The sequence below is a fragment of the Taudactylus pleione genome, unplaced genomic scaffold, assembly GCF_031769625.1.
Source record: "Taudactylus pleione unplaced genomic scaffold, aTauple2 ptg000013l, whole genome shotgun sequence".
Classification (NCBI taxonomy): Eukaryota; Metazoa; Chordata; class Amphibia; order Anura; family Myobatrachidae; genus Taudactylus; species Taudactylus pleione.
Genome location: NW_028284416.1, coordinates 1,165,019 through 1,225,966, shown reverse-complemented (window position 1 = coordinate 1,225,966; position 60,948 = coordinate 1,165,019). Strand labels below are relative to the sequence as shown.

The 60,948-nt window shown below is 48.6% G+C and overlaps 2 protein-coding genes across 2 annotated transcripts; both read right to left on the bottom strand.

Annotated features, from left to right (window-relative positions):
- Nucleotides 1-856: 856 nt before the first annotated feature.
- Nucleotides 857-31,433, bottom strand: LOC148542267 (protein kinase C delta type-like). Its single transcript, XM_088469379.1, has 10 exons — nucleotides 30,977-31,433; nucleotides 30,680-30,732; nucleotides 28,204-28,287; nucleotides 11,548-11,718; nucleotides 10,562-10,653; nucleotides 9,063-9,125; nucleotides 8,194-8,332; nucleotides 5,777-5,968; nucleotides 4,210-4,338; nucleotides 857-1,006 (listed from the first exon to the last, which is right to left on the bottom strand). The coding sequence occupies exons 1-10, from the start codon at nucleotides 31,431-31,433 to the stop codon at nucleotides 857-859; spliced, it is 1,530 nt and encodes a 509-aa protein (XP_088325505.1).
- Nucleotides 31,434-49,351: 17,918 nt separating this feature from the next.
- LOC148542266 (P2Y purinoceptor 4-like) lies at nucleotides 49,352-50,410 on the bottom strand. Its single transcript, XM_088469045.1, has one exon. It carries the CDS (start codon nucleotides 50,408-50,410, stop codon nucleotides 49,352-49,354), a length of 1,059 nt encoding a protein of 352 aa, XP_088325171.1.
- Nucleotides 50,411-60,948: the final 10,538 nt, after the last annotated feature.

The following is a 60,948-nucleotide window of genomic DNA, read 5'->3' as shown; positions in this document are numbered from 1 at the left end:
ACGGTGATGTTGGTGAGATGAGGAGGACCCAGCAGATGTTGTAGCTGGGATGAGGAGGACCCAGCAGATGTTGATGCTGATGAGGAGGACCCAGCAGGTTATGTTGCTGAGATGAGGAGGACCCTGCAGGTTATGTTGCTGAGATGAGGAGGACCCTGCAGGTTATGTTGCTGAGATGAGGAGGACCCTGCAGGTTATGTTGCTGAGATGAGGAGGACCCTGCAGGTTATGTTGCTGAGATGAGGAGGACCCAGCAGGTGATGTTGCTGAGATGAGGAGGACCCAGCAGGTGATGTTGCTGAGATGAGGAGGACCCAGCAGATGTTGTAGCTGGGATGAGGAGGACCCAGCAGATGTTGATGCTGGGATGAGAAGGACCCAGCAGATGTTGATGCTGGGATGAGAAGGACCCAGCAGATGTTGTAGCTGGGATGAGGAGGACCCAACAGATGTTGTAGCTGAGATGAGGAGGACCCAGTAGGTGATGTTGCTGAGATGAGGGGGACACAGCAGACGGTGATGTTGGTGAGATGAGGAGGACTCAGCAGATGTTGTAGCTGGGATGAGGAGGACCCAGCAGATGTTGATGCTGATGAGGAGCACCCAAGAGATGTTGTAGCTGGGATGAGGAAGACCCAGCAGATGTTGTAGCTGGGATGAGGAGGACCCAGCAGATGTTGTAGCTGAGATGAGGAGGACCCAGCAGATGTTGTAGCTGGGATGATGAGGATGGACAGATGACACACTGATGTGGAGTACACAGCAGATCTTAAAGCTGAGATGGTTGGTAGCAGAATGAGGATGGAACCGGTGTCCTGTGATGTAATGTACTGGATGAGATGTTACCTGCAGTGCATTATGGCGCCTGCATTTTCTTCCACCTGTCACTTGTAAAAGAGAACCCATGGAATAGGCGGTTCTCCTGTACAGACATCGGCGGCTCCTGTGCTTCTGGTGATGACAGCAGCTCATCCAGGGGTACATTTTCCCTGATTGTAACTGGGGTCTACGAAGAGAAGATGAATCAGATTAATCACATAATAGACAAGTAAATGCTGAGCTAATTGGCAATTTGTCACTGTATGTGCCATAAGGGAGAATAATAAGTAGATAGTGTGCAAGCTCTCCCGTTATTCTATGTTATGCTATCCTGTAAGCTGCATGATAACATAATACACCAATATATTAATACAGAGCTCCTACTAGAAATGACAAAATGACGTTACAGAGATATGTAACCGAAGTGACGAGATGCGTGGCTGATTTTTGGGTTATTATTACATTATAGGGCTGGTTTTCCTTTGTACATTATAAATGCATTTGACAAGGAAAACATAACAGTAAATTTGTAGAAAGTAACATAAATAAAGTAAACATTTATTTGTATTTGCAATTGAATTACTAGCTATGAGAGGTCCTCTAAGAATCATTAATGCTCCCGTATGGCCTAAAGGAAAGTGCGCTGGTAGCCTGTAACAGCACTGTAATTCCTCATATTGGCCAGCAGGGGCCGAGAGGAAGCGATGAATGGAATTTTCAAAAACATTCCACAAAATATTCTCCTCAGTCTACATTTGGCCACAAAAGGGGCCTATTTAACATTCAATCATATGATATTTGCGGCATATCTCCCAAAAACACCCATTTTTGGGGGGTTGGGTATGAGATCCCGGTGGTCGGATGTCGCTGGTCATAATACCGACAGCGGCATCCCAACGGTCAGAATTCCGACACCCATAAGGAAATAAGGTAAGACTAATTCTTACCCCCTAACCCTCTCTCTCCGGTGCCTAAACCTAAGTTCCCCCTCCCCGCACCCTAAACCTAACCACCCCCTCCCTGAACCCTAAACCTAACCCTCCCCCCTAGTGCCTAACCATCCCCCTAACCTCCCCCTTATGCCTCATACTTTCCTTCTGGATGCCGCCGGTCGGGATTCTGGTGTCGGCATTCCGATTTCGGTGACGGTATTTCGCCCGTGGGGATGCTGACTACATCTCTCTTCGAGGAATGCTCTCAAATATTAAGTATCACCCTAATGTATGATTGAGGGGCCGCAGCAGATATCTCCATATCTGTCGCGGTTCCTCCATTTCCGACAGCAGCCGCAGCCCTCATAGGTTTCTATGGAGACTGCGTAGCTCTCAGATTTACCGAGCTGATAATGGCATTAGCCTCTGTAGCTTATGGGCTACATTTGCCGAAACATTATTACCAGTTAATTATACAGCGCACACATATTCCGCAGCGCTTTACAGGGAATATTTGGCCATTCACATCCGTCCCTGCCCCAGCAGAGCTTACACTCTATATTCTCTATCCCAAGCACACACACTAGGGTTAATTTTGTTGGGAGCCAATTAACCTACCGGTATATTTTTGGAGTGTGGGAGGAAACCCACGCAGGCACAGGGAGAATATACAAACTCCACACAGTTAGGGCTGTAATGGGAAACGAACCCACCACCTCCGTGCTGTGAGGCAGTAATGCTAACCATTACACCGTCTGTGCTGCCCTAATCAGCAGGACTTCAAAAATCTGTGACACAGAATATTCTGCCACAAGATTCGCTTTTGTGTGACAAGTTCCTACAAAGGGCTCTATTTATTAACATTATTTATACTAAAATAAAGTGAAAAAGGCTGTTTTGTGTTGTCACACCCTTTTCACATTATTGTAGTTTCACCTAAAGTTACTAAAGGGCAATTGGAGTAGAATTCATAAAATTCTACTCCAACCCCTAAGTATCACTTATTTTTAGTAAAGCAGATCGCATTTCCTATAATTGTAATGGAAAATTTTATCTGACCAAAGTTACTAAAAATAAATTTTAAAAAAATACCGGGGAAAGCCCATGATTACTGGACTCCTGCTCCACTCTGACGTGGAGAGCAGAGCCGGGAGCCGGCCCCAGTGATCAGCTGTGTGGTCTAAACAGACCGCAAGCTGATCACTGCAATAAAAAGTAAAAAATAAAAAAAAAATTAACTTACCCGAGTCCAGGGACCGATGGTCGGGGCTCCGGTGATGTCTCCCCTCTGGTCAGCTGGTCTCCCATGCTGCACTGCGGCCCGGTCATCAGGTGATCGGGTCCCAGTGCAGTATGGGATATCACCTGACCGGAGGACATGGAAGACATCACCGGAGCCCGGATCATGCAGGGAAATTGTGTAAGTAGAGGGTGGGTTGCGGGAGGGGGGGTCACGGGGGGTTTGCGATTGCGGGGGCAGGGCTTAACAATGGGGGTGGGGCTTAGCGCCAGGGGGGGGTACCAGCGGCGGACGGTCGGCGCTTGCGCGGGGCACTAGTCGCAATATTTTTTTGCGAAAATACAGTGACTAGTGTGCGGAGGGGATTCGCAGGGACAGAGCTTTCTCACAAGGTCTGTCCCTGCAAGGGATTTGTAGTAAATCCCTGTGATATTGAGAATTCAGGGCCTGATTCAGAGCCGCTCGTAAGCGGGCGCTCGTTCGCTCCGAGTGATGTTCGCACATCTGCGCATGCATATAGGTCGTAATGCACATGCGCCAACCAGTCATTGCGGTCGGAAATCGAGTGCTCGCAAAATAGCGAGTGCCTGCTAATTTGAGTGACAGGATGAGGCGTTTGTGGGTGGTAACAGGGGAAGGTGCTTGAAAATGGGGAGTGGTGATCCGAACGCAGGCGTGCCAAAAGGTCAAAAACGGGCGTTTTAAAGGTTTGGAAAATAAACAAAGCAGCGTCAATGACCACGTCACTTGGTTGTCTCTTAGCCTGAACTGCTTGCATGATTGCGGTTGGTAAATCCTACCACAAGCACTACGAGCAGTTCAGACGCCTTTAGATGTACTCGATTAATCAAATAAATAGCGGAGATGACGTAGGATGCGAGCGGCCAGGGGGCGTCTTTACAAAATAGCGAGCGCATGTTTCGTTCGCTCGCTCAGACATAGAGGCGTCAACAGACCGCAAAGAACGAGCGCTCAATTTAAATGGCCGGCCCCTTTTTCTGAACGAGCGAGCGCAAATAGTGTCCGGCTCTGAATCAGGCCCTCAGTCAGTAATATCACACTACAATCTGCATTACAAATGTGGATTGTAGTAAATAGAGCCCAAAGTCACTTATCTCTCCTCATCATCATCATCACTGCACCCAGCAGTCTATGGGATAATGTGGCTGCATGATAGGGCACACACAGCATAACTTCCGATCTTACATATATACTTACAGGCTGCAGTGTGAATGGAGGAGTCGTTCTTCCAGCCTCCAATTCCTCCCAGTTGATTGGGCAGAAAAATGGATGACCTGTCAGATTGGTGCACATCTCCTGCCTCTTCCTTGGGGACTTGCTTAGGAGCTTCCGTAGAGATAAACAGAAACATATAGGCTGTTATTGGCAGACAGGCACCATTAGACCAATTTCATCCTTTTCGTTATGTCATTTTATTCTCAGGACGACAGGTATAAAATCCTTTACCTCCTTTACCTTTGTTATTCAACTACATCTGCTGGAGGCCAATTCAACGTAACCTATTCTTCTGGCAAAATAACATTTGTGATATTAATTGCCTGTGGAACAGCACTCGGCAGCCGTAAAGCCACTGCAGAGCTGCCTGGATCTTCCTTAGAACATTGCGGGCATTCAGCTTTATTCAGCTGCCCTGCCCCCTCACCATGATGTCATGACAGCACATGTTTGGGGGTCAGGGCTGGCAAAGGGCAAATTCTTGCCCTGTTATTGCCCTGACTGTATCATTATTCTATATTGTATTTTATTTGTATCATGTATTTTACTAGTATTCATTATTCTATATTGTATTGTGACAGCACATGTTTGGGGGTCAGGGCTGGCAAAGTATGAATTCTTGCCCTGTTATGGCCCTGACTGTATCATTATTCTATATTGTATTTTATTTGAATCATTATTCTATATTGTATTGTGACAGCACATGTTTGGGGGTCAGGGCTGGCAAAGGGCAAATTCTTGCCCTGTTATGGCCCTGACTGTATCATTATTCTATATTGTATTTTACTAGTATTTGTCTGAAAGTGAGTCCTCCAGGAGAGGACACAATATGGCAAGTAATATTATAACTAAAGATCTGATCTGCCACTGCTAATCCAACGCCAATGCTACCAGGTCTTCTGCGTGCCTCACTTTATGCCTAGCTAATAATGGCAGCAGCGGCGTCCCTCCCCGCGGTGTCACCTGGTGCGGGAAGCGATGCTCCTGCCGCCGAAAAGGGGGTGTGGTAGCACAGGAAGGAGCGTGGTCATGTGGGAAGGGGCGGGGCCTCACATCCCGAACCCTGTAGTCCTGATTGCTGTGCTTTTTACTGGGGGGGGGGGGTGCAGGAGGTGCAGACTGCCCTGTGTACAGTGCTGGCTCCCTCACAATGTCAGGAGCCGAGTGCTGCACTTAGTACTACAGTGCAGCACCCGGATTCTGTCACTGAGGGGGAGTATGCACCTTGGTATCATCCCTTGGCGCGTGACACCCAGGTGCAGCCCGTTCATCCCTTGTGACGCCACTGAATGACAAATAGAAGCCATGTCATAATATCCAAAGCCTATTCCAACTGCAGCTTCATGATAGCTGCCCTGTAAATGGGGCAGTCTTCTCATAGCAATCTTCTCACCCGGCCGTCACCAATGAGGGCTATGGCTGTAACTAGGTGGGAATCCTATGACTGCAGACACTTATAGCCTATGCCTTTAGTGTGCGCTTAGTTATAATCTAGGTCTTAGTTCCTCTGTGACTCCATGTTCTTCTCTATACCCGTGTATATACTCACTCTATGAAGGATGTTCCGGATCTCTGGATGGAGGTTCTTTGGATACGTCGGGGCATCATAGATGACAGAATACCCAATCTTGGAGGACTCCTCACCGGCATAAAATGGGTAGGACCCAGTGGCCATCTGATAGAAAATGACCCCAAATGAGAAGATGTCTACCATAGAGTCATAGGGGGCACCACACATTATCTGTGACAACACAGAGAAACAAACGGTTAGTACATTGTCCATCCTGGCAGGAGGCACCGAGTTAGGCTGTTATTTGTACATACTGGTCCTGACGCACACGCTGCTGCGAAAGCTTTAGCGTCATGTGTCCAAGGCCCGGCTCAAGGGGCTTTCGATCCGTGCGGATGAGTATGGGCGCCACCCCATAAAGGACAAAATTCTCCCAACCATCCCCAATTTCAGCGGGACAGTCCCGTTTTTCAGGCACTGTCCCACTGATCCACCTGCTGGCCTAAGTGTCCCACGGCATAAAAGTTTATGATGGTTTGCGCTACTAGAGTGTATGTATTGCCTTTAGCTGCTAAGTGTCTCTCAGGAGGTTGGGGACCCCCACGGCCGCAGCTCTTCTTTGCTAAGCATGTGCGCGGCGTCCTTTCAGAGCAGGAAGCACAGCCACTGACCTGAAACGGGAGGCTTGGCATATACGGGCACGCCCCCAAGTAACCTAATCTAGGAGAGTGGCCTATGTAAATCAGGGCACACCCCTTTTCAGACACAAACGGCGTTGCTATGTGCAGGGAAGTTACGGGCGCCGTCCCGTTCTGGCACAGGGCGCTGCACCTCCTGGAGCTGGCCCTGCATGTGTCGTCCTTTCCCTCTCCAACTAACTAACCATTTCTACACAGATACACTATGCTAGTCATGAGCCACATGTTATAACCCAGTTAGAAGAACCAGCAATGTATTGGTCAAATAGTTGAGGCACAAGGTTTTTGGAGGGGGCAGTAAAATGTAGGAAATGTATTAAGCAATGCAATTATTTTTTTTAGCTTTATTCATCTAAATTAGTATTTTTTTTCCTACTGATAGTGACAATAAAGGTGAAAATGTCAATATATGTGTTTTGTATTCAGAATGTCTAGAGCAGTGGTGTCAAACTCGGGCCCTCCGGCTGCAGTGGAACTACACATCCCAGCATGCTCTGCCACAGTTTTGCTAGTAGGGCATGCTAAAACTGTAGCAGGCCATGCTGGGATATGTAGTCCCACAGCAGCTGGAGGGCCCGAGTTTGACACCACTGGTCTAGAGCAGGCCTGGCCAACCTGTGGCTCTCCAGATGTTGTGAAACTACACATCCCAGCATGCCCTGACACAGTTTTAGCATGCCCTAATAGCAAAATTGAGGCAGGGCATGCTGGGACTTGTAGTTTCACAACAGCTGGAGAGCCAAATGTTGGCCAGGCCTGGTCTAGAGCATGAGTTACTGTAGTTATCCGCCTCAGTAAGCAGATGCCCAGTACTGCAAATATCCTTCTTTATATACTAACTCTCAGTCCACAAATAATACAATAGTCAAAGTAACTCTGGAAACTGTCTCCAATGTATTATCCTGGGACAGCACAGGTGGCGTAGTGGTCAGCATTACTGCATCACTGCGCTGAGGTCATAAGTTTCATTCACAGTCAAGACCCATTTTTGTGGAGTTTGCATGTTCTCCCTGTGTTTGCATGGATTTCCTCTCACACTACAAAAACATACTGGTAGGTTACTGGGTTCCTGATAAAAGAAAAAAAAAAAAAAACCCTAGTGTTTGTTATTCAGTTCCACGCAGGGGCGTCTTTAGAGAGGAGGAGGCCCATGTGCATCCCCTGACACGGGCCCCCTCCTCTCACTCCGGTGGCTGGCAGCCGACTGACGTGGCTGGCCGGCCACCACAAAATCAATAGACTCTGGGCACTAGAGTGTGGCATGCGCAGATCGCCGGGGAAATGGCGTGGCCGCCATTTTCCTGGCGATCTCTTCACATGCGCAAAACGCCGGAAAAATGGCCGTGGCGGGCATTTTCTGGCGTTTGAACAGCGCTGAGAGACCCGACGCAGGACTTCGGAGAGGTAAGTAATACAAAGTATGGGTGCAGGGTGTGTGGTGTGGGCCCCCCTGGACCCAGGGGCCCGTGCGCACTGCACACCCTGCACCCATTATAGATATGCCCCTGGTTCCACGGTGATCTCACATTAATTACTGGAGTCATTTTGTGCTCGTCAGTATAATTAGATGCAGCCAGCCCTGTCCATGTAATAAGGGACAGCATAGGAGGTGAGTCTGGGCCCAATCATGCTCTGGACAACAACATTAAAGTGTGTGTGGGGGGGAATTATCTACAGACATACGGCACAACAATAAATGAGAGATAAATATGGATATGGCGATATGAGGAGCCTGCAGAGGATGAATGTGTTACTCACCTCTGGGGCCATGTAACCTACGGTCCCGGCACACTCCCTGATTTTCTTATGGCCATGGATATTCTTCACAGCCAGGCCGAAATCGGCAATCTTCACATGGCCGTCTGCGTCCAGGAGAACGTTTTCCGGTTTCATGTCCCTGTGAGGAGAATGAGTGTAAGTTCTGTCGGTCAGAGAACTACCAGCTGTAGAACTTGGATTGTTGTGGAGAAAGGTCCCCAGAGTCACATAATAAAAACCATTAGAGTGTCACCGTGCGGGATGCAGCTTTGCAGATTCTGCGGTCAAACCTCCCAAAATGACTTTTTCGGAGGTTTGACCTCTCGCCGCATATGCACCAAACTCCGGAATTTGATACATTCTGGGGTTTGGATGTGCAGTAGTAGGCTCTTGGGGTGTACGACCAGTGTGGTCAAAGAGGGGCGCCACCCCCATAGAGGGCACACCCCAACATCCCGAGTCTGAATGGATGCTGTGCACATACACGCGACATCCATTCAGTGACGAGAGAGGGCTGGGAGTAGCCCAGCTAGTGACGGAGTGCCGGGCTCAACCCAGCCTGACGTTACACTTGAGGCGTGCCATGCGGGCACGCCCCCAAACAATGTAATTTAAGAGGTGTGGCCTATGGTAATTAGGTCACGCCCCCATTTTCATTCTAAAGGGGGTGACCATCACCCGGGCGGCACAGGGCACGGCTACCCCTGGAGCCGCCCTGGGATGAAAGATAAGATGGTGCGTGGAGCTGTCAGAAGAATCTTACCCCAAATATCACGTTGATCCCCAGAAATGAATGGCAAGGACATAACAGCTACACTGTAACTCTCTGAGGGGGTTACTATATGTGATCATTAGAATTAATATGTTACCTGTGAATGATCCCCCTCGTGTGCAGGAAGCGCAGACCACATACAAGTTCTGCTGCTATAAATCTGATGAGGAAGAAAGAAAATAATTATCAATAGCAAATATTGTGAAAGTGAGATAACTGATAATAATGAGATGGTCCATTCCCCCTGATACCGTCACCGGGCAGAAGAATGAGACACATTGTCACCAAGGCTTCCTGTACGGCTGAGTAACACAATGGAGCCCTAAGTCCAGGAGACTCTTTATTATACGCAGACCTGTCGCCATGGAAACCTATAATGGCCTGGCCTGGATTTGTTAAGCTGGGTACACACTCTGCAATCCATTGAACGCTTTATTGTTCCGACGCGGATCGGAACAACGGTTAGCGTGGATCGCATAGTGTGTAGGGCCAATCTGCGCGCTCCCGCGGTTACATGAGATATCGTCTGGTCGGCCGACATATCGGCAAGTGTGTACCCAGCTTTAGGCTGTATAGGCCGAGCCCTACTCCATTAGAGGTGCTTTTACTATCTGCTACTATAATATCATACCTCCCAACTTTTGGAGATGGGAAGGAGGGACAGGGCGTGCGCCGAAGGCGCGTGCGTCCAAAAAGGGGTGGGGCTTCCGGGAAGGGGGCGGGGCCAAATGAAAACGGGGCGGAGCCTCGCGGCTTCCCCCCGTTTTCGTCACTATAGGGGGCGTGCCCAGCACTCTCCGAGATGCTGGGCAGCCCCCCAGGCTCTCCCTACGCTAGTGAACAGATGCCGTGCAATGCGCACGGCATTTGTTCACCTTCTGCACACCTGCTGCTCTGCTAGGCAGAGCAGTGGGTGTGCTCTCCCCAACTTCCCCCCCACCGCAGGACACTGCGGCCCGCGGGCGGGACAGTCCCAGAAAAACGGGACTGTCCCGCTGAAAGCGGGACAGTTGGGAGGTATGTAATATGTACATATTATAAATGTTGGGCCCAGAGAAGCTGAATTATTACCATGTACTAATGTTATACAGATAGGATGCTATGGGGGATGGGCACCAGCATAGGCATCTTTAAAATGGGTGCAAGATGTGCGCTGCACACGGGGTCAAGGGGGGCCCACACTGCACACCCTGCACCCATAGGTAATTATACTTACCTCTCCGCCGATCCCGATGAGCTGCTACGCAGCGCCGGATCGCCGCTACAGAGCAGCAAACACCCACTGGGAAAATGGCAGCGGCCATTTTCCCAGTGATCTACATATGCGCAGAAATGATGTCCCTGGGAAAGTAGGCGCGGGTGCCATTTTCCCGGAGACCTGCGCATACGCAGTAGATTGAATCTAGAGCGCTCAGTGCCGCTGAGCTGCTGCTAGAGAGGAGGGGCCCAAACAGAGGATGCACACGGGCCCCCTCCTCTCTTAAAATGCCCCTGGGCACCAGGTTGTGGAGATGCTATGAGGCAACAATGAAAACGAATCCTTCACCACAGCCAGACACCGGCCTCAGCACCGAATGTACCCATTGTCACTATTACCTTGTAGTACTGATGTCACATGGGGCTCTGCGCTGTATGAATTGGTCCAGGTCTCCCCCACTCAGGTACTCCATGATGAAAAGGACATGGTCCTGTGTAAGAGACAGAGAACATGGCATCAGTTACATGTATGCACATTACTCTCGCACACAGCAGACAATACTCACCATACTTGCCTACTCTCCCGAAATGGCCGGGAAGGTCCCAAAAATTGGGTGGCATTCCCAGCCACCTGGAACAGTGGGCGAGTCTCCCAGATGGCTGCAACTCCCACCCCCACCGCACTGTTTCCGCAGCCGTCAACTTGAGGGTGGTCCGGGAGAGGGCTGATTCGCGTAATCTCTGCATTGTGTAGCAGGGGGCGGGGCCACAATGACGAGGTCACGTTCCCGCTCCGCCCCCTATGCTGCATCATCTCTTATGTCGTGCCACACCCCCTGCTATGCTGGCCATGGCCACGCCTCCTTACAAGAGAAGTAAATAAATAAAAAATAGTATTGGCGGCGCAAGGGGAAGGGGTGTACCCCTCAGCCAATCCAGGGGGTGGCATGTGATCACTGCGATCACTCCCCTTCCCTCCGCTCATGCAGACGAGACTTGTGCTGCTGTCTGGAGAGTGGGGGGGGCACAGGCTGCTGCCACTGACAGGTAAGGGAGGGGGGGGAGGCGTGCTCTGATGGAACGGTAACCTGACAGGAAAAGTGTTACCGCTACCACAGCAAGACCGGTTGTATTATTACCTTAGTCCTCATACACCTTGCTCAACTCATTTACATAATCTATATATTTGCAATAAAATAGCCAGCAAGCTGTGGCATTGGATAGCCTGGCTGTGACCTGTAGGAGGGAGGTGATACATACAAGTGTCTGAAAACAAGAACTGTTATAAGGAACCGATGAGACACAATCAATATTTTATTTTTGTAAAGCGAAGCTGTTACTTGGTGTAATAAGACGTTAGTCATCATTGTGACAGAGACTCTTACCGGTGTCTGGAGCGTGGCATATCCGTGCGTGAAGAACGCGCTCTCCCCAGTGATTGCCAGGATGTCTCGCTCTATGAACAAGGAGTCCCTAAAGTCGGTCACTAATGTCCTCTTTTGTACTATTTTCACAGCCAGCTGCTGTCTGGTGATGGAATGGGAAGCCAGCAACACCTGGATGAGACAGAGAGTGAGGACTAGGACCCCAGGCAGCGGAGCAGTATGTAATGCAGGGTGGGCGATGCTACATCACAGGTACTAAGGGACAGAAGCACTGCACAGAGGGCCTCAGCTGCTGTCTGGTGATGGAATGGGAGGCCAGCAACACCTGGATGAGACAGAGAGTGAGGAGTGGGACCCCAGAGATCGGTGCAGTATGTAATGCAGGGTGGGCGATGCTACATCACTGGTACTAAGGGACAGAAGCACTGCGCAGAGGGCCTCAGCCGCTGTCTGGTGATGGAATGGGAAGCCAGCAACACCTGGATGAGACAGAGAGTGAGGACTGGGACCCCAGGGAGCGGTGCAGTATGTAATGCAGGGCGGGCAATGCTACATAACTGGTACTAAGGGACAGAAGCACTGTGCAGAAGGCCTCAGCTGCTGTCTGGTGATGGAATGAGAAGCCAGCAACACCTGGATGAGACAGAGAGTGAGGACTGGGACCCCAGGGAGCGGTGCAGTATGTAATGCAGGGCGGGCAATGCTACATCACAGGTACTAAGGGACAGAAGCACTGCGCAGAAGGCCTCAGCTGCTGTCTGGTGATGGAATGGGAAGCCAGCAACACCTGGATGAGACAGAGAGTGAGGACTGGGGACCCCAGGGATCGGTGCAGTATGTAATGCAGGGCGGGCAATGCTACATCACAGGTACTAAGGGACAGAAGCACTGCGCAGAGGGCCTCAGCTGCTGTCTGGTGATGGAATGGGAAGCCAGCAACACCTGGATGAGACAGAGAGTGAGGACTGGGACCCCAGGGAGCGGTGCAGTATGTAATGCAGGGTGGGCAATGCTACATCACAGGTACTAAGGGACAGAAGCACTGCGCAGGGGGCCTCAGCTGCTGTCTGGTGATGGAATGGGAAGCCAGCAACACCTGGATGAGACAGAGAGTGAGGACTGGGACCCCAGGGAGCGGTGCAGTATGTAATGCAGGGTGGGCAATGCTACATCACTGGTACTAAGGGACAGAAGCACTGCGCAGAGGGCCTCAGCTGCTGTCTGGTGATGGAATGGGAAGCCAGCAACACCTGGATGAGACAGAGAGTGAGGACTGGGACCCCAGGGAGCGGTGCAGTATGTAATGCAGGGTGGGCAATGCTACATCACAGGTACTAAGGGACAGAAGCACTGCGTAGAGGGCCTCAGCTGCTGTCTGGTGATGGAATGGGAAGCCAGCAACACCTGGATGAGACAGAGAGTGAGGACTGGGACCCCAGGGAGCGGAGCAGTATGTAATGCAGGGTGGGCAACGCTACATCACAGGTACTAAGGGACAGAAGCACTGCGCAGAGGGCCTCAGCTGCTGTCTGGTGATGGAATGGGAAGCCAGCAACACCTGGATGAGACAGAGAGTGAGAACTGGGACCCCAGGGAGCGGAGCAGTATGTAATGCAGGGTGGGCAATGCTACATCACAGGTACTAAGGGACAGAAGCACTGCGCAGAGGGCCTCAGCCGCTGTCTGGTGATGGAATGGGAAGCCAGCAACACCTGGATGAGACAGAGAGTGAGGACTGGGACCCCAGGGAGCGGTGCAGTATGTAATGCAGGGTGGGCAATGCTACATCACTGGTACTAAGGGACAGAAGCACTGCGCAGAGAGCCTCAGCTGCTGTCTGGTGATGGAATGGGAAGCCAGCAACACCTGGATGAGACAGAGAGTGAGGACTGGGACCCCAGGGAGCGGAGCAGTATGTAATGCAGGGTGGGCAATGCTACATCACAGGTACTAAGGGACAGAAGCACTGTGCAGAGGGCCTCAGCTGCTGTCTGGTGATGGAATGGGAAGCCAGCAACACCTGGATGAGACAAAGAGTGAGGACTGGGACCCCAGGGAGCGGTGGTACAGTATGTAATGCAGGGTGGGCAATGCTACATCACAGGTACTAAGGGACAGAAGCACTGTGCAGAGGGCCTCAGCTGCTGTCTGGTGATGGAATGGGAAGCCAGCAACACCTGGATGAGACAGAGAGTGAGGACTGGGACCCCAGGGATCGGTGCACTATGTAATGCAGGGTGGGCGATGCTACATCACTGGTACTAAGGGACAGAAGCACTGCACAGAGGGCCTCAGCCGCTGTCTGGTGATGGAATGGGAAGCCAGCAACACCTGGATGAGACAGAGAGTGAGGACTGGGACCCCAGGGAGCGGTGCAGTATGTAATGCAGGGCGGGCAATGCTACATAACTGGTACTAAGGGACAGAAGCACTGCGCAGAAGGCCTCAGCTGCTGTCTGGTGATGGAATGAGAAGCCAGCAACACCTGGATGACACAGAGAGTGAGGACTGGGACCCCAGGGAGCGGTGCAGTATGTAATGCAGGGCGGGCAATGCTACATCACAGGTACTAAGGGACAGAAGCACTGCGCAGAAGGCCTCAGCTGCTGTCTGGTGATGGAATGGGAAGCCAGCAACACCTGGATGAGACAGAGAGTGAGGACTGGGGACCCCAGGGATCGGTGCAGTATGTAATGCAGGGCGGGCAATGCTACATCACAGGTACTAAGGGACAGAAGCACTGCGCAGAGGGCCTCAGCTGCTGTCTGGTGATGGAATGGGAAGCCAGCAACACCTGGATGAGACAGAGAGTGAGGACTGGGACCCCAGGGAGCGGTGCAGTATGTAATGCAGGGTGGGCAATGCTACATCACAGGTACTAAGGGACAGAAGCACTGCGCAGAGGGCCTCAGCTGCTGTCTGGTGATGGAATGGGAAGCCAGCAACACCTGGATGAGACAGAGAGAGAGGACTGGGACCCCAGGGATCGGTGCAGTATGTAATGCAGGGTGGGTGATGCTACATCACTGGTACTAAGGGACAGAAGCACTGCACAGAGGGCCTCAGCCGCTGTCTGGTGATGGAATGGGAAGCCAGCAACACCTGGATGAGACAGAGAGTGAGGACTGGAACCCCAGGGAGCGGAGCAGTATGTAATGCAGGGTGGACAATGCTACATCACAGGTACTAAGGGACAGAAGCACTGCGCAGAGGGCCTCAGCTGCTGTCTGGTGATGGAATGGGAAGCCAGCAACACCTGGATGAGACAGAGAGTGAGAACTGGGACCCCAGGGAGCGGAGCAGTATGTAATGCAGGGTGGGCAATGCTACATCACAGGTACTAAGGGACAGAAGCACTGCGCAGAGGGCCTCAGCCGCTGTCTGGTGATGGAATGGGAAGCCAGCAACACCTGGATGAGACAGAGAGTGAGGACTGGGACCCCAGGGAGCGGTGCAGTATGTAATGCAGGGTGGGCAATGCTACATCACTGGTACTAAGGGACAGAAGCACTGCGCAGAGAGCCTCAGCTGCTGTCTGGTGATGGAATGGGAAGCCAGCAACACCTGGTTGAGACAGAGAGTGAGGACTGGGACCCCAGGGAGCGGAGCAGTATGTAATGCAGGGTGGGCAATGCTACATCACAGGTACTAAGGGACAGAAGCACTGTGCAGAGGGCCTCAGCTGCTGTCTGGTGATGGAATGGGAAGCCAGCAACACCTGGATGAGACAAAGAGTGAGGACTGGGACCCCAGGGAGCGGTGGTACAGTATGTAATGCAGGGTGGGCAATGCTACATCACAGGTACTAAGGGACAGAAGCACTGCGCAGAAGGCCTCAGCTGCTGTCTGGTGATGGAATGGGAAGCCAGCAACACCTGGATGAGACAGAGAGTGAGGACTGGGGGACCCCAGGGATTGGTGCAGTATGTAATGCAGGGCGGGCAATGCTACATCACAGGTACTAAGGGACAGAAGCACTGCGCAGAGGGCCTCAGCTGCTGTCTGGTGATGGAATGGGAAGCCAGCAACACCTGGATGAGACAGAGAGTGAGGACTGGGACCCCAGGGAGCGGTGCAGTATGTAATGCAGGGTGGGCAATGCTACATCACAGGTACTAAGGGACAGAAGCACTGCGCAGGGGGCCTCAGCTGCTGTCTGGTGATGGAATGGGAAGCCAGCAACACCTGGATGAGACAGAGAGTGAGGACTGGGACCCCAGGGAGCGGTGCAGTATGTAATGCAGGGTGGGCAATGCTACATCACAGGTACTAAGGGACAGAAGCACTGCGCAGAGGGCCTCAGCTGCTGTCTGGTGATGGAATGGGAAGCCAGCAACACCTGGATGAGACAGAGAGAGAGGACTGGGACCCCAGGGATCGGTGCAGTATGTAATGCAGGGTGGGCGATGCTACATCACTGGTACTAAGGGACAGAAGCACTGCACAGAGGGCCTCAGCCGCTGTCTGGTGATGGAATGGGAAGCCAGCAACACCTGGATGAGACAGAGAGTGAGGACTGGGACCACAGGGAGCGGTGCAGTATGTAATGCAGGGCGGGCAATGCTACATAACTGGTACTAAGGGACAGAAGCACTGCGCAGAAGGCCTCAGCTGCTGTCTGGTGATGGAATGAGAAGCCAGCAACACCTGGATGAGACAGAGAGTGAGGACTGGGACCCCAGGGAGCGGTGCAGTATGTAATGCAGGGCGGGCAATGCTACATCACAGGTACTAAGGGACAGAAGCACTGCGCAGAAGGCCTCAGCTGCTGTCTGGTGATGGAATGGGAAGCCAGCAACACCTGGATGAGACAGAGAGTGAGGACTGGGGACCCCAGGGATCGGTGCAGTATGTAATGCAGGGCGGGCAATGCTACATCACAGGTACTAAGGGACAGAAGCACTGCACAGAGGGCCTCAGCTGCTGTCTGGTGATGGAATGGGAAGCCAGCAACACCTGGATGAGACAGAGAGTGAGGACTGGGACCCCAGGGAGCGGTGCAGTATGTAATGCAGGGTGGGCAATGCTACATCACAGGTACTAAGGGACAGAAGCACTGCGCAGAGGGCCTCAGCTGCTGTCTGGTGATGGAATGGGAAGCCAGCAACACCTGGATGAGACAAAGAGTGAGGACTGGGACCCCAGGGAGCGGTGGTACAGTATGTAATGCAGGGTGGGCAATGCTACATCACAGGTACTAAGGGACAGAAGCACTGCGCAGAAGGCCTCAGCTGCTGTCTGGTGATGGAATGGGAAGCCAGCAACACCTGGATGAGACAGAGAGTGAGGACTGGGGGACCCCAGGGATTGGTGCAGTATGTAATGCAGGGCGGGCAATGCTACATCACAGGTACTAAGGGACAGAAGCACTGCGCAGAGGGCCTCAGCTGCTGTCTGGTGATGGAATGGGAAGCCAGCAACACCTGGATGAGACAGAGAGTGAGGACTGGGACCCCAGGGAGCGGTGCAGTATGTAATGCAGGGTGGGCAATGCTACATCACAGGTACTAAGGGACAGAAGCACTGCGCAGGGGGCCTCAGCTGCTGTCTGGTGATGGAATGGGAAGCCAGCAACACCTGGATGAGACAGAGAGTGAGGACTGGGACCCCAGGGAGCGGTGCAGTATGTAATGCAGGGTGGGCAATGCTACATCACAGGTACTAAGGGACAGAAGCACTGCGCAGAGGGCCTCAGCTGCTGTCTGGTGATGGAATGGGAAGCCAGCAACACCTGGATGAGACAGAGAGAGAGGACTGGGACCCCAGGGATCGGTGCAGTATGTAATGCAGGGTGGGCGATGCTACATCACTGGTACTAAGGGACAGAAGCACTGCACAGAGGGCCTCAGCCGCTGTCTGGTGATGGAATGGGAAGCCAGCAACACCTGGATGAGACAGAGAGTGAGGACTGGGACCCCAGGGAGCGGTGCAGTATGTAATGCAGGGCGGGCAATGCTACATAACTGGTACTAAGGGACAGAAGCACTGCGCAGAAGGCCTCAGCTGCTGTCTGGTGATGGAATGAGAAGCCAGCAACACCTGGATGAGACAGAGAGTGAGGACTGGGACCCCAGGGAGCGGTGCAGTATGTAATGCAGGGCGGGCAATGCTACATCACAGGTACTAAGGGACAGAAGCACTGCGCAGAAGGCCTCAGCTGCTGTCTGGTGATGGAATGGGAAGCCAGCAACACCTGGATGAGACAGAGAGTGAGGACTGGGGACCCCAGGGATCGGTGCAGTATGTAATGCAGGGCGGGCAATGCTACATCACAGGTACTAAGGGACAGAAGCACTGCGCAGAGGGCCTCAGCTGCTGTCTGGTGATGGAATGGGAAGCCAGCAACACCTGGATGAGACAGAGAGTGAGGACTGGGACCCCAGGGAGCGGTGCAGTATGTAATGCAGGGTGGGCAATGCTACATCACAGGTACTAAGGGACAGAAGCACTGCGCAGAGGGCCTCAGCTGCTGTCTGGTGATGGAATGGGAAGCCAGCAACACCTGGATGAGACAGAGAGTGGGGACTGGGACCCCAGGGAGCGGTGCAGTATGTAATGCAGGGTGGGCAATGCTACATCACTGGTACTAAGGGACAGAAGCACTGCGCAGAGGGCCTCAGCTGCTGTCTGGTGATGGAATGGGAAGCCAGCAACACCTGGATGAGACAGAGAGTGAGGACTGGGACCCCAGGGAGCGGTGCAGTATGTAATGCAGGGTGGGCAATGCTACATCACAGGTACTAAGGGACAGAAGCACTGCGTAGAGGGCCTCAGCTGCTGTCTGGTGATGGAATGGGAAGCCAGCAACACCTGGATGAGACAGAGAGTGAGGACTGGGACCCCAGGGAGCGGAGCAGTATGTAATGCAGGGTGGGCAATGCTACATCACAGGTACTAAGGGACAGAAGCACTGCGCAGAGGGCCTCAGCTGCTGTCTGGTGATGGAATGGGAAGCCAGCAACACCTGGATGAGACAGAGAGTGAGAACTGGGACCCCAGGGAGCGGAGCAGTATGTAATGCAGGGTGGGCAATGCTACATCACAGGTACTAAGGGACAGAAGCACTGCGCAGAGGGCCTCAGCCGCTGTCTGGTGATGGAATGGGAAGCCAGCAACACCTGGATGAGACAGAGAGTGAGGACTGGGACCCCAGGGAGCGGTGCAGTATGTAATGCAGGGTGGGCAATGCTACATCACTGGTACTAAGGGACAGAAGCACTGCGCAGAGAGCCTCAGCTGCTGTCTGGTGATGGAATGGGAAGCCAGCAACACCTGGTTGAGACAGAGAGTGAGGACTGGGACCCCAGGGAGCGGAGCAGTATGTAATGCAGGGTGGGCAATGCTACATCACAGGTACTAAGGGACAGAAGCACTGGGCAGAGGGCCTCAGCTGCTGTCTGGTGATGGAATGGGAAGCCAGCAACACCTGGATGAGACAAAGAGTGAGGACTGGGACCCCAGGGAGCGGTGGTACAGTATGTAATGCAGGGTGGGCAATGCTACATCACAGGTACTAAGGGACAGAAGCACTGCGCAGAAGGCCTCAGCTGCTGTCTGGTGATGGAATGGGAAGCCAGCAACACCTGGATGAGACAGAGAGTGAGGACTGGGGACCCCAGGGATCGGTGCAGTATGTAATGCAGGGCGGGCAATGCTACATCACAGGTACTAAGGGACAGAAGCACTGCGCAGAGGGCCTCAGCTGCTGTCTGGTGATGGAATGGGAAGCCAGCAACACCTGGATGAGACAGAGAGTGATGACTGGGACCCCAGGGAGCGGTGCAGTATGTAATGCAGGGTGGGCAATGCTACATCACAGGTACTAAGGGACAGAAGCACTGCGCAGGGGGCCTCAGCTGCTGTCTGGTGATGGAATGGGAAGCCAGCAACACCTGGATGAGACAGAGAGTGAGGACTGGGACCCCAGGGAGCGGTGCAGTATGTAATGCAGGGTGGGCAATGCTACATCACTGGTACTAAGGGACAGAAGCACTGCGCAGAGGGCCTCAGCTGCTGTCTGGTGATGGAATGGGAAGCCAGCAACACCTGGATGAGACAGAGAGTGAGGACTGGGACCCCAGGGAGCGGTGCAGTATGTAATGCAGGGTGGGCAATGCTACATCACAGGTACTAAGGGACAGAAGCACTGCGTAGAGGGCCTCAGCTGCTGTCTGGTGATGGAATGGGAAGCCAGCAACACCTGGATGAGACAGAGAGTGAGGACTGGAACCCCAGGGAGCGGAGCAGTATGTAATGCAGGGTGGACAATGCTACATCACAGGTACTAAGGGACAGAAGCACTGCGCAGAGGGCCTCAGCTGCTGTCTGGTGATGGAATGGGAAGCCAGCAACACCTGGATGAGACAGAGAGTGAGAACTGGGACCCCAGGGAGCGGAGCAGTATGTAATGCAGGGTGGGCAATGCTACATCACAGGTACTAAGGGACAGAAGCACTGCGCAGAGGGCCTCAGCCGCTGTCTGGTGATGGAATGGGAAGCCAGCAACACCTGGATGAGACAGAGAGTGAGGACTGGGACCCCAGGGAGCGGTGCAGTATGTAATGCAGGGTGGGCAATGCTACATCACTGGTACTAAGGGACAGAAGCACTGCGCAGAGAGCCTCAGCTGCTGTCTGGTGATGGAATGGGAAGCCAGCAACACCTGGTTGAGACAGAGAGTGAGGACTGGGACCCCAGGGAGCGGAGCAGTATGTAATGCAGGGTGGGCAATGCTACATCACAGGTACTAAAGGACAGAAGCACTGTGCAGAGGGCCTCAGCTGCTGTCTGGTGATGGAATGGGAAGCCAGCAACACCTGGATGAGACAAAGAGTGAGGACTGGGACCCCAGGGAGCGGTGGTACAGTATGTAATGCAGGGTGGGCAATGCTACATCACAGGTACTAAGGGACAGAAGCACTGCGCAGAAGGCCTCAGCTGCTGTCTGGTGATGGAATGGGAAGCCAGCAACACCTGGATGAGACAGAGAGTGAGGACTGGGGGACCCCAGGGATTGGTGCAGTATGTACTGCAGGGCGGGCAATGCTACATCACAGGTACTAAGGGACAGAAGCACTGCGCAGAGGGCCTCAGCTGCTGTCTGGTGATGGAATGGGAAGCCAGCAACACCTGGATGAGACAGAGAGTGAGGACTGGGACCCCAGGGAGCGGTGCAGTATGTAATGCAGGGTGGGCAATGCTACATCACAGGTACTAAGGGACAGAAGCACTGCGCAGGGGGCCTCAGCTGCTGTCTGGTGATGGAATGGGAAGCCAGCAACACCTGGATGAGACAGAGAGTGAGGACTGGGACCCCAGGGAGCGGTGCAGTATGTAATGCAGGGTGGGCAATGCTACATCACAGGTACTAAGGGACAGAAGCACTGCGCAGAGGGCCTCAGCTGCTGTCTGGTGATGGAATGGGAAGCCAGCAACACCTGGATGAGACAGAGAGAGAGGACTGGGACCCCAGGGATCGGTGCAGTATGTAATGCAGGGTGGGCGATGCTACATCACTGGTACTAAGGGACAGAAGCACTGCACAGAGGGCCTCAGCCGCTGTCTGGTGATGGAATGGGAAGCCAGCAACACCTGGATGAGACAGAGAGTGAGGACTGGGACCCCAGGGAGCGGTGCAGTATGTAATGCAGGGCGGGCAATGCTACATAACTGGTACTAAGGGACAGAAGCACTGCGCAGAAGGCCTCAGCTGCTGTCTGGTGATGGAATGAGAAGCCAGCAACACCTGGATGAGACAGAGAGTGAGGACTGGGACCCCAGGGAGCGGTGCAGTATGTAATGCAGGGCGGGCAATGCTACATCACAGGTACTAAGGGACAGAAGCACTGCGCAGAAGGCCTCAGCTGCTGTCTGGTGATGGAATGGGAAGCCAGCAACACCTGGATGAGACAGAGAGTGAGGACTGGGGACCCCAGGGATCGGTGCAGTATGTAATGCAGGGCGGGCAATGCTACATCACAGGTACTAAGGGACAGAAGCACTGCGCAGAGGGCCTCAGCTGCTGTCTGGTGATGGAATGGGAAGCCAGCAACACCTGGATGAGACAGAGAGTGAGGACTGGGACCCCAGGGAGCGGTGCAGTATGTAATGCAGGGTGGGCAATGCTACATCACAGGTACTAAGGGACAGAAGCACTGCGCAGAGGGCCTCAGCTGCTGTCTGGTGATGGAATGGGAAGCCAGCAACACCTGGATGAGACAGAGAGTGAGGACTGGGACCCCAGGGAGCGGTGCAGTATGTAATGCAGGGTGGGCAATGCTACATCACTGGTACTAAGGGACAGAAGCACTGCGCAGAGGGCCTCAGCTGCTGTCTGGTGATGGAATGGGAAGCCAGCAACACCTGGATGAGACAGAGAGTGAGGACTGGGACCCCAGGGAGCGGTGCAGTATGTAATGCAGGGTGGGCAATGCTACATCACAGGTACTAAGGGACAGAAGCACTGCGTAGAGGGCCTCAGCTGCTGTCTGGTGATGGAATGGGAAGCCAGCAACACCTGGATGAGACAGAGAGTGAGGACTGGGACCCCAGGGAGCGGAGCAGTATGTAATGCAGGGTGGGCAATGCTACATCACAGGTACTAAGGGACAGAAGCACTGCGCAGAGGGCCTCAGCTGCTGTCTGGTGATGGAATGGGAAGCCAGCAACACCTGGATGAGACAGAGAGTGAGAACTGGGACCCCAGGGAGCGGAGCAGTATGTAATGCAGGGTGGGCAATGCTACATCACAGGTACTAAGGGACAGAAGCACTGCGCAGAGGGCCTCAGCCGCTGTCTGGTGATGGAATGGGAAGCCAGCAACACCTGGATGAGACAGAGAGTGAGGACTGGGACCCCAGGGAGCGGTGCAGTATGTAATGCAGGGTGGGCAATGCTACATCACTGGTACTAAGGGACAGAAGCACTGCGCAGAGAGCCTCAGCTGCTGTCTGGTGATGGAATGGGAAGCCAGCAACACCTGGTTGAGACAGAGAGTGAGGACTGGGACCCCAGGGAGCGGAGCAGTATGTAATGCAGGGTGGGCAATGCTACATCACAGGTACTAAGGGACAGAAGCACTGGGCAGAGGGCCTCAGCTGCTGTCTGGTGATGGAATGGGAAGCCAGCAACACCTGGATGAGACAAAGAGTGAGGACTGGGACCCCAGGGAGCGGTGGTACAGTATGTAATGCAGGGTGGGCAATGCTACATCACAGGTACTAAGGGACAGAAGCACTGCGCAGAAGGCCTCAGCTGCTGTCTGGTGATGGAATGGGAAGCCAGCAACACCTGGATGAGACAGAGAGTGAGGACTGGGGACCCCAGGGATCGGTGCAGTATGTAATGCAGGGCGGGCAATGCTACATCACAGGTACTAAGGGACAGAAGCACTGCGCAGAGGGCCTCAGCTGCTGTCTGGTGATGGAATGGGAAGCCAGCAACACCTGGATGAGACAGAGAGTGATGACTGGGACCCCAGGGAGCGGTGCAGTATGTAATGCAGGGTGGGCAATGCTACATCACAGGTACTAAGGGACAGAAGCACTGCGCAGGGGGCCTCAGCTGCTGTCTGGTGATGGAATGGGAAGCCAGCAACACCTGGATGAGACAGAGAGTGAGGACTGGGACCCCAGGGAGCGGTGCAGTATGTAATGCAGGGTGGGCAATGCTACATCACTGGTACTAAGGGACAGAAGCACTGCGCAGAGGGCCTCAGCTGCTGTATGGTGATGGAATGGGAAGCCAGCAACACCTGGATGAGACAGAGAGTGAGGACTGGGACCCCAGGGAGCGGTGCAGTATGTAATGCAGGATGGGCAATGCTACATCACAGGTACTAAGGGACAGAAGCACTGCGTAGAGGGCCTCAGCTGCTGTCTGGTGATGGAATGGGAAGCCAGCAACACCTGGATGAGACAGAGAGTGAGGACTGGGACCCCAGGGAGCGGAGCAGTATGTAATGCAGGGTGGGCAACGCTACATCACAGGTACTAAGGGACAGAAGCACTGCGCAGAGGGCCTCAGCTGCTGTCTGGTGATGGAATGGGAAGCCAGCAACACCTGGATGAGACAGAGAGTGTGAACTGGGACCCCAGGGAGCGGAGCAGTATGTAATGCAGGGTGGGCAATGCTACATCACAGGTACTAAGGGACAGAAGCACTGCGCAGAGGGCCTCAGCCGCTGTCTGGTGATGGAATGGGAAGCCAGCAACACCTGGATGAGACAGAGAGTGAGGACTGGGACCCCAGGGAGCGGTGCAGTATGTAATGCAGGGTGGGCAATGCTACATCACTGGTACTAAGGGACAGAAGCACTGCGCAGAGAGCCTCAGCTGCTGTCTGGTGATGGAATGGGAAGCCAGCAACACCTGGATGAGACAGAGAGTGAGGACTGGGACCCCAGGGAGCGGAGCAGTATGTAATGCAGGGTGGGCAATGCTACATCACAGGTACTAAGGGACAGAAGCACTGTGCAGAGGGCCTCAGCTGCTGTCTGGTGATGGAATGGGAAGCCAGCAACACCTGGATGAGACAAAGAGTGAGGACTGGGACCCCAGGGAGCGGTGGTACAGTATGTAATGCAGGGTGGGCAATGCTACATCACAGGTACTAAGGGACAGAAGCACTGTGCAGAGGGCCTCAGCTGCTGTCTGGTGATGGAATGGGAAGCCAGCAACACCTGGATGAGACAGAGAGTGAGGACTGGGACCCCAGGGATCGGTGCAGTATGTAATGCAGGGTGGGCGATGCTACATCACTGGTACTAAGGGACAGAAGCACTGCACAGAGGGCCTCAGCCGCTGTCTGGTGATGGAATGGGAAGCCAGCAACACCTGGATGAGACAGAGAGTGAGGACTGGGACCCCAGGGAGCGGTGCAGTATGTAATGCAGGGCGGGCAATGCTACATAACTGGTACTAAGGGACAGAAGCACTGCGCAGAAGGCCTCAGCTGCTGTCTGGTGATGGAATGAGAAGCCAGCAACACCTGGATGAGACAGAGAGTGAGGACTGGGACCCCAGGGAGCGGTGCAGTATGTAATGCAGGGCGGGCAATGCTACATCACAGGTACTAAGGGACAGAAGCACTGCGCAGAAGGCCTCAGCTGCTGTCTGGTGATGGAATGGGAAGCCAGCAACACCTGGATGAGACAGAGAGTGAGGACTGGGGACCCCAGGGATCGGTGCAGTATGTAATGCAGGGCGGGCAATGCTACATCACAGGTACTAAGGGACAGAAGCACTGCGCAGAGGGCCTCAGCTGCTGTCTGGTGATGGAATGGGAAGCCAGCAACACCTGGATGAGACAGAGAGTGAGGACTGGGACCCCAGGGAGCGGTGCAGTATGTAATGCAGGGTGGGCAATGCTACATCACAGGTACTAAGGGACAGAAGCACTGCGCAGAGGGCCTCAGCTGCTGTCTGGTGATGGAATGGGAAGCCAGCAACACCTGGATGAGACAGAGAGTGAGGACTGGGACCCCAGGGAGCGGAGCAGTATGTAATGCAGGGTGGGCAATGCTACATCACTGGTACTAAGGGACAGAAGCACTGCGCAGAGGGCCTCAGCTGCTGTCTGGTGATGGAATGGGAAGCCAGCAACACCTGGATGAGACAGAGAGTGAGGACTGGGACCCCAGGGAGCGGTGCAGTATGTAATGCAGGGTGGGCAATGCTACATCACTGGTACTAAGGGACAGAAGCACTGCGCAGAGGGCCTCAGCTGCTGTCTGGTGATGGAATGGGAAGCCAGCAACACCTGGATGAGACAGAGAGTGAGGACTGGGACCCCAGGGAGCGGTGCAGTATGTAATGCAGGGTGGGCAATGCTACATCACAGGTACTAAGGGACAGAAGCACTGCGTAGAGGGCCTCAGCTGCTGTCTGGTGATGGAATGGGAAGCCAGCAACACCTGGATGAGACAGAGAGTGAGGACTGGGACCCCAGGGAGCGGAGCAGTATGTAATGCAGGGTGGGCAATGCTACATCACAGGTACTAAGGGACAGAAGCACTGCGCAGAGGGCCTCAGCTGCTGTCTGGTGATGGAATGGGAAGCCAGCAACACCTGGATGAGACAGAGAGTGAGAACTGGGACCCCAGGGAGCGGAGCAGTATGTAATGCAGGGTGGGCAATGCTACATCACAGGTACTAAGGGACAGAAGCACTGCGCAGAGGGCCTCAGCCGCTGTCTGGTGATGGAATGGGAAGCCAGCAACACCTGGATGAGACAGAGAGTGAGGACTGGGACCCCAGGGAGCGGTGCAGTATGTAATGCAGGGTGGGCAATGCTACATCACTGGTACTAAGGGACAGAAGCACTGCGCAGAGAGCCTCAGCTGCTGTCTGGTGATGGAATGGGAAGCCAGCAACACCTGGATGAGACAGAGAGTGAGGACTGGGACCCCAGGGAGCGGAGCAGTATGTAATGCAGGGTGGGCAATGCTACATCACAGGTACTAAGGGACAGAAGCACTGTGCAGAGGGCCTCAGCTGCTGTCTGGTGATGGAATGGGAAGCCAGCAACACCTGGATGAGACAAAGAGTGAGGACTGGGACCCCAGGGAGCGGTGGTACAGTATGTAATGCAGGGTGGGCAATGCTACATCACAGGTACTAAGGGACAGAAGCACTGTGCAGAGGGCCTCAGCTGCTGTCTGGTGATGGAATGGGAAGCCAGCAACACCTGGATGAGACAGAGAGTGAGGACTGGGACCCCAGGGAGCGGTGCAGTATGTAATGCAGGGTGGGCAATGCTACATCACAGGTACTAAGGGACAGAAGCACTGCGCAGAGGGCCTCAGCTGCTGTCTGGTGATGGAATGGGAAGCCAGCAACACCTGGATGAGACAGAGAGTGAGGACTGGGACCCCAGGGAGCGGTGCAGTATGTAATGCATGGTGGGCAATGCTACATCACTGGTACTAAGGGACAGAAGCACTGCGCAGAGGGCCTCAGCTGCTGTCTGGTGATGGAATGGGAAGCCAGCAACACCTGGATGAGACAGAGAGTGAGGACTGGGACCCCAGGGAGCGGTGCAGTATGTAATGCAGGGTGGGCAATGCTACATCACAGGTACTAAGGGACAGAAGCACTGCGTAGAGGGCCTCAGCTGCTGTCTGGTGATGGAATGGGAAGCCAGCAACACCTGGATGAGACAGAGAGTGAGGACTGGGACCCCAGGGAGCGGAGCAGTATGTAATGCAGGGTGGGCAATGCTACATCACAGGTACTAAGGGACAGAAGCACTGCGCAGAGGGCCTCAGCTGCTGTCTGGTGATGGAATGGGAAGCCAGCAACACCTGGATGAGACAGAGAGTGAGAACTGGGACCCCAGGGAGCGGAGCAGTATGTAATGCAGGGTGGGCAATGCTACATCACAGGTACTAAGGGACAGAAGCACTGCGCAGAGGGCCTCAGCCGCTGTCTGGTGATGGAATGGGAAGCCAGCAACACCTGGATGAGACAGAGAGTGAGGACTGGGACCCCAGGGAGCGGTGCAGTATGTAATGCAGGGTGGGCAATGCTACATCACTGGTACTAAGGGACAGAAGCACTGCGCAGAGAGCCTCAGCTGCTGTCTGGTGATGGAATGGGAAGCCAGCAACACCTGGATGAGACAGAGAGTGAGGACTGGGACCCCAGGGAGCGGAGCAGTATGTAATGCAGGGTGGGCAATGCTACATCACAGGTACTAAGGGACAGAAGCACTGTGCAGAGGGCCTCAGCTGCTGTCTGGTGATGGAATGGGAAGCCAGCAACACCTGGATGAGACAAAGAGTGAGGACTGGGACCCCAGGGAGCGGTGGTACAGTATGTAATGCAGGGTGGGCAATGCTACATCACAGGTACTAAGGGACAGAAGCACTGTGCAGAGGGCCTCAGCTGCTGTCTGGTGATGGAATGGGAAGCCAGCAACACCTGGATGAGACAGAGAGTGAGGACTGGGACCCCAGGGAGCGGTGCAGTACGTAATGCAGGGTAGGCGATGCTACATCACAGGTACTAAGGGACAGAAGCACTGCGCATAGGGACTCAGCTGCGGAGCTGCAGAGCCTGCGGAGCTGACACTCCCAGAGATCATTGTACAAACAGAAGGTGACAATAAAACTGACCACAGCGTGAGAATGTGCCCCCACTGTGCCATCTGTAACGTTATGGTCAGTCACCGCACCCCACATACACTAACATCAGGAAGTGCTTCCTGTCGCTGCAAGAGACCACTCCCCCACCCTGGGGACCCCCTACACATAGCTACATCATCAGCGTGGGGGGGGAGAGTGCTATAACATTTCTTACTGGGGTTTCTGTGTGGCATAATGAGTACTGGGGGCACTACAGTGGGCGTGTCACATTTGTGTATACTTTTTAATAACATCGCCAGCATATATTGATTATATTATTGGGGCCCGCACAAGTTAGCTGTCCTGGGGCCCCCACAAACCTTAATCCAGCCATGCAGGAACAGTCCAAAACAGATATGGGGGCAGAACAAGGAATATGCTGCTGTTTCCAGATTTGCCTTTTCATATGGACCCCACCGTATTTATAATGGCGAGCGCCCATTGTGTATATAATGACTGATAAATATATGACATAGCAAGTAACGTTCTTATGTCATCAGACTGTCTGTTCTGTCTGCCTACTGATCACTTACCTTCCCGAAACTGCCCTCGCCGATCTTTCCATGGAAGGTTAAACTTCCCAAGGGGTGAGAGGCAGCCGATGGCTCCTGGGGGGTCTTACTTCCACCTTAATAAACAGAAATCAGCATTTTTAACTGAAATTAACTTTGTGGGGTTTTTTTTTTCCATCACTGTAACTTTTAAATGTTACAGATAATTCTAGCATAGAGGGTGGGACGCGTCAAGCCCAAAATGCGGTCAAAATCCCAAAAACTGCTGTTTTCTGAGGTTTGACCACATTCCCTATAGGCACCAAGCTCCGGAAAGCGAAACTTTGTGGAGTTTGTACCCCATAACCTAAAAGAAGCTTATTGTCTTCTTACCGCATAATTCTCCAACAGGGATCCAATAGGATCTTTCCCAGTGTCCCCCACAACTTGTGCAGGCCGCAATCCGCGCATGCACAGAAACACTCCCGGGTCATAAACCTGGAAGTCTGCACACAGCGAATGGCAGCTCTTATCGGAACTTTACATTTATAAACGCGGTTGTACATGCATAGTGCATGACTAAACGCCGCTATGCATGTGATCAGTGGCAGGATGTATGGCTTCCAAAATGTGATACATGATACATCCTACTCAGAAAGAGGAAAGTATAAAACTGGGGTAATTTGTTATGAACCATGAGGTACAGTATTAATGCTGTTTTTCTGTAGTACCCAGTCAGTATATTATTATGTGACTTTATGGGATGCATTCGGCATCCCGGTGGAGGGGATGCCGATGCTCACAATCCCGGCGTCATAATACTGATGCTGGGCAGAATGCCGGCGCCAGCATCCTGACAACTGGGATGCCGATGGTTAGTAGCGGGGGGGAGGGTTAGGTTTATGGGTTAGGGTTAGGCACTAAGGGGGGAGGGTTAGGTTTAGGGTGCGGGGAGGGGGAGGTTAGGTTTAGGCACTAGGGGGGGAGAGATAGGTTCAGGCACCACAGAGGGAGGGTTAGGGTAAGGGGAGGGGAAGGGTTAGCATACCAACCACCAAGTGTTGGTATGTTAACCCTGTCAGGATCCAGAATACTTGCCGACTATCTGGCTGCTCTTTCCGGGAGGGAGCAGCCAGATCAACAGGTCGGGGGGCGTGGTTGGGACAAGGGGGAGTGGCCGGGCGAGTGACGGCACTTGTGGGCATGGTGGGGGCGGGGTCATGCGATCTCATCAGTTTGTCCCCGCCCCCGCTACACAATGTTGATAAAATAGGCATTGTGAAGCAGGGGGCGGGGCCAAAAGGATGCAAATCGCATAACCGCCCCCCCCCCGCTGCAGGGGTTGCATGGGTTATTGCGGGTTGGATAGGAGGGGTGGCCGGCAGCCGGGAGAATTGCCTGCCTTCTCAGGAGGTCGGGAGCGGCACCCGATTTTCGGGAGGCTCTCGACCAAATCGGGAGTGTAAGCAAGTATGGATCCAGGCATCGGGGTTCTGACTGCCTGGGTCCCGACTGTCGGTATTACATACCGATTCCGGCTCTTTTAACATATGTTCTTGGGGCATGACAGAGAAGGAACAGATTAATAAGGAGTACAACATTGGATAGGACAATAGAACAACAAGGTGACCGGTGCTGCAGATAGTAATTATTATATAATAAAGCGTGGGCGGAGAGCTGGGTGATAAGGAAAAGATGTGACCAGCGGTGAGAGGTGTGAGAGGGGTAAATACATTACACCTATGACAAGTTCATAGTGGTGATACTGATTACAGAGAGAGAAGGAAAAGCGAGGCTGCCTATTAGTGCTCATGTCCACATTGCGCCTGAGCCAGAGATGGACGCAGTACACACAGCAGAAGCAGCAGCGTCTTTGGATGCAGCTGCTATGTGATTATATACTAATGCTGCAGGAAGCGTCATGACTGTGTGATCCGCTGCTGCGTCAGAGGATCTGCTGCTGCGCCACCCCCTCCCCGCTCCCAAATGAGCACAACCTGTCAACCAGGCTGTGGCTAAGGGGGCACCGCATGCAATGAGGCAGGACCCGCTCTGCACAGGCTCAGTCCCCCGGCCATCGGGTTTGCGTACAACCCTGAATCAGGCCCAGTAAGGGAAAGAGCAGGTTTAGCAGGGAAATGCGCCAGTTTGCTGCTAGATCACAATGAATTACCTGTAATATATAAATGTTGGCGCTATGTACATAGGGCCTGATTTACCGTTGCACAGGAGAGCAATATGATCATGTCACATAAAATGTATCGCACGGTGCACGTGCACGATTTGCGCCAGTTCTGCGAGCTGCAGGTAAAAAACACTTTAGCGCCCCTTGTGCTTGGTGAGGCGGATCTGGGTCTTCATGAGCAAGTCCAGTAGCGTAAGATAACTTGCGCCTCCCCGAGCAGCGCACATATTTAGGATCAGAGCTACGGCTGACTCGTGCGCTTGTTTTTGGTGCTTACACACGGCAGTTAGTGGTATCGGGTGGAGGGGTTCTCTTTACTCATGTCAATTGCACATTGGGCAGGGAGAATGAGGAGGCTGCTGCTCCTGAGTTGCGGTCTCCTTTCTCTCTCTGCAAGGGAGGGGGGCCGATCTGCCCCTGGCTGACGGGGACAAATCCGGCCCTACCCCTTTCCAGCCCGCAGGGCAGAGTACTTTGTGAATAAATTGTTGGGAAGGGGTCGTAGCAACACCTCCTCCAGTACCCGGACCCTGACAGCATTACTACTGTACCTTACACCTCACGTTATTACAATACATTTGATATTCTGAAATAAAAATAATTTACCTATTGTCTTAAATTTCTTTTTACCGCCTGTGTCCTCACTTGTGTGAGACCGCTTATTGCCCCTCCGATGTGACACAGCTATGGCAGTACTGGTGGGCGCACTGGGTCCCTCGCCTGGGTCTTCTGGCTTCTCCACTTTCTTTTTTTTATTCCTCCCATTGTCCCCCATCTTGTCTAAGGGCCTCTTAATGGCTGCTCTATTACTGCTGGTCTTATCCACCTTCCTCCTCTTATTAGGGGCCTCGTCAGATGGCTTCTTAGATCTAGTCTGACTCTTTTTGTTCTTCTTTTGGAGAGTCTTTGAGGCCACCTCAGATGCCTGGTTCTCCGTGCTCACCTGAGTGCCTCCTTTCTCTACGATATTGTGAAGGTCACCTCCCACCTCACCTACATTCTCCTCCTTATTCCTCCCGCTAGGAGCCTCTAGCTCCTCTGCAGCGCACCTGTTCTTCTTTGGTCGCTTTCTCTTTTTCGTTCTCATGTTATATATTATATAATAAACACAAGCTCGCTAAGCATAAGAAAAGCACCTTACCACTGGAAATGGTGAAGATACAAAGAGGAAAATGATGTTGATAAGTCACTGAGCCAGCAGCCAGGTGACATCACAAAGCAGTTTGTGACATCACTGTCCTTAACACTCTTGGTTCTAAGGGATGAGAATCTTTGGGGCTGTGTCTTATATATATATATATATACACACACACACAACAAATAATAAAACTCTATATGGCAAACACGCCACTACAGTCCAGGTTTTGAGGATATCCATGCTTGAGCCCAGAAGGTTAAATCAAATTGGTTGAGGTGCTAATTAGATCACCTGTGCTACAACATGGATATCCTTAAAACCTGGAATATAATGGCGGAGTTTGGGAACCTCTGTCAAATGTGATATCATGTGTACTAGTAAAAAGTCAAATGATGAATAAAAGTGTCCTTTTGAAACAGTGGGGGTCATTCAGACCCGCTCGTGAGCGCAGGACGCTCGCAAGCGGGTCGATGTTGCCCCACTGCGCATGCGCACGACAGAGGGAGCTCCGTCGTGCGCATGCGCGAGACCCGGATAGCGACGGGCTCTCCGTCGCTCCGGGTCTCGCACCAAGGGGGGCGTGCTGTCGATGTTGATTGACAGCACGCCCCCTTTGGTGGGCGTGCCGGGGGCGTGGCTGCCAGATGGAGGCGTTCCCATGGGAATGCCTACCGTCTGAAGCCGGCCCCACTGACATCACTAGTGATGTCAGTGGGAGTGATTTTGGCTCTGATAGAGCCAAAATCACTCCAGGGCTTGCGGCAGCGAGACCCTACCGCAGGGTCTCCGTCGCAAGCCCGATGGTCGCGATGGTCTTGACCATCATCATGTACGCTCGCTATAGCTGTGGGTGGTAACCCACAGCTATGCGAGCGTCCATGAGGCCGCTCCAACTTGAGGGAGGAGGGCCCTGATTCAGAGCGAGCACTCTGGTCAGAGCGTTCGGCTCTGAATCAGGCCCAGTGTCAGTCTAGAGTGATTAAACTAGCTCATTCGGCTTGTCCTCATTAGAATCCCAATAGATGAGGTTGGTGCATCCCATAAAATCTGAAAGTATATATATATATATATATTACTCCCAGATCCAGCTAGTCTTCCATAGGCCATTTTTCTGCCTTAATCCCTCTGACTTTCTCTTATTACTCTCAACTGGCTTTAGACAGCACTAAGGTCATACAGGATCGCCAAATTACTGCCCACCCTCTTCCTAGTACTCACTATGGCCTTCTGGGCAAGCCTGGGACTAGCACATGTGCAGTGATTCCCCGCTAGGCTTTAGGTTTATTAAGGAAATCACGGCTGCGCTGACGCATGCAGTGCCAGATTAAGGTCCACAAGGGCCTGGAGCTGAAATTTATGAAGGGCCTATTGTAATCCGCCGCAAGAGGTGTGTTCAGCACTGCAGGTGGGGATGCAGTCTAAATACCGATGGCCGGGATGGCGTCTGTTGAAATCCCGGCGTCGGAATCCTGACCCGGGACTAAACATAGACGGCTAAATCTCGAAGCCAGCCTACACCCTGACGCCGGAATCCTGACAGATAGCATCCCGATCGAAGGTAAGCGGGCGCCCTTAGCTGTTAGACCTGGCGGAATTCCCGCAGTTGGGATATTGACCGCATCCCCATGCTTGTGCTGTGTATAACACTGTGTATGCCCTGGACTGATATCAAAGGCTATTATATAGTAGATCCTTAATTTAGGGGGAAAAAGGTCTGTATCTCAAATAGTAAGTCACACAATGTAAACTAATGGTAGTAGACCTCTCAATCCTCTACCACTACTCTGTGTGTGTATTAGGGGTGTGCACCGGCAACTTTTCGTGTTTTGTGTTTTGGTTTTGGATCTGGATCTTTCTTCGTGTTTTGGATCTGGATTGGTTTTGCCAAAACCACCCTTCTGTGTTTTGGGTTCTGGGTTTTGTGTTTTGTATCTGTATTTTTTTTTTAAAAAGAATAAAAACAGCTAAAATCACAGAATGTGTTGGTTTTTCTGCTCCTATGCTATTATTAACCTCAAAAACCTTAATTTCCACTCATTTCCAGTCTATTCTGAACACCTCACAATAGTGTTTTTATGTCCAAAAGGCTATGCTAAGCGACACGAGTGGGCGGCACAAACACGTGGCCCATCTATGAGTGGCACAGCAGTGGCAGACAGGATGGCAGTTTGAAAAACTAGGCCCCAAACAGTATATAATGCAAAGAAAAAAAAGAGGTGCAAGATGGAATTGTCCTTGGGCCCTCCCACCCACCCTTATGTTGTATAAACAGGACATGCACACTTTAACAAACCAATCATTTCAGCGCCAGAGTCTGCCACACGACTGTGGCTGAAATGATTGGTTCGTTTGGGCCCCCACAAAACAAGCTGGCAATTAATGTGTCCCTGCACAAACTGGCTCTACGGAGGCAAGATGTCGTCCTCATCCTTCTCATCCACCGATTCCTCACCCTTTTCAGTGTTGTGTACATCCTCATCCTCACAGACTATTAACTCGTCCCCGCTGGAATCCACCACCACAGGTCCCTCTGTACGTTCTGGAGGCTGGTCTCCCTGGAAGAGTTGGTAATTCATTTTTATGAACATCATCTTCTCCACATTTTGTGGAAGCAACCTCCTACGCCTTTCGCTGACAAGGTTCCCGGCTGCACTAAACACTCTTTCGGAGTACACACTGGAGGGGGGGCAACTCAGGTAAAATAGAGCCAGTTTGTACAGGGGCCTCCAAATTGCCTCTTTTTCCTGCCAGTACAGGTATGGACTGTCTGACATGCCTACTTGGTTGCTGTCACCGATGTAATCCTCCACCATTCTGTCAATGGTGACAGTATCATATGCAGTGACAGTAGACATGTCAGAAATTGTTGCCAGGTCCTTCAGTCCGGACCAGATGTCCAAACTTGGTCCTGCCTGCCCTGCATCACCGCCAGCGGGTTGCTTAGGATACCTAAGTTTTTTCCTGGCAGCCCCAGTTGCGGGAGAAAATGAAGAAGGAGCCGTTGACGTGTCACGTTCCGCTTCAGCTGACAGTGTGTTAACCAGCAGGTCTTTGCACCTCTGCAGGCTTGTGTCGGCTGGAAAGAGAGACACCACATAGGCTTTAAACCTAGGATCGAGCACGGTGGCCAAAATGTAGTGGTCTGATTTCAACAGATTGACCACCCTGGAATCCTGGCAAAGCGAATGAAGGGCTTCATCCACAAGTCCCACATGCCGAGCGGAATCGCTCCATCTTAGCTCCTCCTTCACTTTCTCCAGCTGCTTCTGCAAAAGCCTGATGAGGGGAATGACCTGACTCAAGCTGGCAGTGTCTGAACTGACTTCACGTGTGGCAAGTTCGAAGGGCTGGAGAACCTTGCACAACACGGAAATCATTCTCCACTGCGCTTTAGTTAGGTTCCATACCCCCTCCTTTGCCTATGTCTTAGGTGGATGTATAGGCTTGAATGGCCTTTTGCTGCTCCTCCATCCTCTGTAGCATATAGAGGGTTGAGTTCCACCGCGTCACAACCTCTTGCTTCAGGTGATGGCGGGGCAGGTTCAAGAGTGTTTGCTGGCGCTCCAGTCTTCGGCACGCAGTCACTGAATGGCGAAAGTGGCCAGAAATTTTTCGGGCCACCCAAAGCGTCTCCTGCACGCCCGTCGCTTTTCAAAAAATTCTGCACCACCAAGTTTATTGTGTGAGCAAAACATGGGACGTGCTGGAATTTGCCCAGATGTAATGCCCGCACAATATTGGTGGCGTTGTCAGATATCACAATCCCCAGGAGAGTCTAAGTGGGGTAAGCCACTGGGCGATGATTTCCCTCAGTTTCTCTAAGAGGTTGTCGGCGGTGTGCCTCTTACTGAAACCGGTGATACACAGCGTAGCCTGCCTTGGAACGAGCTGGTATTTCTGAGATGCTGCTACTGGTGACGCTGCTGTTGTTGCTGCGTAAGGTGATACATCTACCCAGTGGGCTGTCACAGTCAGATAGTCCTTAGTCTGCCCTGTTCCACTTGTCCACATATCCGTGGTTAAGTGGACATTGGGTACAACCGCATTTTTCAGGACACTGAGGACACTTTTTCTGACGTTTCTGTACAGTCTCGGTATCGCCTGCCTAGTGAAGTGGAATCTAGACGGGATTTGGAACCGGGGACACACTACCTCCATTAATTGTCTAACTCCCACTGCACTAATGGTAGATACCGGACGCACGTCTAACACCAACATAGCAGTCAAGGCCTCAGTTATACATTTTGCTTCAGGATGACTGATGTCGTACTTCATCCTCCTCGCTAAGGACTGTTGGAGGGTCAATTGTTTAGTAAAAGTAGTGGTGTTCCTACTTCCTCTCTGGGATGATGAACGACTCCCAGCAGCAGCAACAGCAGCAGCGGCAGCAGGAGGCGTAGCAATGCAGGATCCTCCGGAGGAATCCCGGATAGGAGAGTCAGTCATGCCAGTGACATGGCCTGCAGGACTACTTCCGATCCTGACTAAGGAGGAAATTGACGAGGAGGGAGTTGACGGTGTGGTTTGCAGGCGCTTGGATACAACAGGACAACTGGATTTAGGTGTACCTGGACTGCTTACGGTCTTAGCCAAAGTTTCTGAACTTGACAGTAACTTTTTATGAACGCGCTGCAGGTGCCGTATAAGGGAGGATGTTCCTAGGTGGTTAACGTCCCTACCCCTACTTATTTCACCTTTACATATGGTACATATGGCAAGACAGTTGTTGTCCGGATTTGGATAGAAATATTGCCAAACCAAAGAGGTGGAATGTTTGGTCTTCTGCCCAGGCATGACCGTGATGGGCTTTTTCATCCCACGGACAACAACTGTCTCCCCTGGAGCCTGATTTAAACAAACCACATCACCATCAGAATCCTCCTCGCCAACTTCCTCCTCAGCGCCAGCTACACCAGTATCCTCATCCTGTTGTACTTCAACAGTGCATCTTCAATTTGCATATCAGCAAGTGGACTGTGGATGCTCCTTTCAGCACTTGCAGGGGGCGTGCAAATGGTGGAAAAAGCCACCCCGTCCAGTGCTGGGAAGGTCAGGCATCGCAACCGCCACCACACTTGGACTCTCCTTGAGGATTTGTGATATCTTCTTAGAATGCACAGTTCTTCGCTGTGCTTTTGCCAGCTTAACTCGTTTGATTTTTTCAGTGGGAGGAGGGCTTCCATCGTCATGTGAAGTTGAACCACTAGTCATGAACATAGGGAAAGACCTTAGCCGTTCCTTGCCACTCCGTGTCGTAAATGGCATATTGGCAAGTTTATGTTTCTCCTCAGATGATTTAAATGTTTTTTTCAAGGTCATTTTCCTGAACTTTGTCTTTTGGGATTGTATGTGCCCTTTACTATGACATTGGGCATCGGCCTTGGCAGACGACGTTGATGGCATGTTATCGTCTATGTCATGACTAGTGGCAGCAGCTTCAGCACTAGGAGGAAGTGGTTCTCAATCTTTCCCTATTTTATTTTTATCAGAGAAAGTTTGGTCCTCCATTTATGTTATATTGATATATGTGCGGCTAAGGGGCACACAAACACAGAAAATAATTTTTTATTTTTGTTGGAGACTAGTGCACTTTGTGGGTTACACCACCCTTTAAGAAATGAGCCAGCCGGCTCTTTACTTATGGGACACAGGCGCACGCTTGGCGCTGCTCCTTTGTTGATGCACGTGCAGCTACAGCCCACACAATTCACAAAGACAGAAAAAAAAAGAAGAATTTTTTATTCTTTGTGGAGCGCACTTTGGGGGTTACACCACCTTTTAACAGACAGACGCACGCTTGGCGCTGCTGCTTTGAGGATGCACGTACAGTGCAGACAATTCACAAACACAGAAGAAAATGTTTTATTTTTGTTGGAGTGCACTTTGGGGGTTACACCACCCTTTAACAGACAGACGCACGCTTGGCGCTGCTCCTTTGTTGATGAACGTGCAGCCACAGTGCACACAATTCATAAACACAGAAAATATTTTTTTATTTTGTTTGGAGTGCACTTTGGGGGTTACAGCACCCTTTAACGGTCAAGCCAGCCGGCCCTTTACTTATGACACAGGCGCACGCTTGGCACTACTTTGTTGATGCACGTGCAGCTACTGCACACACAGGGCCCGCGTCCTGCGCTCGCGAGCGGGTCTGAATGACCCTCACAATTCACAAACACAGAAAAAATATTATTTTTTTTTGCACTTGGGGGGAGCACCCCTGATGGACAGCGCACCCCGTGGACAACACTACAGCACCCCTTTAGGACTGGGACACTGCACAGGACTTTGGAGTGGACACAGCCCCTATGGACAACTGACTGCACAACACAGTCCAGCCAGCCCCTATGGACTTTGGAGGAGTGGATACAGCCCCTATGGACAACAGCAGCACAGTACAACACAGCCAGCCCCTATGGACTTTGGAGGAGTGGACACAGCCCCTATGGACAACAGCAGCACAGCACAACACAGCCAGCCCCTATGGACTTTGGAGGAGTGGACACAGCCCCTATGGACAACAGCAGCACAGCACAACACAGCCAGCCCCTATGGACTTTGGAGGAGTGGACACAGCCCCTATGGACAACAGCAGCACAGCACAACACTACACAGCCCAGCCAGCCCTAACTCCCACCCTCCCTCTTCACTGTCCACAGCCGAGTGAGAAAATGGCGCCGACGCGGGTACCTTATATAGAATCCAAAACCTGCGAGACCCGGAAGGCGGGATGATGATGTTTTGCCTCGATTTCAGATCCGAGTCAGGCGGGAAAAGTCGAGCCTGACTCAGATCGGCCTCGGATCGGGGGGCTCGGTGGGGTTCAGATTTCAGAAATCCGAACCCGCTCACCCCTTGGTCCTACTTTTGGACAGGGAGGAATTTCTTTCCAAAAAAGTTAAAGTTAGTCCGGCAAATCGGCTACCCTGGGTAACTAGATACAATACTTATTCCCCAATTATTAATGAAACTACAAGGAGGCTATGGCCCATTTTAACATTGGATCCTGAACGGTTTAAGTAACATAAGCCTTATGCCTTGTTATTCTAGAGGGAAAAATCTCAGGGACCTATTGGTCAAGACTAACTTTAATTCTAAAACCTTGATGACCCCCTCACACTTCCTTGGAACTAAACAACTAGGTTGTTTTAGATGTATATGCGTTACGTGTACATTTTTAATACCGGGCAATATCTTCTGCCACCCACATACTGGGAAAAAAATGATGATCCAGCACCATCTGACATGTAATAGTTCATATGTGATTTATCAAATTGTGTGTCCCTGCGGCCTCTCTTATATAGGCAAAACAAAAAGAAAGTTTAAGGAGAGAATGGCCGGGTATTGGTCAGCGATTAAAGAGGCTCTTCTTAACGATACTAGTGAGCAGCCTGTTGCTAGACACTTTTATGAACAAAAACACACGCTGGTGTCACTAAAATACAGAATGATTGATCACGCCTTGCCGTCCGTTCGGGGTGGAGATCGTGAAAAATTGTTATTGAGACGTGAGGCGCAGTGGATCATTAAATTAGATGTCTTACAGCCAAAGGGGTTGAATGAATATATTTCTATGGCTGGCCTGTGTTAAAAATGAAATTATTATTCTGTGAAATTATTATTATTCCGCATGATGAAATGGTGCTTATACTCGTAATTCTTGCTGTTCATACTGAAGTTCCCTTTAGATGTACTTTGTGATTTTTATGGGTTATGTATCAATGTGTCCAAGGCCTCTAGGTAACCAATCCTGGGGAGTAATATGTGTGTTGGAGTGGGTTAATATCCTGGTCTGATGTGTAATCGATATAATTTTTTAACTCATGATGACGTTTGTCACTATGTAGATATGTTATAAAATACCCCTGATCTGTGGTAGATAGGGGGATATATTACATAATACCCTTTGGGTCGTTATGACTAATGGGTATATGATTAGCTCAATGCTGATGTAGGCTGATTGATCCTCTTGGAGTATCTGGAGGGCTCACACTAATACTGAAAGTGGTGATTGCTGTATATATCAGTTGCTATGGTAACAATGTGGTAATGCTTGGAGGGAATCAGTTGCACGATGACCCCATGCATTTTGTTATTGACACCGCTGCTTAAAGTGCTTTTATTTATGTTTACTTTTTCTTGGTGACGTGTGCTAGGGATGTCACGTGGTGTGCGCCGCTTGTGGGAGTCTGATGACGTCAGGAACAGCAGCCGATTACGGAACATGTGATCGTCGGGTGTGCCGCTTGGAGGATACACACATGAGGTTGGTGATGGGGGGTATAAAGGTATGTGATTTGTAATAGTCATTATTCTGAAGACAGTTGCATAAACTGAAACGTTAAAACTACACTAGTGTCTGCTGAGTCCTGTCTGTGAGTGCCGCACCTTTCTGGTACTATATATATATATATATATATATATATATATATATATACATATATATATATATATATAATCTTTTCCTCTCTGTAAAGCGCTGTGTGGAAATGCTTTGATGTCCTGTACCAAGTCTACTAGCATCCATTGGCACACATTGACCCCCACAGGGAAAAAGAGCACACACATTTCCCCCACAATAAACTAGTCTATAGCGCTGTATGACATGGGTAGGTAGGAGTCAAAGCATCTCTAGATGCAAAGCGAGATATAAATACTAAGGATGCGTCGTATGATGCGTGCACCATGGGGGGTGCTGTGAGGGATCCCTCTCACATCACACTGCTATAAGAAGCCCATAGGATTCATCTGGAAAATGCCATCTGCAGATGGCCCTGCTTACTGCGTCTATGCTCCAGAATGTATTGCATATGTGGCCAATTCCCTGAAAACCATTTTTTTGTTTTACCACATTTCAGGCTTTAGTACATGCCACCCTAAAACCCTAATAACTGTGGCTTGGAAGAAGTATAAACCACATTGGATGATTTTAAGTAATGATTATGTACTGTATAATGCCTGTCTATAATATAATACAGGTAGGTAGGAGCAGGGGCGTAAAAGAGTAGGGTGCCCATGTGCGGTCTCCATCTGTGCCCCCTCCACTCTTTTTCCCATGGAGCAAGCAGGGCCGGTTGTACACCAAGTCGAGCCCAGGGTGAAAATTTCCTTTGGCACCTCCCCTTGCCAAAAATGAACATCTCAGGACAATACATTCAACATATAAGCCTGAGAGCCCCTTCATATGCCTCAGTGCCCCTCCATATGCCTCAGTGTTCCCTCGTGCCCTTTTATATGCCTCAGAGCCCCTCCATGCCCCTTTATATGCCTCAGAGCACCTCCATGCCCCTTTATATGCTTCAGAGCCCCTGCATGCCCCTTTATATCCCTCAGAGCCCCTTCATGTCCCTTTATATGCCTCAGTGTTCCCTCATGCCCCTTTACATGCCTGTGTTACCTCATGCCCCTTTATATGCCTCAGTGTTCTCTCATGCCCCTTTATATACCTCAGAGCCCCTTCATGCCCCTTTATATGCCTCAGTATTCCCTCATGCCTCTTTATATGCCTCAGAGCCCCTTCATGCCCTTTTATATACCTCAGTGTTCCCTCATGTCCCATTATATTCCTCAGAGCCCCTTCAAGTTTCTTTATATGCCTCAGTGTTCCCTCATGTCTCTTTATATGCCCCAGAGCCCATTCAAGACCATTTATATGCCTCTGTGTTTCCTCATGTCTCTTTATATGACATAACATTGTTGGATGAGGAGCGATCCTGCACTACCTCTTTCCACAGTGCAAAGATAACTGGGTCAGCAGCCTCAGAATAGAGCTTACAGAATAGAGCCCTATGTGTAGCCCAAGTATCCTATAACACCACCGCTATAGTAGAGGAGCATAGTGCTACCATCCACTATTTATCATCCTGTCGCGCCACAATGCCCAGCAATCCCCTTAGACTCCAAGCTGACTATTATTACACCTGCTGTATCAAACCATAGAGAGAGATAAGGTACCAACCAATCAGCTTCTAACTGCAAGGTCCAGTGATGGCCTCCTCGTTGGCGGAGTCCTCCACTCAGCTCCTGGCAGCCTATCACTGCCAGCCAGGGGCATCTTAAAAGAGGAGGAGGCCTGTGTGCACTCCCCGTGAGGGGCCCCCTCCTCTCTTCCCGGTGGCCGGCAGCCGACTGATGCGGCTGGCCAGCCGTCAGAGCATTAGTAGACTTCGGGCACTAGAGTGTGCCCGGAGTCTACTGCGCATGTGCAGAACACCGGAAAAATGGCCACGGCGGTCATTCTCCGGTGTTCTAAGCAATGTTGACACCTGTCATGGGACCACGGACAGGTAAGTTTAAAATAATATGGGTGCAGGGTGTGCGGTGCGGGGACAATTTTGGAGCGGTTTTTGAAAAAAAAAATCGTCAGTTAAGTGGCTAATTAGGGGGAGGGGCTATGTGTAGAGATTCATAAGGAATCACATCATTAAGCCCTGCCCCCTACATGGGGACTCGAGATAGCCGCGGAAATTCTCCCCATTCTGCTCACTTCACTAGGAAGTGGGCAGAACGCGGGAGAAGTGCTTACTCTACTGGGGGTGCGGGGGGTTACCCGAAAAATCGTGAGCCTCCCGCGAATTCCGGGAGGGTAGGCTAACGGTCATTTTTCAAACACAGTCTGTAAAGTGACAGTTAGGAGCTGATTGGTTGGCACTTTATCTCCGTCCACTTTATCTCTCTGAAAAGCGTAGTACATAGATAAAGGGTATCTCTCTCCAAGGTTTGATACATCTCTACCCCCCCACACCCCCCAGTGTCCTTCACAGGCACATTCCACTGCATCCTGCTAAAGGGTTATGGGCTGCAGACCTGGTCCAGCATACTTAAGTGAATGGGTTACGGACTCCAGTGTCCTCCCTGCAATTGCTAATAAATGTAACATACAGTAGGATACCTGAAAGGATAAAATAAAGCTATTTAACCATATTCAGCCTGGGAGGGGTCAGTGGCCAATTGGCACGTTGTTTGAATTTCCAGGCTCAAGTGATCCAATCACAATGGCTAATTTATGCGCGCCCATGTAATGGCGTTTAACTGGACAGACTGCGTTTTTCTGACCACACCCGTCACCACCCCCAAACGCTGACAGGCTGTCACATCACTCTGCGATGAATTTCTCCATGCGTCCATACCCGCAATGCGAACGCTGCGCACACTCAGTTTGTCTTATACACATGTGCGATGGCAATCGCTCGATAATCGCAATTGCATTCACTGTTGAATCAGGCCCAGTGTCAACAGCCTTACTACAGTACAGTCCCTCAACTCGGCAAACATCGGCGCAGCACGCGACTCCAGATGCCTCCCTGCTTCTGAGCAACGTTTTTCTCTGCCAACGCAAAGTACACTCTTAACCAGCTCAGTAGCACCCTCTCCTGGCTGGTTTGTCACATTTTTTGGTACACTAAAATGTATTGAGACTTGAATTGGCTTGAGATTTGAATGAGATCTTTGAAGCTTTATTTATTTTGAGGCACCGACAGAGTATAACAGGCGATTAAATCAGCATGCAGACCCTGTACACACTGGTTGATGGAATAAACTGCAAATTACACACTGCGGGCCTGAATCAGGGATGGATGCAGTAAGTACAGCAACCGTGTCTATGTACCGTGGCAGGTGGGGAGTGTGACTGGGGCGGTACACTTGTTAAACCGTAACGCAGGTGTCCTAAGTTGAGCTCAGGGAGTACAGAAACCTCCGTAGAGCAGAAGTCTGTGCTAAAATACGCTAATGCCGGCAGGAGGCGTGTTGTGTTGATTGACACCTCCTGCAGGTTTCTGTGATCCGTAGCCACGTCCGATGACGCAGCATTGGATCTCTAGGCGCGATCACCAGTTATCTGAGTCCTGGTGTCGACTCTGATTGTCTATAACTATATACTAGCTGCCATACTGAAGCTCTCTTATTCCATTATCCACCCGATTACGATGCTGCTCTACAGCTCGCCACTAGATGGCGCTACACATTACCGGCATGATTAGAAGGCTGCTGCAATTGAGAAGTCTGTTTTATATATCAGCCAACAGAATTGGCTCAGTTTCTATGTATGACGCCAGATTCAGCTTTGCTTTGTTAGACCACTTGCCGGAATGGGCTCTGTAGGGGAGATGTATCAAGGCTTGGAGAGAAATAAAGGGCCAGGTGTAACAAAATTAAAAATGCGGTAAAACCTCTAAAAACTGCAGTTTGGTTTACCGCAATACATGTGACTCGCCATATGCATGAATGTGGGTCCGCAGCAGATATCAGAGACCCGCAGCACAGCAGTCTCCATAGAACTCTATGGGGCTGCGATGTGGCCATGTGCAGCAAGCTCCATAGAGCTAAACTTTCCAGAGCTTCTGCATGATAGGCAACGCCATCTATAGAAGGTGTTGCCTATAGAAGCCTATGGGCTTCTTCACGTGAAAAGCCCTGAAGAGGGATCCGAAGGTCGCACATGCGCAGTAGGACTCCCGGATCCTGAAGTATTCTCACTGCAAGGGACACCTCTTATCAGAAGAGCTGTCCCAGCAGACATGGTTGCCATTGGTGGGGGTCGGGGGGTAAAGGTGGTACCTGAGGCCTGGGCAGACAGGAGGGGTCCAAAGACTCAATGACCTTGGTGTGATCATCAGTGCTTGCAGGCTGCAGCAGGGGACAGATTATGATATAGGACCCTGCCCTGGAGCCTCTCTCTCTCAGGCAGGTTACCCCCTCAGGCCCTCTCTCCGGATCAGCTTTCATTCCTTCTTTCTCTACATCTGCAGTAGCCCCAACCCCATCTCTCCTACTCCCTGCTACCATTGGCTGAACAGCAGCGCAGTGTGCACCGCACAGAAGAAGGCTATGTATTAGACTGTAAGCTCTCACGGGCAGGGCCCTCTTCCCTCATGTGCTTCTCCTTCCCTCACTGTTACCATCATCTCCTCCCCACTGCCTACAATGGCACCGAACCACTCTGGGTTCTGCCACTCCGCTGCTTATTTGGGTATTATGACTGCTGCTGCAGCTTTGTTTTGTTTATTGAGTGTTAGGCAGCCGTACTCACTGTTACGTACACTCAGTATCTGGATGGAGCAGAGCTTGAGCAGAAATATACAGCGCACCAGATAGTGATGTATGTGTGTAGCGGTACATATACAAGCGGTGATGATAGGTTAACTGTGGATATATCACAGAGTATCAGTGGAACATGTCTGTGTCCCACAGTGGCACTCTAACACAGTGATAAGACCAAATGGCGGCCATTTTGGTAGAATACTGATGCCTCCCTAAAAGAGCATCATGGAGGCTGTGCAGTAACCCACTCCATACTTCAATAAAAGACAGATGAGCCACAGCACAAAGAGGAGCAGTTAGAAGACACAGAAGACGGTATGTGACAGGGGGATGGAGCTAGGGAGACAAAAGGAGGCCAGAGCTTAAGAGACACTGGGGGGATGGAGAAACACAAGGAGGCTGGAAGAGCCACTGAAGGGCTGGAGAGACAGAAGGAAGCTGGAGCTGGGGAGACACTGGGGGGCTAGAGAGGCAGAATGAAGCTGAAGAGACACTGTGGGGGCTGGAGAGACAGAAGGGGGAAAGAGTTGGAGAAACACTGGGGGCTGGAGATACAGAAAGATGCTGGAGTTGGAAAGACACTATAGGGCTGGAGAGACAGAAGGGGCTACAGCTGGAGAGACATAAGAAGGCTGGAGCTGGGGAGACACTAGGGGGCTGGAGATAGAAGAGGGGTGGAGCTGGAGAGACACTGGGGGGAATGAAGCTGGATAGAACTTGGGGGAAGTGGCTAGAGATTATCCACAACTGGCAGGATTAGAAGAAAAGGCTGGGGATAGTGATCTTTGTTAAGGCACCAATTCTAAAGAAACCATACTACTGATAAAAATGGTAAACCAAATTACCAAATATAGTTTAATCATATAAAATTGGTTAATAGACATCCTGGGAAGGGAATTAGCGTTGTAGTTCCTGATCAGTAGACTCCCTGCTGGTATGGTCATGTGACTGTTGTAGTCACACCGTATGGAGGACTGCAGCCAGGTCCAACCTCTGACAGCATTCTAGGAAATCAGGCAGGTAACAAATGTGATGCAGGGACTAATCTGGTGTGCAGTGGGGAGCATAATGGTGTGCAGGAGGACGGTATGTGTGGTGTGCAGGAGGATGGTATGTGTGGTGTGTGCAGGAGGGCGGTATGTGTGGTGTGCAGGAGGGCGGCATGTGTGGTGTGTGCAGGAGGGCGGTATGTGTGGTGTGCAGGAGGGCGGCATGTGTGGTGTGCAGGAGGGCGGTATGTGTGGCGTGCAGGAGGGCGGTATGTGTGGTCTGCAGGAGGGCGGCATGTGTGGTGTGCAGGAGGGCGGCATGTGTGGTGTGCAGGAGGGCGGCATGTGTGGTGTGCAGGAGGGCGACATGTGGGGTGTGCAGGAGAGCGGCATGTGGGGTGTGCAGGAGGGCGGAATGTGTGGTGTGCAGGAGGGCGGCATGTGGGATGTGCAGGAGGGTGGCATGTGTGGTGTGGAGGAGGGCGGCATGTGTGGTGTGGAGGGTGGCATGTGTGGTGTGCAGGAGGGCGGCATGTGTGGTGTGTGCAGGAGGGCGGCATGTGTGGTGTGTGCAGGAGGGTGGCATGTGTGGTGTGCAGGAGAGTGGCATGTGTGGTGTGCAGGAGGGCGGTATGTGTGGTGTGCAGGAGGGCGGTATGTGTGGTGTGCAGGAGGACGGCTTGTGTGGTGTGCAGGAGGGCGGCATGTGTGGTGTGCAGGAGGGCGGTATGTGTGGTGTGAAGGAGGGTGGCATGTGTGGTGTGCAGGAGGGCAGTATGTGTGATGTGCAGGAGAGCGGTATGTGTGGTGTGCAGGAGGGTGGCATGTGTGGTGTGCAGGAGGGTGGTATGTGTGGTGTGCAGGAGGGTGGCATGTGTGGTGTGCAGGAGGGTGGCATGTGTGGTGTGCAGGAGGGCGGCATGTGTGGTGTGCAGGAGGGCGGTATGTGTGGTGTGCAGGAGGGTGGCATGTTGTTTTGCAGGGGGGCCTCAAGTTGTTGTGCAAGGGGGATCTTGTTGCTGTGCCGGGTAGTCATGTTGTTGTGCAGAGGGTTCATACAGGATTGTTCTGCAGGTGGTGGTCAGTCTCATGTTATTGTGCTCGGGGGCGGTCAGACTCATGTAGTTGTGTAGGGGGATCATGTTGCTGTGCAGGGAGGGTCAGAGTCATGTTGCAGTGCAGGGAGGGCCTGTTATTGTGCAGGGGAGAATATATGAAGGGGGCATGTGGGGGTGCATGAGGTGCATGTTGGTGATCCAGAGGAATGTGTGTGCAGTGCGGGCATGCTGAAAAATGTATGAGAAAAGCTGATGCCACTATGCAGCAAGATCTTGTGGACATATTGAGAGTTCTGAGGGAAGGGAGCTTCCAAGCATGCACCTACCAGGGCTCAATACCACACTTCTGAGTCCACTGGCCTCTGGCAGTAGAGAGTCGATTAGGTGGGGGACCCTGCCTTTTTCATATGTACTGTACTCCACAATTTCCCATTACAGCCCTGCCGGCAGGTAACTGCACCTGCATACCGGTGATTACAGATGCCATTATGTACATTGGCCCTGATTCAGAGCCGGACGCTATTTGCGCTCGCTTGTCCAGAAAAAGGGGCTGGCTATTTAAATTAACCGTTGGCTCTTTGCGGTCTGTTCACGCCTCTATGTCTGAACGAGCGAACAAAACATGCGAACGTAATTTTGAAAAAAAACGCCCCCTGGCCGCTCGCATCATACGTCATGTCCGCTATTTATTAGATTAATTGAGTACATCGGACGGCGTATGAACTGCTCGCTATTCTTGTGGTTGGTTTTTCCTACCGCAATCATGCGAGCAGTTCTGACTATAAAACAACCAAGTGACGTGGTCGATGACGCTGATTTAGTAATTATGCACACCCTTAAAACGCCCGTTTTGACTGTTTGGTACGCCTGCGTTCTGATCTCCACTCCCCGTTTTCAAGCACCTTCCATTGTTACCATCCACAAACGCCTCCTCCTGTCACTCAAAATAGCAGGCATTCGCTATTTAGCGAGCACACGATTTTTGGCCGCACTGACTGGTTCGCGCATGCGTATTAAAATCCGTACGCATGCGCAGTTGTGCGAACATCGGTCGGAACGAACGAGTGGCCGCTTACGAGCGGCTCTGAATCAGGCCCATTGATACATCCCGCCCAAATTGTCAAAGTGCAGAAGTTGCCCAGAACAACCAATCAGCCTCTAAGTGTCATTCCAAAGACAGTGCTAGATAAATGACAGTTAGAAGCTGATTGGTTGTTTGGGAAACTACTCCACTTTATCTCTCTCCAAGGACTGAGTACATCACCCACTGTGTGAGGTAAGAGGCCCATGTGGGTGACTGTCAGCTTATACGAGGTACCAAAAATTCTTAAGGGGGCACTTTGGGAAGTAAAATGATTGGGTAGATTGAGGCATGACTGTAACATTACATAAGCCATAAGCTAATGCATTAAACATATTGTCCATTTGTCCCAAGTATACAATATATTATACACAATATGTTACAAATAACGGTGTAATACAGGGATAATTACAACGGTTGGACATTGTGAAGCTTAGAATAAAATCATCACATTGCTTCATATAAAAATGTTCTGTCACTTCTCGGAAGTGTTTGAAGATCACGGAAGTGAACCTGCCTCAGTGAAGAAATACTCTACGTCTCTTCTTTCTGTTCCTATCTGCAGAGCACCTAGGATCCCGTAATCCGTTCCTGACAGATCTCTATTTTTTTCTTAAAATAAATATTCACATTTCTCTGGTCAACTTGAGAAGACTAGAGCTGGATGTCTCTTTTCTTTTCTATACAATATAATCCATTATATCATTTCAGGGCTATAACTAGGGGTGTAGGAATAGTGCCGCCGCTGAGGGTATAGTTTCTAGAGGGCGGCACTGAAGTTGCCCCATGGCACCTGAATTTAGCTTGCAAAGTGCCTGGAACAGCACCCTACATTGCTGCCTGGAGCATCCTTTGCTATTCTTCCTGGTACTGTCAGCCCCCTTGGCATGACTGTAAGACGCCACGTGTCCAGGGGCAGTGCCGGCACCGGGCAACTCTTCTCCCTGCCCTGCTTCACTTTGCAGTGCACAAAACGTACAAAAAAAGTATTTATAAAATTAGTTATATAGTTATATAATTGGAATCGGTATGAATTACCGCCAGTCCCAGGCAGGGGAGGAAATCCCGATCGTCGAAGGTAAATATTAACTAACCTATTTCTAACCCCCTAACCCTCCTTTAGGGTGCCTAACCCTAACCTTCCCCCCCAGTGCCTAACCTTAATCCCCCCTCTAAGTGCCTAAACCTAACCCCCCCCTCCACGCCGCCTAAACCTAAGTCCCCCGGGGGAGTGCCTAACCCTAAATCCCCCCCGGGGGTGCCTAACCCTAACCCTCCCTCCCCCTAGCCTAATCCTAATCTCCCGTGGGGGTGCCTAACCCTAAGTCCCCCACAGGAGCCCTAAACCTAACCCTCCCCCCCTGCAGCTGTCCGCAGCGGCGCCCGGCATCACTTTAATCGGGAAGCCGAGCACCGGTCTCCTGGCATCAGTAAAATTACCGGACCGGCGTCTAGATGTAGGCACCGGTCACTTAACCCTCACCGGGATATGACAGCTGGGAAGCCGGATGTCGGTGTAAGGTCCGCCGGCTTCCCGACTGCATACCATATAATTGTCTGCCAGTTGTGCAAATAAATATCTGATCACTTTGAGTGGACATTTATGTCGTATTGCCCCGGTTGAGCAGTAGGTATTGACAGATACACCATACCGAAATGGTGTTCTCTACTGATGATCAAACTTATTTCAGCTAGAAATCACTTTTCCCACTCAACAGAGACTGATAATCCAGTCTCTGTCGTGCTAACGGTCGGTAGAGGTCCACGGTTATGGTCTTCTGAAGCTAACTTGACTTGGTTGGTGTGAGCTTCGTCTGGTCTGTTTCCCCGGCTGTACAGAAGGCTGCACCAGCCTGTGAACGTGTATCTAAATCTGTCAGAGGCAAAACAGTATAATATGGGATCCAAACAGCAGTTTGTTGCAGACATCATCCATGTGATATAGTAGGCCACCTCAACTCTTTCCAGTAAAGAGCACAAGGCTGGGAAAAATAAGGTGATGGTGACGCCTGCTGTCCTGGTGATATGTACGGGAATATAGCAAATCATAAATATGATTAAGGAGACAAATATGGTCTGTACGGATTTGGACACCATGACTTTGCTGACAGTGTTCATAGGATTCACCTTGAGAATATATCGACTCAGGAGACTGTAGCAGACCAGTGTTATGGAGAAAGGAATGAGGGCACCGGAGAAGAGGATGATCCAGTTCCAGACAAAAAATAAAACCACCTGTTCTGTTTGATGAATACTGAGACATTTTGTAACTCCGTGAACTTCAGAAGTCTTTAGAACAAAGAAAAATGGAATTCCTTGCACAAAGAGACAACCCCAGACACCAAGGCAAAGTTTTGTGATGAACGGCTTCTTGGTCCAGGCGGTTCTTTTAACATTGCGGGCAACAGTAAAATATCTGTGGATGCTGATTAATGTGAGGAAATAGATACTTCCATACATGTGAGTGCTGAGCAGGAAGACCTTAAACTGGCAGAAGAATGTCCCAAAAGTCCAGTGGTCAGTCAAGGAGTAGATAATGATCAGTGGAGCTGCTGGAGTGATGATGGCATCGGCGATGGCCAAGATGAACTGGAGAACCACAGTTGAGTTCCATTGTTTTACCCGAAACCAGAAAATCCATAGACTGATACAGTTCAACACAAAGCCAGTAAAGAAGATGAAGCTCAGGAAGATGGGGATGAAAGGGTTAATTGTTTGAGGCTGACAGCCAGTGTAGTTCACGGATGTGTTTAGCATCTTGAGACTTTGCTGAACTGTAAATCAAATAACAGGATGTTAGAAAAATTCTTTACTTATTTTAGATGCACAAATGACATTAGTTCCCTTAATTACAAGCATTATCTTTACCCACAATTTTAAGGACCAATTACAGTATAAGAACATAACCACTACTCTTCTGTAGTTTCTTTATTTTTTCTGATAAGGGCATATCCAATTGGATGCAAGGTTTTGCCTGCAAAAAATTATGCGTACCTCACAAACCAATTTAGATTACCACAGGAATGTGCACTCCTGATATCAGCGGTACACAATTTAAAAAAAAATTATAGCAAATTGTTTTAAAAAATATATACCAGTGCACAAATTCGAAAAAATAAATGGGGAAATCAGCCTGTCCCCCCAATAAAAATAAAATGTTATAACAACTTTTTTTCCATTTAATTCATTCAAATAAAAAGAAAAAAAAATAGTAAAAAAGGGAGATTTGGGGGGATTTTTAGGACAATAAAAAATTATAATTCTTTTTCCATTTACATTCAAATAAAAAAAAAATTTAAAAATACAAAATAAAAGTTGAAAAACGGTGATTTTGGGGTAATGTTAAGCCAATAAAAAAAAATTTTGGGAAACAAAAATAAAGCAATCATTTTTTGTTTTAAATAATTGCTTTGACATCATGTTAACAGTATGAACGTCATAAACATAATATACCAAACCCCTGCTTAATGCGCAATTAAGGTACTGCAAAAAGTAATAAATATCTTGATTCACCATAATTATTTCATTAATCTTAACAAATGATTATTCACAAAATTTCCTTGCCAAGGCAAGTAAAAGACGACTCCTTTGTGGGGCACTCTTAATATCAAAATTATTATATGTATCAAAAATATGAAATGATGATTAAATTAAAATATTAATTTTTATTAGTATACTCTTAAAATATAAGGGAAATAAATACGAATAAATTAGTTATTTCCTGAAAAAATGGCGAATATGATCACAAAAACACTCCTAAAAAACAATCCAATATCCTAGTGGAATAAATAAGGAGTAGGTATCTCTCAATCACAAACACTAGCTAAATAAATAAAAATATTATATGTTCATTCAAATTGAATAATCTGAAAATGGGAAGAAAGTGCGTAATAAGTATGATCCTAATCGAAAAATTAAAGTTTTACATTTGTCACAAACATAGATGGAGATTGTTGATTCATACATAAAATATTAGATCACACAAAAAATATGTATATCTTCCATAATGTAATAATGGTATAAATGTCAATAAATGATTATCTCCAGAATTAGACACATTTGTAGAAAATTGCCATTAACCAAAATAGAAAACACAACAATGTATATATATATATACATATACATACATACACATATACACCTATTGTAGTATGGGTATATGCCCTGATTCAATCAATCATATACAATGAGCAATATCTGAGGAGTATAATCAAATTACTAATTAGATCGTAGTTAGTTCAAATTATATGTTTCATCTGCAATATTTCACATTGGTTTGAAGTGTGTTATTATAGTAATTCATATAAGCAATCACAGAATCATTATCACTAGTGTTTTCATAACCTATAAAATAACTGCTTGATAGTTTGAAATAGTTATCCTTTCCCAAGCAAGTGATCAATTAACTTTCAATCAAACCCAAAATTAATTTCACATATGATAGTCCAAGGTATATAAATGAACTATATATAGTATTAACTCTCTGCAGTTACACACATATATAATTATCCTATTGCAAACATAGAATGATGTAAATTCATGTAGAATGATAAGATCAATAGAATAAAGTGCGTCACATAAGTGTCTATCCACTTCTGCTGTCACCCATAAAAATGAGTGATGAGAGAGTGAGAAAGACTAGTTCCTCATGAAACAACAGTGAAGTGTCAAGCCTGTTAAGGATTTCAGGGGTGCTAGATTGCCTTTGTTGCTAAAAGCATTGCAAAGACAAAATGCGCCCAAATCAGTCAGACTTGACATCAGAAATAGAGATGTAATAATGTGTCTGTAATTATGTTATATCCAAAAAAACATCCCAAATAATGAACAAACAATAATAATAATGCTGTGTTGTGAATTAGATATCAGGTTAGACCAAGTATATCCCACACTGTAGCTTATTATGGACACTGGTAATAATCTGTGTCCTCAAAATGAATATATCTAAAGCTGTGATGGCACTTAGTCCATGCGGCTGGGTAGGTAAACGTGGCTAACTCACTGTGATCCGTCCATGAAAGACTGTGAGCGAGCGCCACAATCAGCTGTGTGATGTGGGAATGCCTGTATCGGCTATCCCTACAAGGGAGCCACTTGTAGTCTAAACAGAGTGATAGCACACTATGATCCGTCCGTGGAATACTGAAAGTAAACGCCACAATCGGCTGTATAACACGGGGATGCCTATATCAGCTATCCCTGCAGGGAAATCCCTCGCAGTCTGATAAAGTGGTGACGCTGCCTTGCTGTTCAGAGCAAGCGTCACCATCAGCTGATCGGTCCGGAGGTACCTGTATCCGTACCAGCTGTCCCTGCGGGGAAATCCCCTCTGTCACCCCTCGTGAGTAGAAATATCAGCGTGTATACTGGAAACGGATGTCAGGGTCAGCTGATCCAGCCACAATCAAGATGCCTTGCTTGACGCGCGTTTCGCCTGAAGCTTGGTCACAAGAAAGGATGCCTAAAATCCTATGCCTCCTCTGTGTCTATTTAGCCTGGGCTAAACCAATCAGTGGTCAATTCCTAATGATTGACAAATGTATTAGCCAATCAGAAAAGGTTAAATTCGTACAGCCAAAGTACAAACATGATTATAATCCTATAGAAATCTGAATAGTTAGCAAAAGGTAGATAGAGACTAATAAGTTCATCTATGGCCAATTACACATTCTATATAATAAATAGAGAAAATATTGTGCTAAATATATATAAAAAAATGTGTTTATATAATAAAACAGGACAGTATCAAAATAATAATAATAATAATAATAATAATAATATATTAATGAAATAATTATTTTTATAAAAAAATATTTTATTAAATACTTAAATAATATAATAAAAATTAATTGAGAGCATGTAATATATTGATAAATTCATAAACCTACATGTAAAATACAAGAATAAAATAGTGCTAATAAAAATTAGTAATTACATAAAATAATTATTTAAAATAATGTGTATGAAAAATTATTTTATGAAATAAAATGAAAATCTATGGAGTGCATTCATATAATGAGATAAATACGTGAGTAAAATTGTGATTATAACTGGAAATAAATAAAACAAATAATCTCAATCATATAAAATATAAAGATATTATTTATATGTAATAATAGTGAATGTGAGATATAAACTTAGGGATTCTGGATTTTAATCTCCAAAAGTGTAAAACTCAGAATAAAGATATATATGTGTGTGCAAAAGTTGTGAATAATACTAAATGTGAGGAAAATTAAAAAATCAATCGTGTATAATCCACACAAAGAATAAAAATATGTGAAAAAGAAATAATATGTGAAAAGGGAATAAATAAAAGAAAAGAAGAAAAAGAAAGAGAAAAGAAAGAAAAAGGGGGAAAAATTAAGTAATGGTGAAAAGAATAAAGAAAAGAAAAAATAAAAAAAAGGGGGGAGAAAAAAGGAAGATAAGAAAAGAAAAAACACCAGAAAGAATGTGGAAGTGCGAAAAAAAGAAGAAAATGTGAATGGGTATCTGGCACATGAAAATCTAAAGACCAGAGTATGAAAAAATTGATAAGTGAAAGTGATATGAATAAATGTGGATGTCATGGATGTACAACCAATGAAAGCATCCCAACTTATAAGTGTCATGAGTTAAATAAATATAAAAATGGTGAATAATAATAAATAAAAATTAATAAAGTATATATAGAAAAATTATGACAGATGAGTGACGAAAAATATGTAGGTGTGGTATAAAAGAAGTGTCCGTAATAATGGTCATAGACATTAGTCCTGGAGAAATATCAGATTATAAATACAAGATATAAACTCCTAAGGGATAACAGTTTACAAAAAAACACTGAAATTTATATGCTCATTCATCCCCATCAGGGCTATGCTATTTAGTCTAAAAGTCCAGTTACTCTCTTTCCTGAGGAGTTCTTTCATGGCATCTCCACCCCTAATTCCAAGGTTCACCATCTCTAGACCGAATATTTTCATTTCTTTATCTGAGTCATTGTGTTTTAAATGAAAATGTTGAGCTACCGTTGTAAGTTGTCTCATCTTGGAAATATCCGATTGCGCATTTCTTATTGTGCCCATGTGTTCCATTATCCTTTGTTTTAACATACGAGTAGTAATTCCTACATATTTCAAGTTGCATGGGCACACAATGCAGTAAACTACATTTTTGCTTCTACAATTAATGCAGTCTTTAAGATAAATTGTATTACCGAATTTATCCTGTATTTTTTGAATAGTTAATATGTGGTTACAGATCTTACATGACCCACAAGGATAAGTACTATTTGCGATCGGTTTCTTAGGGGGATGTTTGGTATGATGACTTCTTATTAATTGGTCTCTAAGATTAGTCGATCTTCTCCAGCTTAGTGCCACGGTGTTGTTCAATCTGGAAGAGAGATCTGGATCTGAAAGCAAAATATGCCAGTGTTTTTGTATCTTTTCTTTAACTTCTTTCCAATTGTGGCAGAAGTTACCCACAAATCGGATTTCATCCACTTTTTTATCTGTCTTAGTATTATTTTCCTTAAATAATAAAGTTTCTCTCTTAGTCTGAGAGATCGACTTGCGGGCTTTTTTGATCACACGATTGCTGTAACCTCTTTCTCTAAGACGTTTAGTCAGATTCTCACTTAGAGTTTTAAAGGTTATCTCATCAGAACAATTCCTTTTTAACCTCAAAAATTCCCCTTTGGGGATGTTATCCAAGGTTGGGGGGAAGTGTGAACTAGAGTAATGTAATAAGCTATTTGTAGCTGTATATTTTCTGTAAAGCTCTGTAGCTATTTTATTGTTCACATCTTTCAGTATTTTCAAATCTAGGAATGGTATTTCACTGAGGCTTGCTATATATGTGAATTTAAGATTAATGTCATTATTGTTGAGAATATGGATGAATTCTTCTAGTTGTTTAAGTGTGCCATCCCAGATTAGTAGTATATCATCAATATACCGGAGCCAGGTGGTTATATGTCCAGTATATGGATCATTTTTCTAACAGAATACAATTTCACATTCCCACCACCCTAGAAAAAGATTTGCGTACGTGGGGGCACAGGCTGCCCCATTGCTATTCCCCTTATTTGTAGAAAAAATCGATCATCAAACGTGAAAAAAATTTTGTACAGTACAAAGTGAAGGAGTTTCAAAAGAAATTGATGAAAATCACTGTATCCTTCCATAGTTAAGAAATATTTGACTGCTGCTATACCAAGTTCATGTTTGATACTGGTATAAAGTGCCTCAACATCAATACTCGCCAAAAGATAATTTTCGTGTAAGTGTACATCATGAAGTTTCTTCAAAACATCTGTGGTATCCTGTACATAGGATGGTAAGCCTGTCACATGATGGTGAAGATGAGTATCAATAAAGATACTTGCTTTCTCCGTAATGCTACCGATACCAGAGATGATAGGTTGTCCTGGAGGTTCTTCTAGATTCTTGTGAATCTGCGGAAGTAGGTAAAAAGTGGGAACTCTAGGGTTGTCTGTCCTCAAAAATTCTTGTTTTGTAATAGATCCTTCCTGGACTCCTCTCCTAATAATGTTGTCATACTGCTCTTTGAAATCTTCCATGGGGTTAGAGAACATTTTAGTATAGCAAGAGGTATCATAAAGATGTTTGTTAATCTCCTTTAAGTATAAATCAAGGGGCCATAAAACAATATTGCCCCCTTTGTCCGACTGCCTGATGATGACATTTGACAGTGTTCAGATTTCCATGAGTGGTCCGATGACGTTGTTTCTTATAGATATTATCAAATTCTTTAGAAACCAGATTCATGAATACCTTAACTTCTGGGCATATGGTTTCTTGAGGCCAGAAGACAGATTTGTTTTTGCAAATAGGTCGTCTGGTTTCAGCAGTGGTTTGATGGTTCCCCGGCACATCTTCCAATTCCTCCAACATCTTAAGTACCTCCTGTTCTTGTGATGTCCATACTACAGAACTGTCACCCTGGTTCAGGGGTTGTGTAGTAGTTATATTAACATCATCCATATTTAAATTCAAATTTTCTTTATTAGCATAGAATTTGGTAAGTAGTAACTTTCGTCCAAATATTCTCAAATTTGTCTCCCACTGAAATCTATTAAAATTACTCGTGGGGAAAATGATAGACCCTTCTCCAAGACTGATATTTGGTTTTTAGTCAAAGTATGTTGAGAAAGGTTAATAATTTTAAGGGGAGATATAATCTTCATTGATTCTTGTGGTATGTGCGTGTTTGATAACGAGCTGGTGATGGAGATTCATATCTCCTGTTCCTTCCTCTTCTTCCCCCGCCTGATTTTCCTCTTTGTGGGCCCCTTCTTTCTCCTAAAAGAGTTAGATGGAAATGGTTCTGAGATATTACCACAAAGGAATTCTCTGTGCTGGAATTGTCCTTCTATATTGCCTTCAGTGTCAGAAAATTCAGTTTCTGATAAGCTATAAGTATTTTTGTGCTTAGATGTAGTGTTATCCCTGGATCTTTTGGTCCATCTAAAAATATTTCCAGAAAGGAAATCTTTTTTATCTCTAGAAAATTTCCCATTTTTTCTTTCAATGATATCGTTTTCATAGATTTCCAATTCTTTTTTGTTTTTTTCAAAGGTCCTCTGGAAACTATTAATTTGTTCCCAAATTTCCAATTTTTTACCAATCGCTGCAAAATTTCTCAATTTCCTCAAGAACTAGATTATTGGACTAAGATCATCATCAGATCATGCGAGCACTTAAGTAGACTGGCTTCCCAATCATTTTTCAAACTTTCAGAAAATAAATCAAAAGTGGGAAATATTTTTGGTCTTAGGCCCCTAGGTACAACTTGTTTAATATAATTTTCCAAGCTGATTAAATTCCAGTTGGCTCTTATCTGTTTTTGTTGTATTTGTTTCAACTTAAAAAAATCATCTTCCCATCGTGTGATCAAAAAAGCATGCAAGTCGATCTCTCAGACTAAGAGAGAAACTTTATTTTTTAAGGATAATACTAAGACAGATAAAAAAGTGTTTTCTATATTGATTAATGGCAATTTTCTATAAATGTGTCTAAATATGGAGATAATTATTTATTGACATTTATACCATTATTACATTGTGGAAGATATACATATTTTTTGTGTGATCTAATATTTTATGTATGAATCAACAATCTCCATCTATGTTTGTGACAAATGTAAAACTTATATTTTTCGATTAGGATCATACTTATTACGCACTTTCTTCCCTTTTTCAGATTATTCAATTTGAATGAACATATAATATTTTTATTTATTTAGCTAGTGTTTGTGATTGAGAGATACTTACTCCTTATTTATTCCACTAGGATATTGGATTGTTTTTTAGGAGTGTTTTTGTGATCATATTCGCAGTTTTTTCAGGAAATAACTAATTTATTCGTATTTATTTCCCTTATATTTTAAGAGTATACTAATAAAAAATTATATTTTTATTTAATCATCATTTCATATTTTTGATACATATAATTTTGATATTAAGAGTGCCCCACAAAGGAGTCGTCTTTTACTTGCCTTGGCAAGAATATTTTGTGAATAATTTGACTTCCTTGACTCCAGGGTGCACCACCAACCAATATTTGAACCCAAAATAGATGTTTTGAATCTATATGATTATATCACTGTTGGTCTTCTTATATATTTCATAATTGATAGACATTCCTGTGCAGAATCCTTTTTCCACATTTCCCTTTATTTTTGTCTTAACAAATGATGTAAATAATGTAATTTTAGCACATTTCCCCAATAATAAAATCTTTAAATAATTATGGCTCATCAGTATTTTTTTTATTATTTTTAGGAGCCCTTAATTGAGTATTAATTAGTGTCAAAGTAATACATCTGTTTAATGCTGCTCTGTATTATGTTCTGTCTGGACTGATAACTTAGAATACGTGTACGAGTCTCAGCAATCTCTCTAGCCAGAGCCATTTTCTCTCGAGGTCCAGGCGAGTTCTCCGGCGTTCTTACGTGCCACAAATCACTGAATTGCGCTGTCAATATTAATGATCTGCCCCCAAGTCGCCCTCTGTTACATCTGGTGATGAATGAGACAGTATTATTCAGATCAGGGAATAATAATAAGTACAGATGAATGGCCCAGTTTTGCTGAAAACCGAACACACTGGAACTCTAGGGTTCCAAGCAGAACAGAGTACTGGCACAGGTCTGCTGTAATTTCGGAACTTGGAATTAATAACCGAATCTCTGGGTTTGGATTGCATGTAAACAGGTCCAAATTACATGATTTTAGCTGTTTTTATCCATTTTAAAGAAAACCAAAACCAAAAACAGAACAGAAAAGAAACAAAACATTTGAGGGTGGTTTTGCCAAAACCAAAACAATGGGGTCCGTGCACATCTCCAATAATAATAATTACAGAGCAGATCACTCACCAGTTTTCCTTGCAGATTAATTCTGTAGAAAGTGACTTGAATTAGACGACAGAAGATTTCCTGTGCCAGCACCTCTGAGGCTTTATATTATAGAGATCTGGCTGTTAAACTATCTTAAATCACTAGAGGGAAGTGGGAGATGCAATCAGCATTTCCTGACACGAAGCACGGCTGATATACTAAGGTGCTAGGTTGTAGTGGGAAGTACAGTAGTGTGTGTATTCGCTATATTATATATATATAAATATATATATATATATATATATATATACAGTATATATTTATCTATGTATCTAGCAGTACATGGCATTGCCTGGGTTTAAATCTTCAAGTTATCACGTTTTATTATGTGATGTCATCCAAATCCATCCACCAATGGGAGGTCCAACTGGGACCTCAACCCCCGAGTATGTATTCTGGGATCCAATGCTACCACTTTGAAGTTTTCGTTCAAATTATGTGATTTTGTCCAAATCCATCCAGTGAAAGTGTAATACCCTGGTAGGGATAATTCACGGTGTGCATACAATTCACTAACCTCTTGATTCTTCAGCCAAGTTGTTTCCACTTCAGGTTCCTTAATGATGGCGGAGCTATGGAAGTACAGGACCGGTCTCTGGTGGGGCGTGCAAGGGATCGGTGAGGTCATTTTATTTGCAAGAAATGAATTTGAGTAAAGGAACACTGCCCGCAGGACGGGTGCACCACGATGACAAACAATATAAACACTGCCCGCAGGACGGGTGCACCACGATGACAAACAATATAAACACTGCCCGCAGGACGGGTGCACCATGATGACAAACAATATAAACACTGGATATGCAGCGCATCAAAAATTTGCAATAATCTCTCTTGTATCAATATACTGTACTCAATCTATGAATCACTTTTAAATGCACTATGGGTCACGTAATAACATGAGTGACTTTCCAATATTATATGCAATAGTATAAATCACTTCAGACATTACATTTAAGAAAGTTCACTGTAACAATATTCCTATGATATAGTTCCGGTATACCTAAGTTCAGGGTTTGAGATCCCAATATAAGAAGGGATGTATATGCATATACATAAAGCCCTTAAATGCAAGATTAATTCCTCAAAAAGACAGTAGTGGGAATGATCCTGAGTGACAGGGACACTTCTCCTTAGGATAACTCAGGTGCTGTCTTATCAAACGCTTGCAATGTTCTGCACCACAGATTGGAAACTGCTTCCTTTTAATTAAAGGTAAATTAGTTGTCCCATAGCTAAACTAGTGTCTCCCTTTACTACTGGCTTGGTCAGGGGTCAGGACACAATACTGGGTGGTGTGGGTAGGTACTCACTCAGTACTGGTAGGTGTGCTGGTGCACCGGGTCTCTCACACACATTCCTGGATCAGGCTCAGGGTCAGACAGGGCTTCCCTCTCTGCATTAGCTCTTGCCTGGGTGCTGATGGCAGGGCTTCCCTCTCTGCATTAGCTCTTGCCTGGGTGCTGATGGCAGGGCTTCCCTCTCTGCATTAGCTCTTGCCTGGGTGCTGATGGCAGGGCTTCCCTCTCTGCATTAGCTCTTGCCTGGGTGCTGATGGCAGGGCTTCCCTCTCTGCATTAGCTCTTGCCTGGGTGCTGATGGCAGGGCTTCCCTCTCTGCATTAGCTCTTGCCTGAGTGCTGATGGCAGGGCTTCCCTCTCTGCATTAGCTCTTGCCTGGGTGCTGATAGTAGGGGTTTCCCCTGTTGCTGTGTCTCCACTGCCCTTGTGTGGTTACAAGTGTCGCTGGGACTCCCTCTTTACTTAATCAGTCCTTCTCTGCTCATCACAGAACACTGTCTCTCCACACTGGCTCTTCTCTGCACCACTCAGCTCCCTTCAGATGCAGGGCATATTTAACACCTTTCTCTGTCCAGGGCAACATTC

Coding starts and splice junctions, on each gene's coding strand:
- LOC148542267 (XM_088469379.1), bottom strand. CDS start 31,433: ATGAGAACGAAAAAGAGAAAGCGACCAAAGAAGAACAGGTGCGCTGCA. Junction 10,654..11,547: donor ATGCCACGCTCCAGACACCG/GTAAGAGTCTCT, acceptor TCTCTTACACAG/GACCATGTCCTTTTCATCAT. Junction 4,339..5,776: donor TCCGGAACATCCTTCATAGA/GTGAGTATATAC, acceptor TCTCTACGGAAG/CTCCTAAGCAAGTCCCCAAG.
- LOC148542266 (XM_088469045.1), bottom strand. CDS start 50,410: ATGCTAAACACATCCGTGAACTACACTGGCTGTCAGCCTCAAACAATT.